General features: G+C 42.3%; 1 protein-coding gene across 3 annotated transcripts; it reads left to right on the forward strand.

Annotated features, from left to right (window-relative positions):
* Nucleotides 1-7,962: 7,962 nt before the first annotated feature.
* LOC145341431 (solute carrier family 35 member G2-like) lies at nt 7,963-53,142 on the forward strand. 3 transcript variants are annotated; one of them, XM_080186375.1, is made up of 2 exons: nt 7,963-8,052; nt 51,737-53,142. In XM_080186375.1, exons 1-2 carry the CDS (start codon nt 7,965-7,967, stop codon nt 53,005-53,007), a joined length of 1,359 nt encoding a protein of 452 aa, XP_080042501.1. In that variant the 5' UTR covers nt 7,963-7,964; the 3' UTR covers nt 53,008-53,142. The 3 variants fall into 3 exon arrangements, with proteins under 3 accessions (XP_080042501.1, XP_080042502.1, XP_080042503.1); XM_080186376.1 differs by lacking the exon at nt 7,963-8,052 and adding an exon at nt 45,465-45,559; XM_080186377.1 differs by lacking the exon at nt 7,963-8,052 and adding an exon at nt 45,766-45,809.
* Nucleotides 53,143-72,089: the final 18,947 nt, after the last annotated feature.

A 72,089-nucleotide genomic window follows, 5' to 3' on the forward strand; every position in this document is an offset into this window, starting at 1 on the left:
AATATGTGCAAGGTGAAAGATTTTGGTGTGAGATTTCCATCAGTGCTAAGTATGTGAGAGTGAGATGAAACTATGAACCTAAGACATGAATTTTGCTTGATAGAGAATATTGATAGATCAATGTGGTGAATTAAGCATCGTGTGAGATTAGTGATTCATCAGCAAGGATATAACATTTGAAGTTGCATTCACTAATTTATTTATGAGGTGATGAAACATTTCCTGCACAGCAAACAGCCCCTTGGGGCTACATTGTTTGCATTGGCTTGATAACCATCCACTCTCACTGCTTTCTCAAAATTTGTCTGGATGGACTTAGGACTACACCTCCCTGATGCATTTCTTTCACCAAGGCCCACAGTGGTGCATCAGAGAACCGTGATATACGCTCTCTGTTATGCCAGTTTCACTCTTTTTTTCTGCTTATAACATGTTGTACAAACAAGTCCAGAACCTGTTGTAGTTAGAACTTTCTGTTTAAAAGGTGCATTCTGATTTTAAGTGGCCTAGGCATGCTTTAAGAGATGCTAGCCTCACATGAGCTTCAGACCTCAGGTGAAATGTGCACCCACTCAACAAGGTATTTAGCACTGGCTGCACGCTAGGTTCAATTACATTAACAGGTAATGTGAATTTCGCATGCGGCCTACATTGAGAGAAATGGGTGCAAGTTAATTACTAGATAATGATCGTTGTACTTGTTGCCAGACTTATCCAACTTTCTGTCCTTAGTATCCCAAGATACAAAATCTCAGCCAAAAACTAAGACAATCATGGTAGAAAATAAGGTATTGGTCATGGTAATTTATGTCTTGTTATAAATACCTCTCTTACTGTGACAGCTTTACTTAACTGTGACATTTGATTCATGTTTCTGTGCTATTAATTACAGTAGTATTAGCAGTTTGGTTGACAAAGGCATCGCTCTTTAAACAGCTACAATGCCACAGTATGTAGTGCAAATTGTTCTATTAATGTTTTGGTGAATAGAATGGATTATGTGCTTTTCTTCTGACCTCTATTAACACAATGATTTAATGAGAACCCTTACTGTTTTCATTTCCTTTTGCTACATAAATCAGATATACTCTGTAATTAAAAATAAAAGCAAAATATTGCGGATGCTGGAATCTGAAACAAAACAGAAAATGCTGGACAATCTCAGCATCTGTGGAGAGAGAATAGAGCCACGGTTTTGAGTCTTGATGACCCTTCATCAGAGCTCATTCAATGATGTCAGAGCAAGAGTATTGTTGGCTCTATTCTCTCTCCACAGATGCTGTCAGACCTGCTGAGATTTTCCAGACTCTGTAATTACTCTTTCTGCAGGAGTTGCAGATATAAAACCCTTCTGGAATCCAATTCTGCACAATCATCTAACACATTTTCATTATTATCTGTTGATATGTAGTGTTGAATATGTGTAAGGAAGAGTATAATCGATAAATGTTTTGTTTTAATATATGTAGAGTTGATATATAGATTGTCTGCATATAAAGTCTATAGTTAGTGACATGACAAAAGAAAATAACATCAGATGAAAATACAATGGAATCCAACTGATTCTTGTCCATTTGCTTTAGATTGGTGGTAGACTACCTTCGAAGGCTGAGTCGCTTTAACAACACAGTAAGGCATAGACAGTTACCATGGCAATGCCGTCAATGTGCCACTCATGACTATGCTAAACCACCTCAACACACCATTGTAATCCATTTTTGACCATTCCGCATTCCATCTTGAATGCTAAGCTTTTGTCAATAGAATGGGTAAAATGAATGGAAATAAGGACTGGATTTTGAGCCCCAAGGGTGGGAATGGAGACCGCTGGGTGCCACTGGTCTCGTTGCCAGGTTCCATCATTTTCCCCTCTCACCCCCCCCTCCCCCAGCTGTTTCCCTGGAGGTGGGATGTTTGGGGGAGAGGGGGCAGTGGGGCTGCCTACGCCCAAGCAGCTGGTGGTGAATTCAATTTAACAACCACTTCTGGATTTAATTATCATTGGAGATTCCTTTTGAACTTTTTCTTTCTATCTCTTTTGTCTTTCTTGCTTAATCTCATCTTCGTTTCCCTCTCTTTATTTTGTGATGTTTCACGTGATTTTGCAATCAATTAAATATTCCAAGTATCACTTTCTGTTTTAATTCTGGTGAAGTTTTACACTCATAAACGGCAGGCTGGATGAGATGTTATACACTACCTCAACCCACCTGCTCCCATCTACTAGCGGGTTTTAGGGGGGTGGGGCGAGGAGTAGGCAGCAAAACTCCCAGGAGGAGGGTTAGAAGTTTAACTATTGTTTAACCTGTTTGTAGTTTGAACTCTCACTGTCCAGGTTTCCTCAGCCTTGGGAAACCAAACCAAGCAGCTGAAGAGAGATAAGACGAGCTTTGGGGAGAAGGTAAGTGCCCTTACAACACTGCTTATGGACCAGAAGAAGAAAGAATGTTTCCCCAAGCTCTGAAGGTTACCATCTCCTTTGGATTGATTGAATCCCCAACATCCTAATCAGTTATCTTCATCCCTGTACAAAGATCCCTGGAATCAGGAATCACATCCATCTGGGATCAGAATGCCTCAGGTCAGGGATGGGATCACCCCCACAGGATCGAACACCCATGCTTCGGCATCAGTGGCAGAAGCCCCTCAGGAGCAGAACAGCCTCCCACCCATCATTGCCTATACCAGCATCAGACACCAAAGATCCATGACAGAAACACCACGCAGAAAATTGCCTCACAGACTGAAAGTTACTTCTTAAAATCACACAAATAATTTGTGAGCAGCTGTCAGCATGATGAATGCCAAACACTATCCTCTGTTGCTGACCGCAGATTTCAAGCCAATATAAAGACAAGCAAATCAATGTTAATTCATTCAGTTTGCAGCAAACATTAGTGACCCTGTGCTCACTGCTGCCAGCACTTAATCTCTCTTTGCCATCACAAATCATTTCCTGGCTAGGCTGATACTGGACTAGGAGATTCAGGTTTGATTGCTGGCAGTACCCCACCTTGGGAGAAAGAAAATACCATCAAATACCAATTAAATGTTAATGTCAATAACGAGTTGTATGTCAAGCTGGACTTCTGCGAACCAGGCTGTCTAGTGGATCAGTCAACTGCCCAGATCTTTTTAACACGTTGAGTGTAATTTAGGCCAGGCAGTGGAGACTTGGTATACTGGTGAGACAGCCTGACGAGGAATTGCTTTTCATGCTGCTGCATAGTGTCTCCCCTGCACACCACTTATTGAGTACTTGAGGTTCTCAATTATTTTCCAGGTGGGAAGGCCGTCCACAAGCCTTCCACCCAAGACTTAATTGGGCAACAATGGGAAAGGTAGGTGGGTCCCCACCAGGCCCTCTCCCACCTGATTAAGTTCTCCCATCTCGAAACCCACCGCTGGGGGGAGCAGTAAATTCCATCCATTGTTTCACACACTGGTTGCAGTTATACTGCAGCCAATGTGAAGCCAAAGTATCATGAGACAACCTCAAAGCACGAACATATTTGTTAAAGATGGTAACATTACCTTCATAATTATATTGTACTGTCTGCATCCACATGAATGAACAATTACTTCATACCACTGCATGCTCAGTAGAACAATTAGCCTACTGAACATAAGAACATAAGAAATAGGAGCAGGAGTAGGCCATCTAGTCCTTCGAGCCTGCCCCGCCATTCAATAAGATCATGGCTGATCTGAAAGTAGTTCAGTTCCACTTACCCACCTGCTCCCCATAACATAGAACGTAGAACATAGAACACTACAGCACAAACAGGCCCTTCGGCCCACAAGTTGCGCCGATCACATCATCACCTACCAACCTACAGACCTATCTATAACCCTCAATCTCATTAAACCCCATATACTCATCCAGAAGTCTTTTAAAAGACCCCAGCGAGTTCGCCTCCACCACCACTGACGGCAGCCGATTCCATTCACTCACCACCCTCTGAGTGAAAAACTTACCCCTAACATCACTTCTGAACCTCCCTCCCCGCACCTTAAATCTGTGTCGTCTCGTAGCGACCATTTCAACCCGGGGAAATAGCCTCTGAGAGTCCACCCTATCTATTCCTCTCAACATTTTGTAAACTTCTATCAGGTCGCCTCTCAACCTTCGTCTCTCCAGGGAAAAGAGTCCCAGCTCCCTCAACCTAACTTCATAAGGCATGCCTCCCAGTCCAGGCAACATCCTTGTAAATCTCCTCTGCACCCTTTCAATAGCTTCTACATCTTTCCTATAGTGAGGCGACCAGAACTGCGCACAATACTCCAAATGAGGCCTGACAAGGGTCTTATAAAGTTCCAGCATTACCTCCCGACTCCTAAACTCAATCCCTCGATTAATGAAGGCCAGTACACCATACGCCTTCTTGACCACCTCCTCCACCTGCGAGGCCGATTTAAGAGTCCTGTGGACCCGGACCCCAAGATCCTTCTGCTCCTCAACACTACTCAGACTTCTGCCCTTGATAGTGTACTCGTTCATCCCGTTGGTTCTGCCAAAATGGACGACTACACATTTATCCGCGTTGAAGTCCATCTGCCACTTCTCCGCCCAGTCCTGCATCCTATCTATGTCCTGCTGCAACTTTTGCCATCCTTCCAGATCATCCACAACACCACCGACCTTCGTGTCATCAGCGAACTTACTTACCCATCCCTCCACTTCCTCATCCAGGTCATTTATGAAAATGACAAACAACAAGGGTCCCAGAACAGATCCTTGAGGCACTCCGCTGGTGACTGACCTCCATTCAGAAAAAGCCCCATCCACAACCACTCTCTGCCTTCTGCAGGCAAGCCAGTTCTGGATCCACAAGGCCAAAGGCCCTTGGATCCCATGCCCTCTCACCTTCTCAAGAAATCTTGCATGGGGGACCTTATCAAACGCCTTGCTGAACTCCATGTACACTACGTCCACGGCACTTCCTTCGTCAATGTGTTCAGTCACATTATCGAAGAACTCAACTAGGCTTGTAAGGCACGACCTGCCCTTGACAAATCCATGCTGACTATTCCTGATCATGTCAAACCTCTCCAAATGTTCGTAAATCTTGTCCCTCAGAAGCCTCTCCATCAGCTTACCAACCACTGAGGTCAGACTCACCGGTCGGTAATTTCCCGGGCTATCTCTGTTCCCTTTCTTAAAAATAGGAACTACATCTGCAATCCTCCAATCCTCTGGAACCTCTCCCGTCTCCATTGACGACGCAAAGATCATCGCCAGGGGCTCTGCAATCTCTTCCCTCGCCTCCCACAGTATCCTGGGGTACATCCCATCTGGTCCCGGCGACTTATCTACCTTGATAGAATTCAAAAGTTCCAACACATCCTCCTCCTTAATATTCACGTACTCAATCCTTTCCATCTGCTGCAAATCCATAACAAAATCTCCCAGATCGGCTTCCACCGTGAATACTGAGGCGAAGTACTCGTTAAGCACCTCCGCCATTTCTTCTGGTTCCACACAAACCTTTCCCCCCTCACCTTTTATAGGTCCTATCCCTTCTCTTCTTATCCCTTTACCTTTCACATAACCCTTAATTCCCTTATCGATCAGAAATCTATCTACCTGTGACTTAAACATATTCAACGAGGTAGCTTCCACTGCTGCAATGGGCAGAGAATTCCAGAGATTCACTACTCTCTGAGAGAAGAAATTCCTCCTCAACTCTGTTCTAAACTGACCCCCCCTTATTTTGAGGCTGTGTCCTCTCGTTCTTGTTTCCTTTCTAAGTGGAAATTGAGACCCCTTGGGAGGTCAGAGGCAAGGGTGGAAGGGGATGTCCCTTGGGCAGTGTCAGCCTGGCACTGCCCACTGGACACCTTGGCACTGCCTATTGGGCACCAGGCAATGCCAAGGGGTAGGGCCAAAGAGGGCAAGGCATTCTGGGGGGCAGGACCTATTGTGTGGGCGATAAATGGGGGAGGCCTGCAACCATTCTGCACTGGGATTGGTGGGAGAGGGAGGGAGGAGATGATCAGGGCTGGCCATGGGGAGATATTGGCCTGGTCAACTGGGTGGGGAGTGTTTGGACCTGATCATCATTTTGGGGGGGTAGATTGAGGCTGGTCTGGGGCAGGAGGGGGGCTTGGAATGGTGCAGTAGGCCAATGATCTGGAGAGTGGTGGGGTCAGGAGTGCCAGCAATCAAGGGGGTTGTGGAGAATGCCAGTGACCGGAGGCCGGTGATGTGTAGGCCAGTGTGCATGCACTGATCTCCACTCTGACAGATTGGTGCATGCACAGTGACCTGCTCAGCACTATGCTGCTGGCCCCTCAGGTGGGAATAGGCCCCTTCTCCTGCTTTTCAAACTGAATCCCACTGAGGCATTCTGCATTGCTCAACATATCAGCAATTTGTTCTGAAATGTGTCCAAAAATGGATGGGACATACTCCTGTTTTCCCACCTATTGGGCACTTAGTTTTGTTATGGGAGCATCCCAGTCAAGATGTGAATTTTATATGCTGATTACCATTTATTTTGAGATAATCCTCAAATTCTTCTGAAGTAAACTGTAAACCATGATCACGAAGAACGTATTCCAGTTTATCAAACTTTTCATTGATTTGATCTCATGACAACATCTTCTGGCCACTTTGAATGCGCATCAATTATGACTAAGAACATGTAACCCTCGAACAGACCCACAAGATCTATATGTAATCATTGTCATGGCATTTTAGTCCAATCCCAAGGGTATAAAGGAGACAATGATGGCGTATTTCTTAATTGTGCACAGGATTAGTACTTTTTCTTCAATCTGAACATCCAGACTCAATCACACAAAATAACTACATGCTAGTTCCTTCATCTGGACAATACCAGGATAGCCTTCAAGTGATTGTGTAAGAACTCTTCCATGCAGTCTAGGAGGAATGATCACTCAGATTTCCCAGAGTAGACACACACATTGGATGATCAACTGATGCTTTCTTGATACCTATGGTTTCAAATCAGGATATATACGATGCGCTTCAGCTACTGTTCCTTTTACTATCATATCCATCATCTTCCCCATCACGCGATCATTTCTGGTGTGTCTTGAGAAGCTGTCATAGGCAAGTGATCTACTAGCCAAAAATAAATGATATTAACAAAACTAGTTGGTGGCATCTGCTCAATAGGTAAAGGTAAGCATGATAATGCATCAGCATTCATGTAACATGTTGATTGACGGTGCCTTACATCTGAGGAGTGTGCAGATAAGATCAGTGACCATCTTTGCAATTGGCTAGCAGCTAACAATGGAATGCCTTTACGCAGCAGAGAATAGTAGTTAAGGATTGATGATCAGAAAATAATGTGGATTGACAACCATATAAATCATGATGAAGTCTTTGTTCACTAACAATTGTACTCAATGCTTCTTTTTCCAGCTGAGCATTGTTAGATTCAGCACTAATCAGAGTAAATAAAACAAAATATATGGTTGTTCTTCTCCTGGAGGCATAATATGTGAAGCAACTGCCCCTACTCTATAAAGTGAAGTGTAATCCAAGCAATTATGGTAGTTTTGGATTAAAATGAACCAATATGTCTCTCTGTAAACCTAGCTCCACCCATTCACATGATGCTCTTTGTGAAACAGCTAGATTAAATCCTACTCTACAATCCTAAAAATAAAAAAAACTGCATTAATTCAGGTTAAAGCAAACATCCCAATAATTAGAAACAATTACTAATTGGGTTGCCGGCTGCAGCCAGTTAGTACTATAATCAGAGTTGCAGTATAAAACAGTCCCCTCACAAGAAACATGACACAAATCCATTTCTTAAAGGCACAGTATTTTCACACATGACACTGACTGTACCACTCTTCTGTCTCTGTCCCAGGGTGGCTGAGCAGTATCATGAGCCATTTTTTAAATGGATATTCTTTGTCACCCAGCAACCAACCATCCGATCAAGCGGGAGCCATGAACAGACTTGGGCGTGACAGAGTTAATGCATGATGGGAGTTGCCTGGCAACCTTCCACAGGCTTGAAGAATCTGGGTCCTGTGGTTTCATACTATCTACATATTCGTGGAGTGGTAAGTCTTCCTATTCACCAAGGCACCCAGCTGACCTGTTGGAGTCTTGGTGGCCATATGAGTGCTATCTGTGGCACCGTGGATGCAGGGGAAGCTTGCAATAACTCAAAGCTTCCAGCTCACTCAGCCTGATTGGCGATGCTGTAATAAATGAAATTGTGGCCCCATTTGAAAAGAACACTTATTGTAAGCTTTACACAGCTATGGACAGCAGATTGACACATGCCACATGTTTCCCTCATTGACCCCTGGAATACATAAAATAGAAGGCTTCTGTGACTTTCAGAGCCACTGGCATTGAGTGTCCACCCATAAAGTTGGAGGCAATATCCAGTTCAATCATGCGGCATATTGATATGCCTTGAGAGGCACTAGATTAGATGGAATGGAATGTGATGGAAGAGAAGTTGGGAAGCATGCATGACTGCTGTGCCCTCCCTGGTAAGGGCAGAAAATGTTCAATGTGCAATATGATATATGAGATGGTAGAGATGTTAAAGTGTGTGTGAGAGACATTCAGTGCAGATGTCCCTTCTGCTAATAATATTTGAGACTCTTCTGAACTAATGCCTTTATGACTGTGAGAGCCTAGAGTAAGTCAAAGATAGAGTTACCCTACACTACAATGCATTTATTTTTTGGGTGACATGGGTACAGACTTCCCTGGCAACCTCTCACAGGCTGGCAAGTACGGACTGCTCACCTTCCTGTTGCCATCCCTCAGAGAGAGGACATCTCAGCGTTCATACAAGGCCTGGAGGAGAGTAATTGGGGAGTCATGGCTCAATCGAGGTCTGGTGCTTGTTTCTCCTGGAGGACTTATCATTTGGCCAATCCAGGCAGCTGGCCTGCAGAGAGAAAATGTATGTTTGGGTGCTGTTTAAAAATGGTGCCAGGAACTTCAATCCCATGAGGTAACAAGTCAAAGCCTGTCCGTCACGTGATTCAGTGGGCCACTTGCCGATGCATAATCAATCACCTTTCAAACGAAAGATCAAGCACAAGAGTCCTACCAATCAGCAGGAAACACATTGACAATCTAATCACCACTGCACTTAACTGCATAACAAAAAATTTGCCAAATGTATCTGTCTTTGAAACGTATGCCAATATGATCAAATTTTAACTACTTATGTGTGAGCCATGGTGAGGGTTCAATTCAAATATATAATTCAGTAGACCTTTACAGTTGCAATGCCAGTGTTTTGCACTGCTAATTTTCTTGTAAATTATTTAAGCTGTTAACATCTGACCTCTCCCAAAAATGAATTGCACTTCAAACATTTTTCAGGATCTGATGTTGCACAAATGCTTGCATTCGCTCTGAGCCTGGACTGCCACAGTAATTTGTGGACCAATATTATGATTCTCTCTCTCTCAGTTTGAAATCAGGCTCTTCCTTCAAATCCTCCAATCGCATTGTTACATCAGTCTCGCGTCACTGTTCAAAATATTGCAAGTACCCTTGGACCGATCCCTTTCCCTCCATCTGTATGTCTTATTTTGCATGTTTTGATGCCTATTATAGGCATATTCTTTGTGGATGGTGGCTGTGATATTTGTACTGGAACATATTCCAAAAGTTAAAAACTAAAGTGAATGTGAACTATGAATTTATGAATGTAGTTTAAACCAAGTATTGGCAAGTATTCCATTTTGAGCTGTAAAAATATGTTTCAAGATTTGTTTAAATTTGCTGTGGAAATGAGCAGACAACTCTCGGAATATGTTACCACGCTCCCCAGAAATCATTCAGACTGCCAATCTGTGGGTCAAAGGGATTAAACATGAGAGGAGTTGCCTTGCAGCTAAAACATAAAATAAGGCTAAAAAAAAACCTAATCCAGACAGTGCCATCAGGAGTGAGACCACCAAGAAGAGAAGTCCCATCGCAGCTAACAGTCTAACTAGAATCCTCAAAGTTAGAACCACAGCTTTCTCCAAGTCAAAGTGCAGGACCTGTCAACTTTGCTAACTTAAAACAAAACTGCAAACCACCAGGAACTTCTGCAAACTCAAACAGAATCGGTAGAAATGTATCAGCAACTAACCTGAGAGTAGTTGGTGATTCCTCTGAATGACAGTTGTGGGATTGATCTTTCCTGCTCCTGAATGCACATTTGTTTATGCAGGTGTGATGGTAGTGAGGTGAAAAATGGCAATGCTGCTGGGAAACCATGACTAATGGTTTTGCATACTTTGCATACTTCTTGTACATGCCTCTAATGCCAATGCTAATGCTCTCAATAACATAGCATTTGCATGGATCATGCACATCATTTTGGGATCCGTTGTGTTGAAACTACAGTGGCCAAAGGAGTAAAAAGGGAAGTACATCCTATCGAGATATCCACTGTTTCAGAAACAGCTATCAATGCATATCAGTTGCCTCTTCTTATGATGTTCACTGCATTAAAGCTGCTGCCTGGAGGAGATATTTTCTGCTGAGTTCCATAGTATTGGCAACTTACAAGATATTCAGCAATGAGAATGTCAGGCTGAAGCCAAGATTAGCAATTCACAATATCATGTCAAGGGAAATTGAAATACTATGTCAAGGGAGCTCTGTCTCAAGCCCACTCTTTAAAAACATAAAACACAGTAAAGGTGGAGATAGAGACACTGATAAGCATATGGCATAAGCATACAGCTTTTTTCTTTTTTAATTCCGCAAATTCAATAGAGTACATTAGCAAAACAATATTTAAATGAATGAATTATTCTGCTACAATTGTGCAACATATTTGCCCATAACAGGATCTTTCTATAATCCCTACCTTTAATCCCTATGTTTATCTGAAACAATATACTGTTTAACTGTATGTATCAGGCATTTAAACCTTTTAAATAATGATGTTTACAAGGATAAATTATAGTTTTTAGCTCCTGCACTATTTATCTTCTGTGGTTTCACCACCGTCCAAGAACATGGGGGTTATATGCGGTGGTCATAGCATATTCTGAGCTGCTTCAACACCACGGGCGGGCAAAATACAATCCACAGCCTGTATATTTCTTCTGTCCGGCCTATCATGACTCCCAGCCCAGACAACAAAATATAGATGGTTGCATTTTAATCAAACTTTACTTTATCAGTAAATGTTGTACAATGGTGATGCAATGTCTTCATGCAGGGTACTTTGATTGGGTGCTATGGTCATGTTGCAATCATGGCAGCCAATTGTTTAACATGGGAGAAGCATGAAGATTCGGTATATACTAGTTCTCAGTTTTGCAGCATTTACCATGCTTCAGTGGAGGGATACAATATAAAAATGAGTTTGTCATAGAAGATGAAAGTAGATGCTGAATTCCTGGTGTTTAACAAGAACTGAACTTTACAGATGTAATGGGGAAAGCTGTGTCCTTAGTTTGCAAAGGAATATTCAATATGCCATATTCAAAGAATACGATTTGAATCAACACTTTGATATCTCTCAGTGAACAGCATGTTCTGAAGATCAGGGCTTATGCCAAAAGATGTTTGTACTGTTTGGGTAAACTTACATTTACGAACAGACATTTTCTGTAATGAAATTCAAAAAATCAAAGAACAGATCCACCATCAGTGATGAGCAGCTTGCAGCAGTGCTCAAACCGCAACAGAAGTGATGATATCTGACTTTACCTCCCTTGTTGATGCCCATGAGAGATTTTTTGCTTCACACTAAGTATTTTTTAGATGGTGAGATAATTTTATTACAAAATAGATATATGGCCTACGAGGATACACTGAAATTAGAATTATAGAATCCCTACAATGCAGAAGGAGGCCATTCTATCCATTGAGCCTGCATCAACAACAATTGCACCAAGGCCCTATCCCCATAATCCCACATAATCCCTCTGACACTACAGGGCAATCTAGCATGGCTAAACAACCTAACCCACACATATTTAGAGTGTGAGAGGGAGCACCCAAACGAAACCCATGCAGACACAGGGAGAACGTGCAAATGCCACATAGACAATCAACCAAGACTGGAATCGAACCTAGTCCCTGGCACTGTGAAGTTGCAGTGTTAACTATTGTGCCACCATGCTATCCCTGAATTCTAATATGTTCCTCCACAAAAAGCATTCAATACAGCTACATTTACTAGAGACAGTCAAGATTACGCATATCGTTTAAGGGGTTTTGCATGATTGATGATCCTTTGAAAACATTGACTATGGAAAGGCCTTTCCCCATTGTGCCTTGGAGACAGCTGCCCCAAGATTAAGTGCATTCCTCAGCACATTGTGCTGGGCCTTGGAATGTGCCAGTCTGCCACAGTCAGTCAAGGGCAACTCCTTGCCCTGGAAGATCAACAAGTTTCGCGCAGACCAAAGAGCATTTTGATGATCTGTCAGCAGTAGCGTAGGCCTGTATTTTTTCTTCTTGTCAGTCATTTTTTACAGTTTTTTAAAAATTACTTACTCCTTAAAGTTACAAAGCCAATGTTCAAAGTGAACCAGGCAGACCCAAATCCATCTCCTTGCTTGCTTCAAAAACCAAATTCAAATTCCAATTAATCCAATTCATGACCCCCAGAAGAGAGACAAACAAGATGCAAGCTTACTGCTCTATCCAGTGTACTATGCTGTGAGCAGCTGAATCAGGAAGCCTGAAAGAGTTTGCTATTTGCTCCTGCAGATCTCCCTTTGAAAGTCAGACTACATAGAATGAAATATATTCCCAATATGTACAAGTTGATTCAGTATGGAAAAGCAATTAATTAATTAGATGTTACACATTCTTAATTCAAATTCTAATTGTTCAAGGTTTTTTCCAAGGTTTATGATTTTGCATAACCTTTTAACAAAGTTGTTTGCTTTCCAGTTTCCTATTACTTGCTGTTGCCCCAAAGTAGTAGAAATAATTTCTCAATGAATAAAATGCAGTAACAAATCCAATTAGTCTGAAAGCAGATTCCAGGCCATTGGCTGCTTTACACCAAGGTGAGCTGCTCACCTTTTAACTCCTCATTCAAAGTCCAGCGTGACTACATGAAGAACATTTTGTTCTATCTCTCAATTTAAGTGATCTGATGAGTTAGTTTTGCAGAAAGCTAAAATGCCATGTCAATTCAATGGGTCAGCAGTATTGAATTTATGATGTCGGTATGACATCGCTTTATCTCTAATGCACATGGAGTATGACAGGTTTGAAGGCTTTGTCTGAGAATAATGATCATTTTGACAAGCACTGCTTGAGTTTCACATAGCAGCAACCTACAGCTGGTACAAAAAACATTATTTTAAACCTTCTAAAGATCCAGATGACTCATGTTTTTGAATGTTATTGGGCACAATTTTGCATTCTGGAGACTAAATCAGATGACAGGTGGGAAAGTTGATGTGATTCCCATTGGGTGGCAGGATGACTGGACACATGCAATCTTCTACTTTCAGCTCATTAGTTATGCATATGGAATTCGGCAAATCTCGTGACAGAGCAAAATAGTTGCCTGGCCCGTCATCACCTCATGGAGTTGAAAATTCTGGCACCATATTTAAACTCACTACAGAGAGGTGTTGTTGTGAAAAGGAAAACTATGGCATTCAAGTGAGGTAAACCCTCTGCCCCATTGTTCATCAAAGGTTGCCTGGGGATTCTCCTAAAGTCCATCTACAAAAGGCAGAAGGTCCTCTTTCCAAGGAATGGAAGCAGGAAGTTCCCCTACCTGACAACACCAGCCTGGGAGAATGTCACTGGAGAGGCTAGTACCTGTGAAATCCAGAGAAGGACTGCCCTGCAATGCCAGAAACAGTTGAATAATGTGTTCCACTCTGTCAGAATAAGTAAACCTTCTGCTCAACGCAAACTCACACTCAGACACAAAGGGTAAGAGCTCTTTAACCTTTGTTTAGATACAACTTCTCGAGCATTCAAGGGAGGGGGTTATCTGGCACCCAAAGCTAGGAGAAGCACCAGCTAGGTACTCTGGGTGTATCCAACCGGGACACTTCAAGGGTGCCCTGGCGTGTCAATTCCTCTCTGTTAGTGACCTCCTTAACCCCAGCAGGTCAGACTGAGGAGGATGCACCTGTACCATCTATAAGATGCACTTCAGCAACTCACCAAGCCTCCTTCAACGGCACCTTCCAAAACTGCAACCTTTACGTACAGAAAAACAAGGAAAGCAGATGAATGGGAACACTAACACTTACAAGTTTATCTCCAAGTCGTACAACACCCTGGCTTAAAATTACATCATCATCTTTTAGGGGTCAAAAACATGAAGTCTCTCTTAACGGCATTGTAGGTGTATTTACAATTGAATAAGCTGGCTCGCCATTACCTTCTCAAGGGAACTAGGAGTTGGCACAAATATTGGCCTTGACAGCAATGATCACATCCCAAGAGAAAAAAGTAATCTCAACATTAACTTCTGAGTGGCACAACTGCATACTTCCCTTCAGTGTGAAAAACAACTACTTACAACTATCATGACTTTCTGTCCCTTAGCCTATTTTATATCCATGCAACCAATGTCTTTTGAATTTTGCTGAGATGTCTATCCTGTGATACATTATTAAACACCTTTGAAAATCAAACTAATCACCAACTGCAATATCTTTATCCATCATCCCCATTACTTCATCAAAGAACTGAATCAATTAATCAAATGTGATTAGCCTTTAACAGATTAATGCTGTCTTTCATTTATTAATCAAGAGTTTTCTAAGTGATGATTACTTCTGTCACTGAATAATGTCTCTAAACATTTTCTTTGCACTGCAGTGAGGCAAATTTGCTGTAATTGCTGGTGTTACGAATACAGAGTTTTATAAGATGATTATATTTTAAACTGTCTTCTTTAATTCAAGGTAAAATGGAGTAATGGAGAAGTGTATGTGGCTTTCTCCCAATTCTGTCCTGCGATAAACCCATATGACCTCATTACCAAGGGGACGGTGGCCTAAGTCAAACCCTATTGAATGTGAGGTGCAAATTTTCAACATCTGGAGACAAAGATAAAGGTGCTTTACTGCTTTACTGCTATCAAACTTGATGACTCAGAGACCATTGTCAAGATTTTCCAGCCCTGTTCACCAGGATGCTCTGATCCTGGTGGAAGTCAATAGGATTTTGGTTGGCCTACCTCACCCCCCCACAGCAAAACTTGACACAGTGGGGCCTGAAAAATCCCAGCCAAATACAAATTTAGGGAGAAGAAAACAGCAGTTGCTGTAAAATGGAGGGAAAGAGGTTTCTTCCTGTTAGTCATCAGGTAAGTTGATAATGAGCTCACGTTCTGGCCAAAGAGACAGGTTCTGTGAAGATTTAAAGACATGGCAAGATTCATTCTGGTATGACAAGGAGGAGTTACCATAGAGAACCTTGTTGATGGAAGTCAGTTCAGGGATTCTCAGTGATTCTCAGAACAGACAGTGGGCATTACAACTCAGCAAAATGGAGAGATGTGAACTGTTGGAAGTTGGGAGTAACTTTGCACTTGTTTCTTTGAAGGCCACAATTCTGCAGAGTGTGGTGTCATGTAAAATCATGGCCTAGGGTTGTTGGTCATGTTGAGAAATTAAGGAATGCTATTGTTTCTATTGTTTGGTGTGTTAGTGGCCTACTTAATGATGTTTAATCAATATTGATTTTAGTTTGTTTGTTACTGTCTTCAAACTTAAAATTTTGCTGCATGAGCTTTTGAGTTGGTCAGTGGGAATTCAAATCTGTTTTCAAAATGTATTGGTCTCCATGGGGCAAATATTGACCATAATGGTTGAGTGGAGTTTTCACTCAGAATGGTGACACTTTGTCCATAAGACAGCATCAATCTTTGAGTCCCAAGCCATTAATGATGAAAGACATTGATGGCAGAAAAGGAGGAAAACAAAGCAGATCCTGCACTCCAGATCCCACAATCACATGAAATGACTTGTCCCATAGACCCAAAAGTTTATGAATTGGCCTGCTTAGTCACTAAATCCATGGTAGAAACTTGCAACCCAGAGGTCAGCCTTGAATCAAGAGACAGTGAATGTTGACTCTGAAGCATGCTCCAGTTCATTCCCCCAAACTAGATTCAGTACTACATCTTTCCTTGTTGGGCTAGAAATATACTAATCATCAAAATACTCATGTACACATATCAGAATTGCTTCCCCTCTTCCCCCATATGCTTTTATTTTCTGAGTCTGTATTGGGATAATATGTGGAAGGTTCATTTCTTTTTAAGTTACTCCTCAACCAGCTTTATCTGATAATGGCATCATTCTACTTTATTTCAATTTCACTGCTTCTCTCTGTGTTGCAGGTGCATCCTCCTGCAATGTCTTTTGATTTGTTTGATATGCTGTGCTTTATCATTGCTTTCATGTCAGTTTAACAGAATAAAAAAGTTTAAGAAAAATACAAAAATGAGAAATATATGAACGCATGTGTTTGTGTGTCAGATTTGGTTCTGCAATTCACAGTGGAAACGATTCAGTTGCAATCTTATCATTTCGTCCTGCTGGCCGATTGGATAGGGCGAGCCGGTAAGATTGCAAGAGAGCTGAGAAAGTGGATTTCTCGCCTTTTGCGATCTTACTGGCACTGGATATCTGGTGAGATTAGCAGTGCAAGGCTGATCGTGAAATTTCAATTCTGTTTAGATTATAATTTAAATATTACAAGTGAGCCCAGGACGCAATCTTCCAGGCTCACTTGCCTCTGTGGCCTTGCTGGGGAAGGATCTCACCGGCGAGGATCCCATATGGTCCCCCTCAATGTGGACCAGACGTGATAGCATCACCAGTAAGAATGGAGGCCATTGAGGCTCCCCTGGGAGGTTGGGGGCAGAGGGCAGTGCTCCCTTGGGTAGTGCTAGCCTGGCAGCGTAAGCAATGGGCAGTGCCGAGGGATGGGATCTGAAGGACTTGGACCAACTGGGGGTGGGGCCAGATAGAGGCAGATCGATCAGGGGAATACATCAGGGGAAAGCTGCACACTCTCCAACAGCGATTGGTGGGAGGACATGCTGTGCACTGTGCAACAGCGATCAGGGAGAGGAACATACTGCACACTCTGCAATGGGTTATTGGTCGGTCCCTGAGGGGAGGATTGGCTGTGAAGCCCCACAGAACATAGATATCTGCACATGCTCAATGGCACTCTCTGCTGCTATTTGCCAACTTTCAGTGAGGTTAGGCCCCGTACCCTCCCCCTGCTGGCGGTAAACAGATTTGGTTTCATTTTCTTGACAGAGTGAAGGTTCCATTTTTAACTCACCCAAAAAACCCACAATTTTCTCCCATTTTCATGCTTGTTTGGCACTTAGAATTTTTTTGGGAAGATTGTCCCCAACTGGTTGTAAAATTCAGTTTGGGGTGCCCTATTTTTCACGGCAATATGAGTCCCTTAAGGTTCCAAAATGTCTGCTGCATGCGTGCCCACTTCTAACACAAAACAGACCAATGCCATCCTGGCAAAGTGGTTAGTGCATGTGTATTTAACATCTGTCAGAGTATGCATAGCAGACAGATCATGACGTCAATCAGCATGCAATAATGAATTAATGTCAACAGTATCATTTTGGAGTTCCATGCTTCAGCCTCTTTCCTTCCTTAACCTCACATAAATAAGCACGTATTAAGCAGCATGTAGGACTCCATCACCAGTGCTCAGTTTCATGCAGGTTAGTTGCTGGTTATTCTCTTTCAATAGGTGCTTCAAGTTGAAAACATTTTCAGGGTGTGCATAGCAGGTACTAAGGATCTGTTGCTGACTTGATGATGCAGGTTGATGAAGAAGTCATCACCACTCTGAACTAACCAGTTGGTCTCAGGCATTAATGGGCCTTTCCTTTGGAGTGCAGTACGACCAGGGAAATAGACAAAGCCATAGAGCTGGACAAGTTGTTGGAAGAGAAAGCAGGAAGGGCAAGTGTTGTTCAGCAGGAGGTCATATCTGCCAGGATGTTAGGAGAGCAATTTCCCAACCTGCATATCAGCAAACAACAATGTGTGAGACATCTATGTTTCAGCAAAGGCATCCTCACTGAAATCTTTCAATGAAAACTGCAGTCTCAGAGCAAGGCAAAGACCATATGGCCAATGGCCATGAAGGGACTATCCTATGAGCCTCCATTTCATATTTCTCCACACACTTTTCTTTCAGCGTGCCTCATGCCAATTCTATCATGTAGAGGAACCAAAAGGCATTCTACTTTCTCAATGTCCAGCTAACGTGCGATGGTAGGTAGTGAATCGAACAGGTTAATGACTAATATCCTGGCAATAGTCATAATGCCTTCATTCTGTGACAGTCCACTTGTATTTCAGCCACCATGTGGCTAGTGGGTGACAAAAACTATCCACTTACATCGTGGCTCATGACCCTGGTTCATGCATAAAGTAAGAGCCATGGTGCCACACAAAGCTTGGCTTGCTGAAGCAACAATTTCTCTGCCTGGACTACTCCGAGTAGCATTCCAGCACTCATCTGTTCAGCTATCAAGAATTCTGTTGGTATGCTACATACTGGACAACTTTGCCATCGTTATAGAACAGTCCTTGGTACCATTCATCAGGCAAGAAGCTGAGGAATAGAAGTCTGCCCGATTCTCTGCCCCATAGGATGGTGGAGGCTGGATCATTAGAAGTATTTCAAGTGGAGGTGGATAAAATATTTGTTAGATCAAGGAGTGGAGGGTCATGGGGAAAGGACATAGAAAAAGAGTTGAGGCTGGCATTGATCATCCATGATAGCATTGAATGGTGGGGCAGGCTTGAAGGGCCTGGTGGCCTAATCCTGCTTTTGTTTCTTGAGCTGTTGTGAATGAGGAGGTGGAGGTACAGGAGGAAGAGGAATAGTGGCTGCATGGCGGCATGGTAACACAGTGGTTAGCACTGCTGCCTCACAGCTCTCGGGGCCTGAGTTCGACTCCTGGCTTGGATCAATGTCTGTGTGGAGTTTGCACGTTCTTCCTGTATCTGCATGGGTTTCCTCTGGGTGCTCCACTTTCCCCCAACAGTCCAAAAATTTGCAGGTTAGGTGCATTGGCCACGCTAAATTGACCCTTAGTGTCCTGGGATGTGTCGGTTGGAGGGATTAGCGGGATAAATGTGTGACGTTGAGGGGGTAGGACTGGGGTGGTATTATTGTTGGAGCAGACTCGATAGGCTGAATGGCCTCCTTCTGTACTGTATGGTTTCTGTGAATCTCTACAGCACTTTTCTACCCAGGCTGTACATGAGGAACTAATTCAAAGGCAGTATCAATAACCTCAACCCAAATTCCTCATTCAGCAATAGTCCAGCTGACACACCTTACCTCCCTTCTGATATTGACCATCACATTGTCCTCTTGACCACATTGGCAAAATAAAAGCCTACATAATTTAACATACCAAACCAAGTTTATAAATCAAAATATTCTGTTTTGCATGCAAATTGTTTTCCATGTGGTTTTGCCTGTCCTCATGCTCCTAAGACGTGTTACACCATTGGCAGCAATATTGCTGTTAAATGTTTCCTGAATTTCGCAAAAGGAGACTAAATTTGACTTTGGATGATAACCACTGCCTGGCATGTTACAGTTCTTGAGTTTCAGAAAGGAAAAAGGGACAAGTGTAAAGTTGTGGTGAGGGGAAAGGGGAATACAAGAGGTGTATTACACCAGCTGTAGCTTGGAAGTTGGAAGGGATTGTTGGGTGAGAGGGAGATGAAATATGAGAAAGAGGATTTGGCATAAGGCCATCACCATCTTCCATAGATTCAGACCTACTGCTGGCCATGGCCTCAGTAATGGTCCTTCTCATAATGGCCAGCACATCTCCTCCATGGAGGTTAGAAAATTCAAGAACACTTTCCTCCTAATTAATTCTTGCTGCATCCAGTTGTGTACCACTTACTACTTTATGAGGGAGAGAGAAGAGTGTCAGTGAGTGGGGTGCAATGTGCTGGGCGATGTAACTGTCATGAGTGGATAATTGGTAGATTGGACAAAGTGTGAAGCATGCAGCAATGCTAAGTATATGTGACAATGAGGTGTAGCATGTGAGTGTTAGGTTGAACCTTGATTAATAGAGGTTGTTGGTAGGTGGGTGATGGGCTAATGGTGAACTGAGCAGTGGGTGAAGCTAATAGCACAGTTAGTAAGACATGGCATTTGAAGATGCAATGACTGACTTAGACCACTCATGTGAGGTTCCAGGGCTTAACTCCTGGCATTGAACTCCACGGTTATTTGCAACCACTGCCTTTTCACTGAATCTGTAGAGGGCACCCTGATCCCCTGTGGTTACAAGACATCTCTCCTCTTTTGAATGTGAAGCAATAGTAGCTAACCCTCAACTAAGGCCTCCAATGCAGTGTCAGAAAAACTTGGGTGCACGCTTACTCCTATGGTCAGCCATTGTTCTTTGTTGCAAGCACTATTTCAATTGATGTCAGCATCTTCAGCACCCACAACTCACCTTCCCACAAAGAGGAAATGCTAGCCAGAAACAATGTTGGTCCCTATATTGATGCAAGCAGCTAATGAATATCATAATGCATTATTGTAATGAACATTTAGCACATTGATTATGTGCTGTCTGCACTGAATGGGCACAGAGTAATTGTGCATTGTGATCTCAATGCCTTCCCACCAGCGCCCTCCACCCACATACCGCACCCCCCCCCCCACACAAATCTGCCACCTCCATATGTTTTCAAGTCCTATTCAATTTAGTGTGTCAGCTGTGGTTCAACTGTAACATCCTCGTCTCTAAATCACAATATTTCCTCTTCAAGTCTCATTCCCCATTCCAGGGCCAGGACTTAAACACAAAATCAAGGCTGACACTCCACTGCAGTACTGAGGGAGCACTGCATCGAGGAGACACAGCATTCGATGGCCATGGATGTCAGGGGCATGTGGGAGACACTGCTGGCCATGGCTGGGTCTCTTGCTGGCACTCTGGAGACACAGCAGGCTGTGGCTATGAGCCTCAACTACTTAGCCCAGGCTCAGAGGGCCACTGCTGAGGGGCTCCAGAGCCTGGCTTGCTCACAGAATGCTGTAGCAGAGGGACTCCAGAGCTTTGTCCAGTCTCAGAGGGCCAGGACTGAGGATTCACACATCATAGGACAGACACATCTGGGCCTCCAGGACTGGCAGAGCTAGGTGATGCCGGAGCTTTTGAAGCTCAATCCAGCTACCCTGGCATCCAATGGAGTGTCCCCCGGGGCCTCTGGGCATCCCACGGGAGGAGGAATGATTTGAGACCGTGCCAGGGTTTTCCACCTAGGAGATCACGGATGCCCAGAACCTTCCAATTTACTCCTTCCTCACACCGGGGCATCTCAGGGCCAGCGAGATGAGCAGGGTGGCACGAAACAGTGCCATTTGCAAGTCAGCTGGGGCCCTCCAGGTCCCATCCACCCAGGGGACATCCGCCAAGGGCATCACAGGCAACAGGGCGAGCATCATAGCTGGACACCTCCACCTCCGATGTTCATCTTGGGAAAAGCAGTAGGCAGCACTAAGTTAGAAAGTTGTAATTCACTCGAGGGTATGGGTGAAGGTCAGCATCAGTCAGGGTTTGGTAACCATTTATGTTAAGAGCACAATAAACTGTTAATTGCATATCACGCTGTGACTAATGTGTTCTGATTCTCTTCTCCATCCACCCCCCCACAGTTCAGTGCTCCCAACTCCCAAACATATCATTGGCTGCATCGACCCAGCACGACCCCCAATCTCTCACTTGGGCCAGAATTCCCACTTGTGGGAGCTGGCAACACCACACAATCCATGGTGCCATGCGTGGCCCGATTAGGGTTGTGTGAGATTCCCATCATGACAAAAGTTGGCACAGATTACGCAGGTCAGTGTGCAGACATGAGCCATTGCTATGGGTGCAATGCAGCATCCGTTGCAGGCATGTGTTTCCAATCCCTGTCACAGGGCAGGGACAGACTGCAAAGCAGCACCAGATGTGTGCTCAGTGACAGCAGATTCCATACAGTCCGTGTCTGAACCTCTGCTCCCTGGCTTGGAGCAGCAGCTGCTTCATCTGGTTTGGGCTCAGTCAGCACATGGTGCATTCCTCCCCCACCCTGGAGTACCAGCACTTTGTCAAGTCCCTGACCACAACTCATGGCAATGCCTCTGCAAAGTGCTGTGGAGTGGGGTGGGAGGCGGGAGTGGGAGCCCTTGAGGCTGCCTCCCACAGTGCACGACAGACTACCCAGGAAGTGGGGGGGTGGGGGTGTGGGACTCCTTAACAAGAACCTCACCCAGAGAGCTGTGAGGAAATAGAAGCCTCCCCGACCCCCCCCATAGATATCACTGGTCCAATGGGCCAACACCCGAAGGCAGCAGGAGGAAGGCCACTAGGCATCTCCAGAGCCTGCCTGCAACATGCCCCATGCTCCACTGGCAGCACCTACCTTCTCACGCCAGTTTAAGCCTGCCGTGCCAGATTGCAACTTTTAAATACCTATTCTGATTCGCACCAAAGTTACATCACACCAAAGAGGTGGGAGACACAGGCATGGGTGGAGATTGCCGTGTGGATTCCGACATTGGCACGTAAAAGGATGTAAACTGATGCTAATCAGCGGTCTGCCGGTTTTGTGCAGGTTCTCAGCGGCGCCATTTTTCTCCAGCTGGGAGATGCGCGTGGGTTGTAAAAGCTGTCTGGGAACCTGTGAAATGGCCAATATGCGCATCTCCCGGCTGGACCCAACAGAAAAGTTGTAGGTCACGATGGGAGGATCACGGTCAATATTTCAAAAATAATTCATTAGCTGTAAAGCACTTTGAGACAACAGGCCGGCATAAAAAGCAATATTTATTGCAAAATGTTCTTGCTTTCTTTCTTTGCTGTACATATCCCAGAATTGGCCTAGAAGTGTGTAACCTTGTACCTTTTATTGTTTGCTCTTACATGTATAGATGCCAATTGTGCTCATCCTTTTCAATCTGACAACCCCTTTTCTGACATCTTGCATTTCTGATTGTCAGCGTTTTTGATTTTCTCTTATATGAATTATGATTTTTTAAAATATGCAGTTATCCCAGAAGAGCGACTTATTTTTATAGTGATGTTATATCGTGAAGTGATTTGCTGAACCAGCATCTGAAAAATTGCATCACATTGGTCTGAACCCAAATTGTTTTCCCCATATATTCTCACCTTTTACCAGATGAATAGAAAGCAGGAATGAAAGGAATCAGATGTAATCAAAGTTGAGACGGTATTTCTGCCATAATTCAAAACTAAATCACTATAACCTTGAGGCTGTGAATCCCTATTAAGCATCACTTGAGTAATTAACGGTGATGCCATGTTAACTATATATCTGCTCAAGCTTGCTTATTTCTTCATTGGTCAAAAGAACAGTTGCCATGGAGGAATTTCTGGATCAAGTTAAGTCAATGGCAATCTATTTGATAAGGACATTGTTACCCTGCTTTATTATGCTGCTTAGGGTCAGTTACTTCAGTTCATAAATTATAATTATTATTAAATAAATAAAGTTTTTGATCAGCATTCAATTGGGTTGAAAAGAATAGGTAAGAAACACAGTAAAGCATGATGTTTGGAGTGTTACAGACAAAATATCCATCATATACAATCATGGTTTAATAGGTAAATCAAAGGTCATTATAAAATTAGTGATCAAAACTATTATAGATGAATGAGATTTGCTGTTGTATGTAAACTTGTGATTGAATTCAGTTTCCACTACATTCGTATTTGGGATGTATCAAAACAATACTTTCCTGTTGATGTGCAGTGCTGTGAGTTGCACATTAATATGAAAGCAACAATTTATCTTCAGTGCCACATTAACAGCTTGCCTCCTAATACCAAGTGAATCTATTTGGGATTAGCTTAGGGTTTCAAAACAAAAGGTGGCATGGACAAGTTGGGCCGGAGGGCCTGTTTCCGTACTGTAAACCTCTATGACTAAGGCAGGACCCACTTAGACAGTTGAGTATTGTTTGGATTCCATTTCAAGCATGATATTACTTCTGCTGGGTGCAAGGCCATCATTGAGAGTGGCATAAGCACTCGGTTTTGAAACCCTTTTAATTTTAGGAAAGCATGAATTGTGCTATATAGTCTCTCCTCGCATTAAAAATTAATTACTCATGGAATGAAGCCCTGCACATGCCCAAGCGCACATATTTGCAGACAGTTCCTCAGTTCAGTGCGATACATGGTTGACAGTATAGCACAGGTCTGACATTTTAACAATGCACTTGACAGATTCTCATTTGAGACAGCATCTGGAATATAAATTTAGCATCAAACCAAATTCATTGCCATTCAGTATCAGGCAGAGTCCTGACATAGGAATTGAAAAATTAAAAAATATCTAGGTATAATGTATACTTTTATCCTGTGTTAACTGTCCTACAGAGTCTGAAATTTCAAACATGATGGTTATAGTTCATGAACGATTTTCATATCATTTATTTTGAACATAGAGATACCAATTTGAATATATAGGATAAAATTTCACATGGATATGTATACGCTTTTTATAAGGCTGCAAAACAGTTTTTCAACACCAAGCTCATTCTTTAAGTCCAGCCTGTACTCAATGATACTACTCTGGTTACTGGGTTAAAAGGATTGTCTCAGCTGGCAGCGCAGTGTAATGCTGAGGAGATGCCACATTTTTAGCAGTGCTGTCTTTTGGGTGAGATATTAAACTAAGCCTCCATCTGCCTTCTCACGCGGAAATAAAAGTGCCAGTGGCATGATTCGAGGAGGACCAGTTTCCTGGTCAATATTTATTTCTCCATCAACACCACTAAATAGGTTAACTGGTCACTGATCTCACTGGTTGCTTGTCTCCAGGCTCTCCAGTCAGCTGGAGATAGTATTGTCAGGTCAGTGGCAGATTGTGGTTCAATGAGGGAGAGGGAGGAGATTTCAAACACAGCAGGCAGGAAGGGTGATGGTAGACTGGCTAATCACAGGAGTTATTTTCAAGGGCTAGTGGAAAGCCATCACAGAGCAATGTTGAATTGCCAAATCTGGTTGGATATATTTCAAGAGATTTTATCATGTGACCACTTGCCTCCACGTCAAACAGCCTATTTTCTCATTTCCAATATTTTTAAGTTAATGTATCAATCTGATAAAAGAAAATATGTGTTAAAGGCATACGTTTTCTTTTATGCTTAAAATGGTATCCATGAGATTGGTCTTTAATTTCTGGAAATTTCTGTCAGTGAGATATAAGTCACAGCTAGTAAACAGTAAGGTACACAATTGTTGAGATCTAAAGCCTTTGTTATTATTTAACTTGGTGTTCTGTATCCTCTATATGGCAGGCAGGTAGCATCTCTTTCTTGTCTGCATAAGAAAATAAGACATAAGAGCAAACATAGGCTATATGGCCCTTCAAGTCTGCTCCCCTGCAATTCCTTCAGGCTAACTTGAAATGTCAGTGGAATTATTATTTGATATGGTTTCTGAAAACCTGTACCTGTATGAATAGCAAGACTAGACAATCAAATAATTGGAAGAAAATAAAATGAATGTTGAATGCATATCCGGACAGTCAAAGAGTACCAAACAACAAAAAAATCGTTATGCAAGATTCCCTGTGAACAACATTTTTAAGAGTAAAGAATAATGAGTCATTTTGGTAGGATTATGTAATGTTTTTCTACAAAGGTTAGATAAAGAAACAGCTCAGTCTTAATCATAATCATTTTGACTGAATATTAAAAACAAGAACAATTTAAAAAGTAATTAAGCCAAAAACTTGCTCAAACCAACAGATCATGCGGAATTCATCGTATCACAAAGCCAAACTAGCTTATTTCACTGAAAAACCAAACATGCTAGAAATATCCAGCAGATCAGGCAGCAACTGTGGAGAGAGAAACAGAGTTAATGGACCCTATTTTATCATTTTGATTCTAAGTGTTGGGTGGACTTGAAACTGGGAGTGCTTCAGACCTGATTTTTAGATCCATTCTCAGGCGCACCCAAATGCACTCTGCCTGCAAAAAAAAACCAGTGAGTCCACATCACACTGCACAAGCCTGTGGATGGGGATTAATGTGCCCAAAACCTTGCAGCTCCAATTGGAGCCTCCAACTGCGCTTACGCAGAAAAATAGATAGAACGCCACTCCCCTGCCACATCCCTCCCAGGCCGGAGAATGCCTCCCCCTGGCTCCCACAGACTTTGTCCCATGCCCACAATGTTACTGACCCCCTTATCCCCCCACCCCCTGCCAGCCAGATAGATCATGGGCTCTTGCCCCATTCCCCCCCACCTATCTCAGGCAGAGTGGCAGCAGACTCCTTTCTCCCCCACAGATCTCAAGCAGAGTGGCAGTGGGCCCCCCTTTCCCTCCACTGATCTCAGGCAGAGTGGCAGCGGACTCCACTTCCCATGCCCCCCCAATCTCAAACAGAGAGCTATCGAACGCTGGGCACCTTCCTCCTCACTATCAAGAGCTCTGAAATTGGACTTTTATGGAGCATGTCTGTTTTACGCCAATTCTGGATGGGCAAACGCAGAGGTAAAGGGGGATGTGCAAGTAAAGTTGGGCATGCGACCCACTAAGTCAACTTAAATGCATGCAAGTGCATTTAGATAGCCATCGTGCCTGTTTCGGAGGTGGTCTCAATTGTGGCCATTTTCAGGCCTTAGTAAAGGGGGAACTGGCGCAGAGATGGGCACGGATCAGGCTACTTGCCTCATGCCCAACTTTATCAAGTTTTCACACTGGAAAACGGGCACAACTTGACATTAAAATTGGGCCCAATGTTTCAGGCCAATGTCCTCTATCAGAACTGGAAGATGTTAGAGATGGAACAAAATTTAAGCAAGTATAGAGACAGGGAAAACATTGGTGGGGGGGAGGAAAAAAATAGGGGAAAACCCGAAAAAGGTGGAGAACAGGAACAATTAAATAATAAAAGGTATGATGGTACAAAACCTCCTCTCAAGGTCTCCAGAATCAGAGATGACAATTGTTGGCCAAATCAAATCATTCCATGAAACAGCTGAAGGCAATGGATGCTGCAAAGACGATGCACACTGACAATACCCTGGCAATGCTACTAAAGACTTGTACTGCAGAAATAAGCATGGCCTTTGCCAAGCTATTCCAATACATCTGCAACACTGGCATCTATTCAACAATGTAGAAAATTGCACAGGGTATGTCTTGTCCACAAAATGTAGGACAAATCGAATCCTGCCAATTTCACCCCAGCAAACTCCTCTTGGTCATCAAAGTGATGGAAGGTGTCATTGGCAGTGCTTTCAAGCAGCACCTACACAGTTGGCTGAGGCTCAGTTTGGGTTCCACTGGGGCCACTCAGTCCCTGACTTCATTACAGCCTTGATATGAACATGGACAAAAGAACTGAATTACAGAGGTGAGGTGAAAGTGGCTGTCATTGACATTAAGACAGCATTTGACCAAATGTATTATCAAAGAGTTCTGGCAAAATTGGAATCAGGTGGAAAACCCTCCATTGGCTGGAGTCATAGCTAGCACAAAAGACAATAATTGTGGTTGTTGGAGGTCAATAATTTCAGTCCCAGGACGTCATTGCAGAAGTTCCTCAAGGTTATATGTTAGGCCCAACCATGTTCAGCTGCCTCAATAGTGTCCAGAATAAGGTGGGAGACACATGGGAACACCATCATCTGACTTGGAACTATAGGGGTGCAATTCTCCCAAAAGTGCTGAATTGGCCGGAAGATTGTTCTAAATTCCAACTCTTCCATGAATTTAGCTTCTCACCTGAATCTCCACACTCTGTGCACTGCAGAGGCCCCAGTCGTGAATATCATTAAAAATCTGGGAGGCAGGGCCTATTTGCGCCAGAGTCTGATAGCTCTGGAAATCTGCGCATGCACAGTGGCCCCGATCTGTCAGACTCCCCATTTCCTGGCCAGCTCAATCGCTAGCCAATTTGGGAACATTGCAGTGCTGCCCCTCCACCCCCCTCATCCCCACAGCCCAATTGCGGCTCCCGCAACAATTCCCAGGACAGCCCTGACACCCCCGTCCCTGTCTCAGAGCACCCCGATGCACAGCCTATCCCACCACCCCTCTTACCCCAGCAAATGCCCCCCTGCAAGCCCCCCCAGAGTCAGATATCCCCTCCCCCTGGTAGACCACCACCCCCCACCCCCAGCCACCCCAATCATTGCCCTCCTTCCATCCCAGACTGATCCTGTCTGCAGAGTGGCAGCTGGATCCCCAGCTCCACTAATCACCCCAGGCCCCACCCACAATATGCCCCGGCCCCTTGGCAATGCCCATCAGGCAGTGCCAAGGTGCCATCTGGGCATGGGCAGTTTGCTCCTTGGTTAGTGCTGGGGATACAGGCTGGCACTGTCAGGGTGTCCATGTCTTGGGGGGCCCGATTGTCCCCCTTCATTCCCAATAGTTTTGTGAGTGTACCAACACCACATGGAATGTAGTTGTTCAAGAAGGGGCTTCAAGGGTGGGTAACAAATGATGGACTTGCCAGGAGTGATCCTAGGAAATGTTTTAAATCTTTAGTTCCACAGGATTCCTTCAAGTTGTTAATGCTTGACTACACCCTGAAATGGCACAGTGGCATAGTGGTTAGCACTGCTGCCTCATAGCGCCAGGGACCTAGGTTCAATTCCAGCTTTGGGTGACTGTATGGAGTTTTCACGTTCTCCCTGTGTTTGCATGGATTTCCTCTGGGAAATCCAGTTTCCTCCCACAGTCCAAAGATGTGGTGGATTGGCCATGCTAAATTGCCCCTTAACATTCAAAGATGTGTAGGTTAGGGGGGTTAGCAAGATAAATGTGTGGGGTTATGGGTATAGGGCAGTGAGTGGATCTGGATGGGATACTCTGTCAGTGAGTTGGTACACAATGGGTCAAATAGCCTTCTTCTGTTTTGTAGGGATTTTAAGAACCTATGAAATGGCCTACCAAACAATTGAGTGCATCAAACCACTACAAAAAGAAATTCAGCAATAGCTTTGAAAGATAAATCATTCAAAAAGTAGAATTCGTTCAATAAAACACAGAGGTGTCAGCATAAATTATCTTTGCATTTACTGTTATGGCATTTTAACCCATGATTCTGACATGAGAGTGAGAAAGTTACTAAATAGGTCACACTGCAGTCAGAGCTTGTCTTTATTTAACCAGTGCATTAAATGGACACTAATTATAGAGCACAACTTTCCAATTCCTTATAAAGTGTAAATCAAAGTAACATATCACTGCTGTAATTATTTTAATGAGGCCCACAATGTAAACTTCTTAAAATGTGAGCTCCCTGATTAAGGTAGTAACTGATTAACCAATCAGGAAGCCCTGCAAGAGTATATAATGCGGAGTGTCAGAATTACTGGCACTCTAAGTTTATACTCTGTATGAGTGCTGCTTCCTGTCTAACTACATCTAAATTTGGCAAAGGGATACTGGCTTCAGAGGAGTTACTTCAACTGCAACAGAGACATAATACTACCAAATGATGCACAGCCTCCATTTCTTTTTTAATTACAGTTCCATTTCCCTTAAGTTGTAAAGGACACAAGCTTTCTAATGTTACCTTGAATGTATCATATTAAAAGGAAGTGATGAAGTCAGACTAAAGTTCAGGAACATTACAGATCTTAGACTGATTAATGTATAAAAGGTTTAATCATTTTAATGGAATCCTTATTATCAGAGGTAAAATCAATTTTAATTTTAAGTAGAAATTGAATTAGTGGATTTCCCTGGGGTTATATTCTAATAATAATTGGAATGTGGCTATTCAATTTGAATGTATAGATCCTTTAGAGTGCTGTCTTCCTTATCAGTTTTATCTTAATATTATCACTGCTTTAGAAATGGAATCTGACTTAAGGACCACTGGATGCTGCAACATGCTTATTCTGTCAAGATTCAAATAGATATTGGAGTTCTGCAGCAAATCACTAAGGTAGAAGAAAGAAGTATGTGTGCCAGAGAGTGGGAAGAAGAAGGAAGCATAGGAAGGAAAAGAATCATAGAATGGGAGAACAAGGGGAGAACAAAAACAAGAAAAGATGTTCAGTGAGGTAAAGTGTAAAGAATTATCTTGCAAGAGAATAAGAGCAGGGTGGATACAAAGGTAATATCTTGTAGAAGAAGGAGATCGTTGAATGAGTAGAGGAAAATTAATGAATGGTGAATAGGAGATTTGCAGAGTGGATGAACAGTAGATGAGGCAGAAAGTGGAGAAATGAAAGAAGAGACTTGGATAGTGAGAAATCAGGAAAATTAATTGAGAGCTAGCTAAAAGGATTAAATAAAGAAGAACCAAAATAAACTGTCAGAGAAGTTGGGAGCACATTGATGCTAAGAAAGCAACCTAGTAACCTAGCTGAATGGCTACCATGCAGATAAGAGCCATTGAGGTAGGTCTTTCCTGTCTATACCAGCTTTTTGATGAAGGAAAAACAATCTTGCATGAACTCCTATAACATGGAGACACAAATCCAACCAAATTCATTAAACGTCTTTTTCATTTAATGTTTATAATTTAAAATAATTGGTCCCTTTAAAGTTCATTTTGAGTAGATTGTAACTTTGCACTGTAGGATAAATTGGATCCCAAAAATCAGCAGCCTGTTTTACATCTCCCCCAATTTTTTGGTTTGTAGCAATCTGAGCCACCAAGTGAGTGATAGAAGCACTGAAGAAATAAAATACATCAAAGAAACAAAGACCCTGTGAGTAGTTATAGGAAAGATCTGAGGGAGATGTGAGAAATAGAAACTACAGCTCAGGTATGAAACTGAAACAGATTTAAAAGCAAACCATTGCTGATTTTTCTCCTAGGAACTCCAAGGATCCTTTTGTCTGATGTTGAATTCAATTATCTCAGTATTTAGCTATAATCCTAATTTTGCCATGATTGTAATAACACCTGAAACATAGACAATTCATCTTTCATTATATGCCAATTCAGCATTTTTTTTCTCTGTCTTCACTTTGTAACAAATGGGGGAGAATTGGTTACCTTTCTGAAGTGGATGTGGAGATTATTGTTTTCAATTGCCCTGAGCCTGGCCACTGTCATGCAAGCAGCCACCTACCAAAGGCATGTTACTTGTGCAGAGGTGGGGTTTGCATGGGGAACAATATTTTGAGCAGATGATGTTATTTAAAATCAGCCTGCCCTTTTTGGAGAGGTGCATTTTGGCTGCAAAAGTAACGGGGAGATTGCTCAAAATTGAATAAGTGCTGTGATACTTCATTCCATGGCTGAACATGCAAGGTAGCGTGTACCAAGGTTTGCAGAGGCGATGCATTGGAGGACTCGGTGGGAGAGATGGAAAGGAGGAGAGATGTGCTCTATCTGTGCATGGGATGGGAGAGTAGTGCAGTGTGGGGAAGAGAAGCAGGAGGGGGGGTGTTGAAAGTAGTCCTTCAAATACACACTCAAGAGGCAGTGGGAAGAAAGAGCAACGGATGACAACTTCAGTAGTGTTGCTTTCCAAACATGGATGCAGCATAGGAAGAAATTTCATGATCTCATGCAAGTTGTCAACATGAGAGACTTCATCTTCAAATGGAACATTTTACAAATTGTACCAATAGTTTCTTCCACTGCAATCCCACTTACCTAATAACAACCTCCTACACTCATGTCTTAACCCTAACATTGACCTGCTTTATCTCACTCATAAACACAGCACTGTTCCAAGCCGCAGACCCAAAACTCATGGGGTAGCACTTTCACAATCTTCATAATTTGTTGAAGAACAGGTTGCTAGATTGTTGTGAAGACCTGGATTCCCCCCTGAGCCAGTATGGCAGCAGCCTGAGCTTCTAGCTCAGCACTCAGGCCATTTTTCCTCCACCTCCCTCATCTAGGATTACTATAACCTCCTAGTGGATTCTGCAAGTTATTTAATATTTTAACCACCAAGTCCCCATCCACAGAATTACTTAAGTAGCTGTGTGGGTTATTTTTAATTGCACAATCTGATGTTCACTGATTTTAGATTGAAGATGATGATGTAATCAAGATGTGTCTTACACTATTAACCTAGGTTGTGCACGAGAATGTTTATATTCTCCCACCCAGATTGGTATTGGATATTAAGGATCCAGTATCTAGTTTTACATGGACTTGCATAGAGTCAATGGCACAGACACAGGATATTCAACCTGACTGATCAATGCCAGCAAATAGGCTCGCCACAGGCATCCTCCCATCCTTCTTAATTTCACTCTGTCAGCCTATACTTCTGTTTCTTACTCTCTCATATGCTGATCTAACTTCAGCTTAAATGCCCCAACTACTCGCCCCAACTAATGCTTGTGGTAGCAAGTTCCACATTCTTATTCTCTTTGGGTGAAGAGGGTTTTCTTTAATTTCCTTTTGGATTTATTGGTAACTGTTGTTACAACCAGGTCAGAACAGGTGAACAGTCTCCCTCTATCAATTTCCTTGGTTGGTCACAACAAACATCTAAGTTTCTTTTTATGAGAATATGCCTTTTCCAGATCAAAGCTGCGATTAATCTAATTATTAATGAAATTAAGCTGCAAGCAATAAGAAACTATTTAAACAAGATTTCCTTGAGTCAAAGAAAGTGCGAATTTATTAACCCCTAAACCTGTGAGAAATAACAAAAATGCAACATCAAACTGAGTGATATATTTAGGATCATAGAATCCCTACAGTACAGAAGGAGGCCATTCAGCCCATTGAGTCTATCCCACCCAGGCCCTATTCCCATAACCCCACACATTTACCATGCTAATCCCCCAGACACCATGGTCAATTAGCATGGCCAATAAATCTAACCTGCACATCTTTGGACTGTGGGAGGAAACCAGTGCATTTGGAGGAAACCCATGCAGATGCAGGGAGAATGTGCAAAATCCACACAGACAGTGACCCAAGGCCGGAATTGAATCCAGGTCCCTAGTGCTGTGAGGCAGCAGTGCTATCCACTGTGCTGCTCTTTTTTATTCAAAAAGAGAAAGAGGGAAAGAACAAGTGGCCCTCAGCTTATTTCCTCTTCATTCTAGACAGTGCCTGTTTCACTTGTGGTCACTCTCTTGTGGCTGGTAGCCTTACCTCGAATACTTCATTCACGGTGTATTTGCAAGAAGTTTTGGGTAGGTCTCTGTGGCAGCCATTGCTTCAATATTCAGTACAAAGAACAAAGAACAATACAGCACAGGAACAGGTCCTTTGACCTTCCAAGCCTGCACCAATCATGTGTTCCTAACTAGACCATCCATTTGTATCCCTCTATTTCCAGTCTGTTCTTGTGGCTATCTAGATAAGTCTTAAATGATCCTAGCATGTCTGCCTCAACCACGTTGCTTGGTGGTGCATTCCAGGCCCCCACTATCCTCTGTGTAAAACACATCCCCCACATATCTGTATTGAATCTTGCCCCCTGCCTTACCTTGAACTCGTGACCCCTTGTGGTTGTCTTTTCTGACCTGGAAAAAAGCTTCCAACTTGTCACCCTATCTATGCCCTTCATAATTTTATAAACTTCCCTTAGGTCGCCCCTCAACCTCCGTCTTTCCAGGGAGAACAACCCTAGTTTACTCAATCTCACCTCACAGCTAAGACCCTCCATACCAGGCAACATCCTGGTAAATCTTTTCTGCACTCTCTCCAAAGCCTATATGTCCTTCTGGTAGTGTGGCGACCAGAACTGGACGCAGTATTCCAAATGTGGCCTAACCAATGTTCTATATAGCTGCAACATCATATGCCAACATTTATACTCTATGCCCCATCCAATAAAGGAAGGCATGACATCTGCCTTCTTCACCACCTTTTCTACCTGTGTTGCCACCATTAAGGATTTGTCCCTCTGTGTGTCTATACTTCTGATGGTTCTACCGTTTATTGGATAGCTCCCCCCTGCATTAGATCTACAACTAGTACTATCTATAACTAGTACAACTAGTACTTTGCATTTTTAATGCTTTTTCCTTAGATAATTACAAGTTTCAATGGATTATAGGAAATAACTTTCTTTTCACATAACCCTGAGGATGATTTGTTAGTATATCGTCTTTTTAGAATGTGGCCTTACACTTTAAAGCAGTTTGCTCTGTCACAGTTCAAATTGCAAAATTTCCAATCAGTTGAAAGTTGAAAAATCATATTTTCATAAATAAAGAAGCATTGCCTCATAACACCATCCTATATTTATGGTCCATAACTAAAGCCACCAACAAAAGTGTGAATGTATACCTTATCAATTGCCTTCAAAATTTAAAACACCCTCTTTTGTAGAGAAAAGAGTCTTGGCTCTTCAACCTTTCCTGGTAACTTTTCAGCATTTTATAACAAAGGTTCTAAGGGGGTGATTTTACAAGGCTGTAACGATAGGATCTAATTCTTGGGTTGCCATTCCTTATTTACCTTGATACTGCTCCTTGCCTTGCCTTCTTACATCATGAAATAGAGGTTTGAGCACACACTTCCAGTAATTTACAGATACTTCATTTTAAAGATCAAATAATTGGATTTGGTGTATTCCTGAATTTCCCATTTGTTCTGCTGGACTGTGTGCTTGCTGTGTGCAAATTGGCTGTCATTTTCTGACAGTGTAACACTAAAAAGTAATTCACTGATGATCAATGAGTTTTTGAAACTCCAGAGGACTTGAAAGATGGAAATGTTTTATTTTATTACAACCTCAAGTGCAAATTAGTTAGAACACCAATAAGCCATCATCTTAAAAATATAAATTTTTTATTTAGTTACGTAGTCGGCAATGTATTATCTCCTGCTTAGAGCAAGTGATGGAGATCCCACAGCACTTTGTGTCCTTATCAGGGCAGCTACACAGCCCACAACTCCTGCAGAGTGTTGGTATCAAACCCTCTAGAATAGTTATAATGTGGACCAAATGCACAATAAGTCTCTTTCATACTTATCTTTACAAATGTATCTGCAACCTCCGAAGAGGGTTCCAGTAACATACCATATCAGTAACACAATTTTATTTTTCAAAACAAACAGCCTTTTGATCCAATCAGCTGAACCAATTAATGCCCAGTGGGCCTGGTTTATTTGTGAGGCAAGACCTTTGTGATAGCTGCAGTCTAACATTGACCAAATTCATTTTACAGCCAGGAGAAAGGGAAGACCTGAGGCAAATAATAGATAAATACATGAGTGAGATCAATGATAGTGGTAGGAAAATCATGGGGACAACAAATTGGATATGTTGACCTCAATACCTGAATTCCTGAGCTGCGTTCCCATTGCTAACGTGTAACATTAATCTCATTGTATTAACACGAATGGTGGTGTGTTTCCATTCTTTGCTTCTTTTAGAGTCCACGTGACTCTTGCAAGCGCCACTGGGCATCAATGCATTGGTGCTTTACGTAGTCAGGGCCAGCTACAAAACATGTACTCTGATTCACTTTTCTCCTGCAAGTTTACTGCAGAAATGATATACAGGTATGGCTGAGGAACTTTGCATTGGCAATGTAATGTCAGTGAAATGGTCAAACATTGGTGAATTAATAAGTGTATTTAAATGATGTTAATATGCTTGATCATCTTTACTGTCATTTGAATGTATATGCTTTGCACTTTCTCAGATAAATGTCTCTGCAGCATTATTCATATGCTGAATGTAAGTGTTAACTAAATACCTTCAAAGAAATATATCCAAAAAGAAAAAGTGCTATCAGGTTTGATTTATCGTCATGTCAACCAGTGCAATTTAAATATGTGGCAAGACTCAAAAGGTTTATTTTGTTAATTCACATGATGTGATCATTGCTCCAAGGTTCGCATTTATTACCTATCCCTTCTAAATTGAGATTTTAAAATCTATGACAATGAAGAATAAGAATAAGTCTAAGAATAACATGTAACTTGAAGGGAACCTCAGAGGTTGTGGTGAGTGAGATTCTGCCTAGAATAACTGGAAAGTTCAAACAGAACTAGACCACACCAGTTCAATGAAATAAAACTAAACAAGGAAGCAGCAAAACAAGCCACAGCCAAACATTGATTCGGGAAAGAGAATGGTGAGACTGGTTAAATATGAGATAATGCACAAAGGTGAAGGATTGTGGGGCACAGAGTGTGAAATGAAATGAAGACAATGACTCCTGCTGGAAGTTACCATGAGGAACGAGGAGATTCAAAGCTTGGAATTGAGACAGGGAGTAAACTGGAACCACTCTAATATAGGAGAAAGAAAAAGTATGTAAAGATTTCTGAGTGTAGGGAGCACCAAATGAAGATTGACAGCCAAGAATAGAATCCTGAGTGCAGAAATCAGTTAATAACATTTCCCCTGATTTTCATTTACTTTACAGCTCCAGTGCCATCCTCTTTATGAACACATTGATCGTTTGTTCAAACATGAATGTATCGCCATGATCACTTCCTCAGCTTCTTCTCTATTTATATGTGGTTGATATTAGTTTGATAAAACAGACTAATTTTGATGTTAATCACATAAAGCGATCCTGCTGTTCTGAATTTGTTAACAGTTGGCAAATTGGTGGGTTTCCCGAAAGCAATATCTCAGATAATGAATTTTGATGCTAGCTAACTGTCATACTAAAGCATCTGAAACATCAAGTGAACTAATATACATTCTGCTATCAACATCAATCACAGTACAATATACTTGATCATCTTTACTGTCATTTGAATGTATATGCTTTGCACTTTCTCAGATAAATGTCTCTGCAGCATTATTCATATGCTGAATGTAAGTGTTAACTAAATACCTTCAAAGAAATATATCCAAAAAGAAAAAGTGCTATCAGGTTTGATTTATCGTCATGTCAACCAGTGCAATTTAAATATGTGGCAAGACTCATAATCAGCCCCATTTAATGATGAAACGTAGAAAGACAGTTTCCATTCCACTAGTCTGCTTTGATGTAACCTATCCTTTGTCAACTAAGGGAGCTTGAAGATGGTTGTCTTGGAATTTCAAGCAACTCAGATACCTGATGTCAGTTGCTTACTATGAAAGGTACTTCATCATCATAGCTTAGTAGCTGAAGGTATTTATGTGAGGCCTTTTGGAGATGGTTCATCATAGAACGGTGAATCAGGTACACTGTTAATATTATGAAAGCAACAATTACCTAGGGCTAGGTGAATAGAATTTAGTGCAAAGCTTTTGATTTATTGAGAAGGAGGAATCTATAGATGTTACAAAACGACTGTAAAAATGCCAAAGTACTTTTAAATAGTGTTTTATGTTCATCTACAGGAGATTGATTATAGGAGAAAAGACTGGTCAGATCTGACCAATCTGTTTAAACCACATAGTGAAAAATAGGGTGGGGAGTACAGTCATATACTCAATAAGTGCTCCAGATGGGCAAAGACCTCCTGCTGCGAATATGATTTTAAAAAAACTATTTACAGAAAAGAAAAAAATGTCCCATTTAAATGACAGATAGAATTATAGTTTTGCAGAACAGAAATGGGTCACTGTGGCCTGTGTTAGCTCTCTGAAAGAGCTGTCCAATTTAGTCCTACATACTAACTTTCAGCTAGACCTGAAAATGAGTTCCCTTCAAATACATGCTCAAAAGACATCTAGCAAAAAAGAGGTTGTGTGCTGCAATGAAATGTAACTTTGGACAGATGTGTGAAAGGAGTTCAGCAATTTCAATATGTGCACTGTATGGCGTTACATTGCCTTGTCATTAAGCCCCATCACTGATCACCAGTAACACTGAAATAATTCATCAGCTGTAAAGAAAATGTATCAGCAAAAAATACTGCAGATAAAAGAAAGTCAAAAAGCCTTCCAATTGGCTTCAATATGTACAGGATCTTTACTTGATTACAGAGTTGCAGTACAGAAAAAATAAATGCTTACCCACAATATTATAAAAGCATAAAAACTCAGTTACTTGATATAATGAGCAAAGAAACAGATCTGGCATTGGAAGAAATCTTTGATCTTCTTGTAACAACATGTACTTCCAATCAACAGGTATAATCAGTATGTTGCTGAGATTCTAGCAGGCCAGTTCCTTGCATCTGTAATTTGAATTAAGAAGTCTGGAGAAGCATGTAGCCTGTTAATGATGTTGACTCCAGACTATAATCTGAAGGAAGCTTACTCAGATCATGTTGAGCAACCATATAAATGTGCCACCAGGTACTAAGATAAGCTGTCTATTCCAGCAGGGACTGAGTTTTCTGCTGTTCGCTTATTGCCGTAATTACTCTGTGACATGGAGATCAATGCATAGGTTAGAAAATTGAGTCATTCATTAATAAATAGTATGGTAATGGAAAACAGTTCAAATGTGTATCTCCTGCTTCTATGGTAAATTGCCATGTCTATATATGCCCAAATCTTCACCACATCCAAATTTATGAAGTGTAAACTGATGTCTTGAGTTTAATATTAAGCCTTTGTATCAAACCTTTACAAAGCTGAACTCTAAATCAGAATGGTAGTTTTGGAATTTGTATTAAACAAGGGGTCAATGGAATGTTTAATTTTGCTGAAAGGTAAGTGGAACATAATCATGGTTTCCTATCAAGATAATATTTGTACCCGTCTACTCCACAGCTTTAATACCTGAAATTAAAATGTAATATTCTGGCATAAAATCATAAGAACATGAGAACATAAGAAATAGGAGCAGGAGTAGGCCATCTAGCCCTTCGAGCCTGCCCCGCCATTCAATAAGATCATGGCTGATCTGAAGTGGATCAGTTCCACTTTCCCGCTTTCTCCCCATAACCCTTAATTCCCCTGTCATAATCATACTCAAAGTGTTATTCTTTCTGTAGGTAAAGTGATGCATGGTGGATTTGAATACAGCGTTTATGTTTCTGCCTAAGTCCCCTTTGATCATAGCAAGTAAAAAGATAACATTATTGGAAGTATTATTTACCATGTAATAATTTATTTTGGAGTGATTTTGACTGATCAAAATAATTGACTTGAGTGAAACAGCAAAAAAAATTTTCCACTTTTTGCACTTAGTGTCATCAATCATTCTAAGTTCACTGCCCCCACAATGTACTTTAATTAAACATTTAGAAGAACCTCACAAATGTAATAATTTCCATTCCCACACCAGTAATCCACCTTTCTATTTGAGGAACACTGTCTATGAACTTGAATCCATTATAAACAAGAAAGTTTATTGTCAGTTACTGACAGACCATTAACAGCATCAGAAGTAAAGTATAATTTAAATTTCCTCTGAGTAGCATGTTGGTCTGCATGTCATGATATACCTCCAAAATAATAAACATAAAAATCAATAATCTAAAGTGAGAAAAACATAATTTAATCAATAAATCAAACCATCCAATTTTCTCAGTACTTCGTCCACACAGGTCTTCCCCTCTCAAGAATTTTGTCTTGCCTGCTGCTACATTTTGAATCATCATAGAATCCCTACAGTGCAGAAGGAGGCCATTTGGCCCATCGAGCTGCACTGACAACAATCCCATTCAGGCCCTATCCCTCTCACCCCACATATTTACCCTGCTAGTTCCCCTGATACTAAGGGGCAATTTATTATTGGCAAACAACCTAACCCACATATCTTTGGAGTGTGGGGGGAAACTGGAGCACTCGGGGGGAAGCACACACAGACACAGGGAGAATATTGCAAACTCCACAAAGACAGTGACCCCAGGGTGGAATTGAACCTGGGTCCCTGGCGCTGTGAGGCAGCAGTGCTAACCACTGTGCCACTGTGGAGCCTGGGTCATTCAACTGGGCTTTAAGTTGTCATTTTTTTTTGTAGTCTTCACATGTACCATTTCAGGTCTCTGTACTTGAGAAACCTCAGTATTTCTTAGCAACCACAACACAATTTAGTTCCCCGCTGCCATCCCAACAACCCAAGCCCTCCAAATTATTCAATTTGTGTTCTTGGTTCTACCCTTGTCTTTTCTACATTTTGTCCAGTGCACTACTCTCTCTACTCCCTGTAGCTGTGATCGTTCTTTATGTCAACCTACAGTGCTCCCATTTCCCCTATGCCAATACACCAACCCATCGTGTGATCTCATATCTTAGACTCTAAGTACTTTCCAATTCAGATACCTAAGTTTCCAAACTCCATGAACTTCTCTTAAGTCTCTGGTCCTGACATGTCTGAGGGTTCTGAGGCATTGATTCCATCCAAGTGCTGTCTGATTTCAATAGTCCCATGTTCTCTTGTATTCCCAGCATTCTCACTAGCCAAATTCCTGAGCTTAAACCATCAACTATTAACTCAGCAGTGTTAACCACTGTGCCACCATGTGCCCATAATCAAGAATCTATTTAGCTCCACCAGGAAAATATTCATAGACTTTACTTCCACTGCCTTTTGAGGAAGAGAGTTCCAGAGACTGATGACCGTCTGAGAGAAGAAATTTCTCCTCATCGCTCTCTTAAATGAGTGACCCCTTATTTTTAAACAGAGGTTCCTAGTTGTGTGATTGCAAAGTTGGGATCAAAAGTGTGCATTTTTTTAAGGTAATTATGGCATTGCTTTGCTGTCTCCAGAAGCTGTGAAATTGTGTCTTGGCATGTTTTAATTTCTCTTTTTATCTTTTCCCTTTTTTAACATACCAATGTACAATTAGGAGCAGGGGTAGGTCATTTGGCTCATCAAACCTGCTCTGCCATTCAATAAGATCTTTGCTGTTCTGATGGTTGCCTCAACACCACTATCCTGCCTACTCTCAATACCCCCAGATTCTCTTGTTAGTCAAGAGTCTATCTACCTCTGTCTTAAAAACTTTCAATGACATTGCCTCCACCACTTTTTGGGGAAGAGTTCCAGAGACTCATGACCCTCTAGAAGAAAATAATTTCTTCATCTATATCTTAAATGGGAGATCCCTTAGTTTAAATTATGACCCCTGGTTCTGGTCTAACATCCATTCTGGGAAAACATACATTCAGCATTCACATTATCTAGCCCCTTCAGGATTTTATATGTTTCACTAAGATCTCCTCTCGATCTTCTAAACTCCAATAGATTGCTGACAGTGACATAACAACCTGTCCAACCTATTCTCAAAAAATAACTCTGTCATCCCATGAATCAGTTTCTAATGTGATTATATCCTTTTTGAAATGAGACAAAATCTATACACAGTACAGCAGATGTGGTCTCACCATTACACTACAACTGTAGCAAGACATCCTTACTTTTATATTCCTTTCCCCTTGAAATAAACAACAACATTCCATTTGCCTGCTGGCTGTACCTGCATTCTAATGTTTTGTGATTCATGTACCAGGACACCCAGATCCCTCTGCATCTCAAAGTTCTGCAATCTCGCTCCATTTAGCTAATTTACTGTTTTTTTCTGTTTCTACTGCCAAAATGGAATTTCCTGCATTATACTTGATTAACCAAATTTTTGCCCACTTACTTTAATCTATCTATATTCCTTTGCAGACCCTTTACATCCTTTTCACAACTTACTTTCTGACCTACCTTGGTGTTGTCAACAAATTTAGCAACTACACATTTGGTCCTTACATGAAAGTCAAAGATAAAATTCTAAATAGCTAAGGTCCTAATACTAATCCCTGTGACACACTACTCATTACATCTTGCCAAACTGAAAATGATCCATTTATGTCTTTTTGTTAGCTTCTAAGAACAAAGAACAAAGAAAATTACAGTACAGGAACAGGCCCTTTGGCCCTCCAAGCCTGCACTGACCATGCTGCCCAACTTAACTAAAACCCCCTACTCTTCCGGGGACCACATCCCTCTATTCCCATCCTATTCATGTATTTGTCAAGATGCTCCTTAAAAGTCACTACTGCATCCACTTCCATGACCTCCCCCAGCAATGAGTTCCAGGTGCCCACTACTCTCTGTGTAAAAATCTGCCTCGTACATCTCCTTTAAATCTTGCCCCTCGCACCTTAAACCTATGCCCCCTAGTAATTGATGCTTCCACCCTGGGAAAAAGCTTTTGACTATCCACTCTGTCCATGCCTCTCATAACTCTGTAGACTTCTATCAGGTCACCCCTCATCGTTCCAACGAGAACAAACCAAGTTTCTCCAATCTCTCCTCATAGCTAATGCCCTCCATACTAGGCAACATCCTGGTAAATCTTTTTTGTACCCTCTTCAAAACCTCCACATCCTTCTGGTAAGGTGGCGACCAGAATTGAGCACTATATTCCAAGTGCGACCTAACTAAGGTTCCATAAAACTGCAACATGACTTGCCAATTTTTAAACTTAATGCCCTGGCCGATAAAGGCAGGTATGCCATATGCGTTCTTGACTACCTTCTCCCCCTGCATTGCCACTTTCAGGGACCTGTATACCAGTACACCCAGATCCTTTTGCCTGTCAATACTCTTAAAGGTTCTGCCATTTTCTGTATATTTCCTATCTATATTTGACCTTCCAAAATGCATTACCTCGCACTTGTCCAGATGAAACTCCATCTGCCATCTCTCCAACCAAGTCTCCAACTGATCTATATCCTGCTGTATCCTCTGAAGGTCCTCATCGCTATTTGCAAATCCATCAACCTTTGTGTCGTCTGCAAATTTACTAATCAAACCAGTTACATATATTACAAACAGCAAACGTCCCAGCACTGATCCTGAGGAATGGCACTTGTCACAGCCCTCCATTCAGAAACACACGCTTTCATTGCAACCCTCTGTCTTCTTTGACCGAGCCAGTTTTGTATCCAACTTGCCAGCTCGCCTCTGATCCCATGCGACTTTATTTTCTGCACCAGTCTGCCATGAGGGACCTTGTCAAAGGCCCTCCATCTATGCCAGCTATCCCCTACACTATGAATTCTTATGTTGTGTAGTAACCTTTGATGAGGCACCTTATCAAACACCTTCTGGAAATCTAAGTACACCCTATTCACAGGTTCACCTTTATTCACATTGCTATTTACTTCCTCAAAGAACTCCAATGAATTAGTCAAACATGATTTCCCTTTCACAAAATTATATTGGCTCTGCCTGATTGCACTGAAATATTCTTACTGCCCAGCTATAACCTCTTTAATAATTGATTCCAACATTTGCAAGAGTTTATGAGGAGTGCCAAACACAATGCCTTGAGTCACCAACCTTCCTTTCCTGCCAGTGGCTTTGTGTATGTTGCTGCCTTTCAAATCTATGCTCATCACACACACAAGTCTGAGTTTGAATTGGTCTGTTCCATTTTCTATGCTACTTGACCAGAATAGTTCTAACCAATTTCACATAGCCCATTCTCTGTGACTGTGATCATGAGGCATTATCACTCTTCATTCTACCAGACCTCATTGCAGCCTTTCACAGTGTTCAATAGTGAACCACTTATAAAGCCAATAAGCATGTGGACCAGGTAGGAAATTAGATAATTGAATTTTGGAAGAAATTGGAAGGAAGGAGCAGCTAAGAACATAAGAACATAAGAAATAGGAGCAGGAGTAGGCCATCTAGCCCTTCGAGCCTGCCCCGCCATTCAATAAGATCATGGCTGATCTGTCGTGTCTCAGTTCCACATTCCCGCCCTCTCCCCATAACCCTTAATCCCCTCGCTTATCAAAAACCCATCAACCCGCGTCTTAAAAATATTTAGTGAGGCAGCCTCCACCACCTCAACGGGCAGAGAATTCCAGAGATTCACCACCCTTTGAGTGAAGAAGTTCCTCCTCAACTCCGTTCTAAACTGCCCCCCCTTTATCTTGAGGCTGTGGCCCCTAGTCCTACTGTCCTTTCTGAGCAGGAAGAGTTTCTCCACCTTTATCCTATCCATCCCATTCATCATCTTATATGTCTCAATGAGATCTCCCCTCATTCTTCTAAACTCTAACGAGTACAAGCCTAGTTTATTCAGCCTCTCCTCATCGCTCAACCCCCTCAACTCCGGTATCAGCCTAGTAAACCTCCTCTGCACTCCCTCCAAGGCCAAAATATCCTTGCATAAGTACGGTGACCAAAACTGCACACAGTACTCCAGCTGTGGCCTCACCAATGCCCTATACAGCCGCAGCAAGACCTCCCTACTTTTATATTCAATCCCCATCGCTATGAAGGCCAGCATCCCATTCGCCTTCCTGACCACCTGCTGCACCTGCAGGCTGGGTTTTTGCGACTCATGCACAAGGACCCCGAGGTCCCTCTGCACTGTCGCCTGCTGCAGTTTTTCGCCATGTAAGTAATAGTCTTTCCTACCATTATTCCTACCAAAGTGGACCACCTCGCACTTGCCAACATTAAATTCCATTTGCCAGTTCCTGGCCCATTCGCCCAACCTATCTAGATCCTTCTGCAGACTCTCCACACCCTCCGCGCAATTTGCCGTTCCACCAATCTTGGTGTCATCAGCAAATTTCGACACGATACACTCGGTTCCCTCCTCCAGATCATCTATATAAATGGTAAATAGCTGAGGCCCCAGCACCGACCCCTGGGGCACTCCACTAGTCACCAACCGCCAATCCGAATAGTACCCATTGACCCCCACTCTCTGCCTCCTATTTGACAACCAATCCTCTATCCACGCTAACACCCTACCCCCAACTCCATTCCCCCTTACCTTCTGCAATAACCTCCTGTGAGGTACCTTGTCAAACGCCTTCTGAAAATCAAGAAACACCACATCCACCGGCTCTCCTCTATCCACCGCCCTAGACACATCCTCATAGAACTCCAATAAATTTGCTAATGTGGCTCATAGACCAGATGAATTCAGAGAAGGTGTGAAAGGAGAAAGAAGGCAAAATAGAGAAAGTTGTGGCTTCAGTGTGAAAGTAGGGGGAGCCTGGGGAGAGGGTTAGTTTGTTATTTATGGGATGGAATGAGAAATCAACAGAAACAGCTGGACCAATGGTCTCAATCTCAAAGATATTTAAGTCCCTAAGCTCCTTGCCCTTGCTGCAGGAGATGGAGGCAGGAGGGAGGGGTTTAAAGAGATGGTTATTAATGGGGAACAGGCTAGTTTATCTTTGCTGTCCAGGATAACACTGGAATAACAGTTGGCTTTGACAGAGGGAAGGGCGAATCTGCTTGACGTGATCCAGTCATATCTGACGCTGCATTGCTAAAGCAGCTCTGCGCTAGCAATTGTCCTGAAATTGCTATTTTCCGTTTGAAGAAACATCCATCAAAAATAAATCTTCTTAAAGACAATATTAATGCCGGATGCGCCGTTGATTAGACATGTGTGACACTCTTTACCAGAATATTTCTATTGGTTTTTTATTTGAATATATAGGTATGGGAATCATTGATTGGCAGTGGTCAGTGTAGGCACCTGAACTTCTGCAGGTTTGCTGGGTTTGTGCTGGTGGGGCATGTATACCATACTATTAGTTAGACATGAGTATGACCCAGGGAACATTGGGAATCTCGATTAACATGCGGGATTGACTGTGAGGACAAGTTGTTTTGCTGAAGCTACCATCTCCAGGCTATTGAATGAAATGACTCCAGCCTCCTGTGCGCATGCACTCTCGCTTTGCCCCCCTCTTCATTTTCTCTTGCAGTTGTTTGGCTCCAGCTCAGTCTAGGTGAAAGAGAGGAGAGGTTAGAGCTTGGAAACACGGCCATCTCTGCCGTGCAGCATCTCCCCCTGGTGCCATCTGCTCAGGTAACCTGCAAAGCAAATCGACGCGTTTCATCTCCCTTTCATCCCCCTCCCTAACACACCCCCCCCCCCCCCCCCCGCCCAGCACAGCCCCGGTCCCGGGAACATCTCTATATCTGTTCGGTGCCAGCACCAGGGAGGGATGGCAGGAGCCTGGCAGCCGTCTCCTGGAAGACGCCGCCGCGCTCCTTGGACCGTTTAACCCGACTGCTTCCAGCACCATTGCAAAGTGCTCAGTCCAACAGAAGGGAAGGTAAAGTCTTGTTACTGTCCACTGTGATGGATGGAGAGTCCAGTGAGCTGGGGTTAGCTTCATCTGCCATGCATGGGGGGTTAGGCTGGGAGGCACCTCGCCGCGTTTGTATCTATCCGAATTTGCACTCGCTGTGTCCTTAAGCTTGCCGATTTTAACCCTTCAGTCTTACTCTCTCCAGCCAGACTGTCATTCACTGTTACTATTTCACTACATGTCCGGTTTAATTAGTGATGCTCTTTGGTAGCTGAGGACCTCGGAAGGTAAAGCTAACGGCTGGAGCATCGCATCAATGCGGGGCTGATGGACCAGTGAACTGTTCGTGTTTTCACCCCAAACGTGTTTGCTCAGCTGCTCCCAGGCGGGTGGTTGTAAACGGCGAGGAGTGAATGACAAGTGAATGTTAACAGGAGCGTTCAAGGGCGCCTTCCAGCACATTTAACTGCAGCTTGCTCGCGGAAACGCCACAAATATCTTCATTTACACCCTCGTGTGTGTTGGGAGCACAGAAGAAGATGACTTGTGAGTGTGACCCATACTGAAGACAGGAAAACCCCAATCTAACTGCTTCCCTCGCCAGCTAGGTATTTAGAAGTAATGTTATTCCAGCTCTAAAGATTGAATTTCATGTCTCACATATCATTCCGTTCACAGAAAAAAATCATTGGCATTAATTATCGGCAGTTTTGCACATGTTTCTTCAACCGCTTATAAAGTGGCTTTCTGATGGTGTACATGTTGCAGTCGCTTTATTCGTAGAATTTCATGGCACTGCCAACCCCTCGCGTGTGGAATTTTTTTAAAGGATCCCAGTAACATGCAAGCAATCAAGGTGGAAATTTCCAATGATTGCTGGAAAAGGCGAACAAATATAATGCTGTGCAACCCAAGATTAAAGTCATCAGTGGTGCCTCGCGTTTGGAGTCTGAATACCTTGCCGAAGTGATCTTATTTTCGATCATTTTCCGACTAATTGCTTTTAATCCCAGCATGAAGTCCAATCCGTTTCCCGCTTTGTATCATCTTCCGTGCCCGCATTCATTGATGTGCTGGTCAGTTAACTGTTCTGCTGCCGCTTCGTGGTACAGCCCAGACCTACAGCACACACACACTTGTTTTGGGGCTTCTGATACCATTGTGTGAACACGAGAGAGACTGACCAGATACAGTTTGGTGTAAATCTCATGTGTGCCTGCCCCAAAATTTCACCGTGTTGACCAGAAGGCAATAAAACACAAGTGGAATACTGGGGATACTAGAAACTTGGAATGAAAATAGCAAATGCCGGGAAGACACATCAAAGGTCTGGCAACATCTGTGGACATGATATGGAGATGCCGGCGTTGGACTGGGGTAAACACTATAAGAAGTCTCACAACACCAGGTTATAGTCCAATAGGTTTATTTGGTAGCAAAAGCCACTAAATGTGCTGGAAGGCGCCCTTGAACACTCCTGTTAACATTCACTGGTCATTCACTCCTCGCCGTTTACAACCGTTTGTTACTAAATAAACCTGTTGGACCTTAACCTGGTATTGTGAGACTCCTTACAACATCTGTGGAGAGAGAGAGGAAAGAAAGCAGGTCATTAGATCAACATTACCTATTAACCTTTCTTCGCAGATGCTGCCTGACCTGTTGAGTCTTTCCAGCATTTTCTTTACGTGTTGCTTTAATTGGAAACATTAGAAGTGCACATCAGTTTGCTAGCAATTGCCCTAGCGTCAGCAACGAGGAATCAAACATTTCTGATAACTAGCTGGGCCATTTATTTGCAAAGTAACATTTCCACCTTGACCTCAATCTCCATCAACAATGTTGAATCGAACATGCATCATCAGTGCGCAGTACTCATTTATTCCTATAAAATGTATCAAGTTCACTTGATCAGACGGGCAGTTGACTTTCCTTATTTTTTAACCTGTACTCTGGAAGCTGGATCAAGAAAATAATTCGTACAGATTTTAACCTGAAAAAGAATTTACCATTAAATGAGCCAATAGATGCTTCAGCGTTCAGTTGACCTGGGGGACCAGAATGTAATGATGCGTCGAGTAATTGAGCCATGAAATGTCATAATAGACGTATCCCAAGAGAGCCACCACCACTCAAACTCTGGTGTAAATTACTCCACAGGGATTATTCTGTTGCACATTGCGTGGGTTACATTTGTCCCCGCAACAAGGAGCTCCTGTTTGTAATGAGGCCATCTGAGCAAGAACAGACAGTGAATTTTCATTCCTGTTTGGAGTGTTTTTTTATATTTTAAACAGAGTCTATGCTTATTATTTATCTGTGTCACTATTTCCTGATTAAGGCACCATTCAAGTAAAGTTTGGCAATCCTAACAGAGATGCTAAAAGGATTTCCAAGTGCTAATTGTGGAATGCATGTTAAGGTAGCAACAGATCCTCCAATCAAAGTGGATTAAATTCAGTTCCATCATCCTTGCCAGCATTTCTCCCCACCTCTATTGTTGCCTCAATACAAATCCAGTCAGTGGTCATTACTTCAGCATTTATGAATACATTTCTCATTTGATTTAATAAAATAAATTATAACACACAACTCATCATGGTTAATATCAAATGAATTTGAAGTAAATCACCCTTTTGCTTTATTCATTCATGGGATGTGGGCATCGCTGGCTCAAGTAGCACTTATTACCCATCCCTAATTGTCCTTCAGAAGGTGGTAGTGAGCTGTCTTCCGGAACCGCTGCAGTCCATGTGGTGTATGTACACTCACCGTGCTGTCAGGGAAGGTGTTCCAGGACTTTGATCCAGGGACAATGCAGGTTGCAGGATAGTGAGTGACTTGGAGGGGAACATGGAATAGAACTCTGCAAGTCAACATTGCAGTGCTTTTGTAAAAAGTTCCTGTCATATATATGGAACTGAATGGAATTAGTCCTTGTTTTCATTAGGCATCATTGTTTCTGATAGCACAGTTAAGGAAAATGATGGAGATAATTAAATTTCAATCTAACTTTAATACCGTAACCTGCAAGTCTGATATAGTGAAACAGTCAAGTCACATTTTAGGGATCTCTAGCCAATTTCTTTTCCCTGATTAACAGTTACAATGCATAGATGAATAAACATTTGCTTTGACAGCACTAAAAATAAAAAGTGCACTTTTCCTGTTTGTAATTAAATGTAATTTTAACAAGTACTTACCCCATGTTTTAGGAAACATTTGGCTTTAATTTTTTTGGCGTGAAGGCCTCCCTTATGAAAATTGAGACGCAGCATAAAATCTGTAGTGAACACTGAAACCAGCTATTCATTTATTGCTTGGATTAGTTTATTACTACCATTTGGATTAGCTACCTAAAGTTCCATCAGAAACAATTCATGTTTTAAAGTTTTTGTGCAATCTCTGAGTCATGGATTTCTGTTTTGGAATTAGAGCAAGGGGCTGGCATGGTGTATAACCACCCCGGGCTTTCAACGTGTATGGTTTCTTTTGCAGGACTGGGGATAATGGAAGTTGTGTCCAGACATTTTTGTTCCTCATTCAAATGCAGGAGTGTAAACAAAGAAAATGATCCCTTAAACATTTTTTTCAACTGGTCAAACGAATGACCACGAGTTCTAGCTGTCACTTATATTTTAAGAAATCTTGATGAATAGCTAATCATCATTAATATAAAAAAAGATAAAAAATGAACTCTTTCAAACTTAGTATTGCACTGCCAAACTTACTATTCCAAAAGCAAATGAAAAGTATATCGGAGTGGACAAGAGGACTGAAGGGGCAGCATTATTTGTGGATCAAAGGGTCAAGATAAAAATCAAGAGAAAAAAACATGAATAAGCAAAAGAAGGGAAGCTTAGGGTTAAAAAATTCTCAAAACATAATTACTTATTTGCAGTATTCAATGAAACCAGAAGTTTTCATATTATTCTGATTAAGGATCCCTGCCCATACTGATATACTCCTGGCCACCCCATAAAAATATTAGCACAATCCCTGTGATCCTCTGCATATCAAAAGCTGCAGGTCCAACCAAATCCTTTCCTCAGCCAGTACACCAGGCAGATTGGAATTGAAGTGGATAATTTTTGCAATATATTGTCTTGAATTTTCTATTTCATTTGAAATGTCTATCATAATTTTTTAGTCACACAAACTCTAGGCTCTGGCACGGATCTTGCAATGGTGATGAGAGATAAGTTATCAGTATTTGCAACCACTGAAGCCGACAGTGTCCATCCATTCGTAGAATAACGAGAAATCCTGCGAACTGCTGTATGCCAAGATATCCATGACACTTGGCACCAGATGTAAACTGCTATCGGGGAAATGGGAAGTTCCTGCCACGGAGATTGTTAGATCTTTCGGGAAACCTTTCTTCAAGGTCAGGGGAGAGTGCCCTTGCTCCGCCAATGACCAAAAAATCTCTGAAGAAAACATGTTTGTTCGTAACAAAGTTCATGTTTGATGATTCTATCATCCGCTTCCTACCAGCATCACCAACTGGTTCACTGTTTTCAGAAACACTAAGTTCAAACAAAAAAAGCAAATAATGTTACTAAGGTTTATACAACCCTTTTAGTGGTTCAGATGTAGCTCCCATGTAAAGATACCAAGCCACACCAGTCAGCCGTCTTCTCCAGAAGTCTGGTCCAGCAGAGGGAATACTTATCAAACATTTCTGGATCCCTGGTTCAATAATAAATGAACTAAAGTTGGCATTATTTGTATTTTCTCTCGATGCTGCCATTTTGAAAACCATTGCAGTAATAAAATAAAATTCCCCAGTTACTGCAATTCAGAGTGATCACAATGTTTGCCTGTAATATGAAGTAGGCAATATAGAAGAGAAAATTTTAATTTATGGAACATGGACTGGTTAACATTTATTGCCCATCCATAGTTGTCCTTGGAGGACAGTTGAGAGTCAACCATTTTGCTGTGGCTCTGGAGTCACATGTAGGCCAGATCGCAAAAAGACACAGATTTCCTTCCCTAAAGGACATTTGTGAACCAAATGGGTGTTTCCGGCAATCAGCAATAGTTCCATGGTCATCAGTAGATTCTTAATTCCAGATATTTTTAATTGAATTGAAATGCCACCATCTGCCTTGGTGGGAATCAAATCTGTGTCCTCAGAACATTAGCTGAGTTTCTACATTAATGGTCTAGCGATAATACCACTAGACCTTTGCCTCCTTTCTATTAAAATGTAATAACAAATTATTCTAGCACTGATAGGAGATAGAGAGTTCATCTGGAGGGCAAAATGGCAGGCAGCAGATGGATCTAGACAACTTAGACGTAGTTAGATGATGAATGTCACAGCATGGTTGTAGATGAGCTATAGTGGATGTGTGAGCATGGCATACCATGACAGCAGATCTCCTGGTAGGAGTAGCTACATGCAGCATCCAGAAGGAGGATAATTGAAATGTGCTCTGTTTGCAGGGTAGCTGAATTTTCTACAAATTGCTAACATTAATATCTGACTGACATTAAATTCTTGAATAGTTCTGTTATAAAAATAAAGCGTTGAAATTGTGTCAGTTTTAACATTCAGTTATTTATTGTGGTTTGTATATATTCTACATCAACTCACCAGTTTATCATCTCATACCTTTGCCTCTTTTCTATTCTAAGAGAGTAATAAATTGATGTAGAACTAGCTACCCAAGGATTAACTAAATTTACTATCATTGGGTACTCCGAAGTATTATTGTTAAACATTCTGTACGCTTGTGGTTGAAGGAAATGTTGTTTTAATATATACATGGAAGGGTTAGCACCTAAATTAAGGCTTTGAAGTAACCAGTTGGACTTCCTCGTATGTGCAGCAATTGATGTGGCACATAGTTGCCCATAAATATAAGCTACAAATGCTGTTCCACACATACAGTAATGACAAACAATATGATGGTTTAACTTTTCTGTGAAATTTGCTGCAGGGAAGAGATTCTGCTGCACAGAAATGGCATCTTCACCTATGAAGACAACAAATCCCTCAAAGAAAAGAGTGAAAATCCACCCAAACACAGTGACTGTGAAATACACGGCACATTACCCACAGCCTGAAGAAGAGGGTAATGAAGAGACGTACCTAGACAATGAAAATTATGTTGAAGACAACCCAAAGAAAAAACTCCTGGGTGACACTAAAAGTAAAGGAAGAACATATTTTGGGACAATTGATGTTCGTCAGAGTTTATCAGAAGAACAGAAAGATAAAGGAATGGGGCAACAGACAGAAAATACTGGACAAAGTGTAGTCTCTGAGCCAAGAATAACCTGGGTGGCTCTTTTTGGGGCTGCCTTGGCCCATGGTTGTGTTGCATTAATAACGCGACTTGCTGCTGATCGGTCCAAAGTGCCATCCCTGGAACTCCTCTTCATTCGTTCTGTCCTGCAAATCTTTGCTGTTTTGATTGTCTGCTATGGTAATGAGCATCCTCTTGGACCCAAAGGATACAGAATGGGTCTGTTTCTGTATGGGGTGTGTAATGTTATCTCCATCACCTGCGCCTACACCTCCTTCGCAATTGTGCCCCCGAGCAATGGAACCATTATGTGGAGAGCCACCACCACAGTCTTCAGTGCCATTCTAGCTTTTCTACTAGTAGATGAACGTTTGGACTATACTGATGTTGTCACGGTGGTGTGCAGTGTCTTTGGTCTTTGCCTGGTAATGATCCCAAATATTGTTGATGAAGATAATTCCTTGGTGGGCCTTTGGAAGGAAGCTTTTGGCTATACCATGACAGTAATGGCTGGGCTAACTACAGCTCTTGCCATGATCATTTACAGAGCTATCAAAGAGAAAGTTAGCATGTGGACTGCTCTTTTCACCTTTGGATGGACAGGTACAGTCTGGGGTGCATCCACAATGTTTATCCTACAAGAGCCTATTATACCATTGGATGGAGAAACCTGGGGATATTTATTAGGGATCTGCATCTGTTCTACTGTGGCTTTCTTAGGTGTATATTATGCATTAAATCGATTCCACCCAGCATTAGTTAGCACAGTGCAACACTTAGAGATCGTAGTTGCCATGATCCTTCAGTTGCTAGTCCTCCGTATGTTTCCAACCATGTATGACCTAATTGGTGGATCAGTAATCATCTTCAGTGTCTTTGCACTGACTGCTTACAAGCTTTACTGGGTCAACCGTAATGGCAGACAGGATTACCTGGAGATAACAAATTCCCCCATCAAATGAATGTTAATAATGTCATAAGTAACCAGAAGATTAAATGTGAGCAATCTCTATAAGTGTCAACTGTGCAATGTTCTTTTGTACTGTGGTGTCGAAAGATGGTCAGTTGCTGTTATGTTCTCTGAATGTTCTGTGGAATAAAATGTGCAGCAGACAATTCTGAAGTGTCTGTATTCATTAATGAAAAGTAATCCAATGTCCATGCAAGTCTGATAGAATGATGAATGAAATAACAAGTTATCCATGGAGAGTATTTTGGAACTTTTGTTTGGTGGTTTGAAATGTTAATTCAATCTTGTGTGCTTATGCTTTTCAATACTTCAATATCAAGCATGGGTAAATAAGCAATATTAATTAAAGCATAATACTATATGTATTAGATCTTCTACAGCTAAGTGACTTTCCTCCCAAGATTTAGCACGTTAAAACACTCATCAATTAAATATGTTTTGTAATGAAATGTTACCAGATTAATGAAAATCTAGATCCTCACATTTATTTACCTATTTTAATTTGGACTAAATATATTCATGACGCGTGCTCAGATTGCAGTTTTGTTTAACATTGCAGTTAAACTGCTACTTTTGCACGCATGAATAAGATTTGCGAATTGAAGAGCGAGAGGATCTATGATCTGACTGCTAACCATTATAACAGGAGGAGTGAACACCATGTGGGCTTTCTTCAAACAGTCGCATAATTCAGGAGTCATAGCATCTGTCAGCTTGCAGCAATGTCAGGACTATCAGTAATGGGTAGACAAAGCTCATCTCAGGAAAAGTGTTTTTTTTTGCCAGATTCCAGGAATTTTAGTGTCTATCCATTCTTTTCATTTTAGCAAACATGCTTGTAATTGTGTATGTAAATCACCACACCAACATCAATGATTAATGGATATCCAGACAGCCATCAGTGGTTTACAGAGAACAAAGCAAAGCTGAGTACTGGAACAACAGAACTCCAACCTGTACAGCATGTTGAATCATAGCCCTATAACCAGTGTACAGAACGGGGATATGTAGCAATGGCTCAGTGGCAAAATTCCTGCATTTGAGCCAGAAGTTGGCATGTTCCAACCACAGACTTGAGCATGTAAGTTTTGCTAACACTCAAGTGCAGTACTGAGGGACTGTTGCACTGTCAATGACGCCATCTTTTAGGTGAGGCACTAAATCGAGGCTCACTCTGCCCAATCAGGTGGGTGTAAAGATCGTATGGCATTATTTAAATACAAGCAGCAGAATTCTCCTGGTGTCCTGGTCAACAGATATCCCTCAGAAATAATTACAACAGGTTATTTGTTTTTTTTAGCTCATTACCATTTTTGTAATTTTGCATTTTGACAAGTTAAGCTACAACAGTGGCTATAGTTTATAAAGACTTTGTTGGCTGTAAAACACCTTGGGACACCTTGAGATCATCAAAGGCACTATATAAATCCAGGCTCTTTCTTAGCACAACTGCATTGTGGAATATCAGATCTGGACGGATAACTTCCAAATTGAAAAATAGCTCTCTCCTAAAGTAATTGGCTCTTTGACAGGCTTCCCTTCTTGCTATCTATCTAAGCAAGAGTCTGAAAAGTGAAGCTCAGTTGGTTTTCAAAGTATATAGATAGCACAGCTAGGCCAAGCCACAATATCATTTGAAATTCACACTTGCAATTCTAGTAAAGGTGACTGGAAAGCAGTCAGGAGCAATGTTCTCCCTTTCTAACCCAAGTTACTGAGGTCAACTGTAGAATTCTTATTGCTGCCCAGCTGAGATCAACTCAGTCTGCATTGCCAGTGATTAGAATACCATGGAAAAGCTTTATATGGATACAGAAATTTGGTTACCACCTAACCTTCCATTATGTCTTCTATTGTATTTTCTTATTCCCGCTGCAGTAGTCAATCCATTACATTAGGCTGGCGAACAATAAGCCCCAACTAACTTGATTCTAAATAACAATAATTTAACAATAACAACTGAGCAACACTTCATTGCAGAGAGACATTACAATAACAATAAACAGCTGATAAACTGTGATCTAAATATGTGTTTTTAATCATGTTTTACCAAATGGTAACAAAGGCATTCAGACAACTGAATCAGTTCAGATTCTAATTGTTATCTATAGGGAATCCAATTAAATGATTGTAATGACTAGTTACACCAGTCAAAACCTTGTTATAATTTCCATTTAAGATTAACAATTCACTTGAATTTTAATCTTGTATTAGTTTTTATTAACCAATTCATCAGAAAATCAATAATTTCAAAGTAATGACAACCGGGAAAATGCTTCTAGAATAGATCATTAAAATAATCCTTTGAATAGTCGATCCATACAGATCAGGAAGATGCCATGTTCAGTCATTGGTCTGTACTAAGTTAACTGATCTCAGCCATAGCTGTGCAGTTGGGTGTTACAATTGGCTCCTGTGACTCAGGGCAAGGCATGGGAAAGTCTTCCATGGTTCGCGCTCTTCTCTAGATGTATCTATGTATAGTTATCAGTCTCCTTGTGATGCCTTTTGCAGCCAACCAGATGATCAACATGCTCTGCAGAGACACCCTTGTAATGTCCAGCCAGGTGACATATCTTGAAACGGCACAGGAAATGAAAGGAAACAATTGGTGAGAAAAATCATCTGAACCTTTTCCAAGGCCACTATATCGCCATACCCTAGTGGTAGGGGATGGGGATATGGCTAAGGTATTGAATAACTTTTTTGTTTCTGTCTTCACGGAGGAGGACGTGAATAATTTGCCGGGTGTTAGCGATGGAAAGGTGGTAGGACTGGAGGGTCTTAATGACATTACTGTTACTAGAGAGGCGGTGCTCGACAGACTGGAGGGGCTGATTGTGGACAAGTCCCCAGGATCGGATGGAATGCATCCGAGGGTTCTGAAAGAAATGGCGGAGGTGATAGTGGATGCCTTGGTGGTTATTTTCCAAACGTCACTGGATTCCGGGGAAGTGCCGGATGATTAGAAAACGGCTAATGTTACGCCGTTGTTTAAGAAGGGTGCCAGGCAAATGGCGGGGAATTATAGGCCGGTTAGTTTAATGTCTGTGGTAGGTAAAATGTTAGAATCTGTCATTAAGGAGGAAATTGCGAGGCATCTTGAAGGGAATTGCTTGATAGAGCAGACGCAGCACGGTTTCATTAAAGGGAAGTCGTGACTGACAAATTTACTGGAGTTCTATGAGGATGTGTCTAGGGCGGTGGATAGAGGACAGCCGGTGGATGTGGTCTTTCTAGATTTTCAGAAGGCGTTTGACAAGGTACCTCACAAGAGGTTATTGCAGAAGGTCGAGGGACATGGAGTTGGGGGTAGGGTGTTAGCGTGGATAGAGGATTGGTTGTCAAATAGGAGGCAGAGAGTGGGGGTCAATGGGTGCTATTCGGATTGACGGATGGTGACTAGTGGAGTGCCCTACGGGTCGGTACTGGGGCCTCAGCTTTTTACCATTTATATAGATGATCTGGAGGAGGGAACCGAGTGTATGGTGTCGAAATTTGCTGATGACACCAAGATTGGGGGAACGGCAAATTGTGCGGAGGGTGTGGAGAGTCTGCAGAAGGATCTAGGTAGGCTGGGCGAATGGGCCAGGAAATGGCAAATGGAATTTAATGTTGGCAAGTGTGAGGTGGCCCACTTTGGTAGGAAGAATGGTAGGAAGGACTATTACTTATGGGGCAAAAAACTGCAGCAGGCGACGGTGCAGAGGGACCTCGGGGTCCTTGTGCATGAGTCGCAAAAACCCAGCTTGCAGGTGCAGCAGGTGGTCAGGAAGGCGAATGGGATGCTGGCCTTCATAGCGAGGGGGATTGAATATAAAAGTAGGGAGGTCTTGCTGCAGCTGTATAGAACATTGGTTAGGCCGCAGCTGGAGTACTGTGTGCAGTATTGGGCGCCGCACCTGCGCAAAGATATTTTGGCCTTGGAGGGAGTGCAGAGGAGGTTTACTAGGCTGATACCGGAGTTGAGGGGGTTGAGCTATGAGGAGAGGCTGAATAAACTGGGCTTGTACTCGTTAGAGTTTAGAAGAATGAGGGGAGATCTCATTGAGACGTACAAGATGATGAATGGGATGGATAGGATAGAGGTGGAAAGACTCTTCCCGCTCAAAAAAGACAGTAGGACTAGGGGGCACAGCCTCAAGATAAAAGGGGGGCGGTTTAGAACGGAGTTGAGGAGGAACTTCTTCACTCAAAGGGTGGTGAATCTTTGGAATTCTCTGCCCGTTGAAGTGGTGGAGGCTGCCTCGCTAAATATTTTTAAGACGCGGGTTGATGGGTTTTTGATAGGAGAGGGGATTAAGGGTTATGGGGAGAGGGCGGGAAAGTGGAACTGAGCAGCGACAGATCAGCCATGATCTTATTGAATGGCGGGGCAGGCTCGAAGGGCTGGATGGCCTACTCCTGCTCCTATTTCTTATGTTCTTATATCAATCATGCTGTGAGGGGACTGGTGTATGCAATACTCCAGACATGGTGTAACCAGTCTTTTATATAATGGCTTTCCAGATAACATAGGTGCTATCTATATGATCTCATGGACTAGTTTCAATTGTCTAAGGAACCTGGAAAGGAATTTTCCAGTGTATTTTTCCCTTAGTGGCTTTGGGTATATTTAGTATTCTTTTATCTCTGCTAAGAGAATATATGCTTCTTGGGGCAGGAGGTAAGGAAGTGTCATGATGCTCCAGCCTTTATGAATGTCGGGTAAGCTTAATGGACCAGCTGGTCTTTTTGTACCTCTCATTTGTCTATATCCACAAGAGAACAAAAGGTAAATGGAAAAGACTGAACATTCTGTATAAAGCAACTACTTTTCAGTGTACTTTCTGGTTATTTAATATAATTGTGCAGATAATTCCAGAGAATGTGTCAATATGTACACAGCTGTACAAACACATTATACTATTTGTCTTATTTTTCTAATGTTGATTTCCTCTTGATATATTTTTACACTTTTTCTCTTTTACTAATCTTAACTAAAATATACAAAACAAGGTAGTAAAAGATATTGTTGCTACAGAATCTGTCATCAGGAGTTGATCAACCATGTGTTTCTCACTCTCACTTGAGAAACATAAAACTGAGTAGATGTAATAGCCGCAATTTTGCACCCACATTCACTGTGAGCGCAAATGACAACGTGGACATAAAATCTTGCAAAAGGCCAAAAATGAGAATCTTGCTGATGAGATTTCACGATGCCATCACTCCTGCTAATGATGTAATGAGGTTCACGCTCATGATGGTTGAGAACCTCATTTGATTGCATTATAATATGAGCGGGTAGTTCCTCCACAACTTCCCTCCTCATTGTCAATTCTGACCTCACACTGACTCAGTTTACAACAGACTTTTAAAAAAGTGAACCTGATGACATCACCTCCACAGGGGAGTTCGAAGGTGAGCGTGCAGGTCGTCACTACTGTCCAGGGAGTCCACGGGGAGAGAGGGCGCTGGAGATCAGGGCCTGGCATTCTGGGGGATGCTTGGTTTGGGGTGCTTATGGGTTTGTTGGGATGTTCACAAGTTCTAGGGAATGCTGTGTAGGCTGGATAAGCCAATCCCAGAACAGGGCACCATTGTGGGGGGGGGAGTGGTGGCTAGAGAGGCCAGTCCCAGACAGTTGTGACTGAGGTGTCTCTGACACAGCCTCCCATCTATCATGCTGAGTAACGAGAGGCTCGAGACCATAAAGGAATGGACTCAGTGACAAGGCGAGCACAGCTGTGTGTAGGATGCACCCAGGGTTGGTTGGGCAATGAGTCAGGGCACAGACAGGACCCCTCAATGGTCACCAATTATCCTTCTTCCCTTTCAGTTAGGGCACAGAAACACATGTGGAGCCAGTCGTTGGCAATAATCCTTCTCGCCACGAGGCAGGAGAGGAGACACCAGCTTCAACTTGCAGCTTCCTGGAGGCAGCAAAAGAACCCAGAAGAGGAAAGGGTGCCAGGGGTAGGGTCTGCTTAGCTGTTGGAGGCTGTTCCACAGAGAGTGGCTGCTCGGAGGCATCATCATCGGCCGAGAGTTTACAAACAGCAACTGACATTCTTGGAGCAAGTGGAGGAGGAGCTTTGGAATGTTCAAGAACATGTTCATTTACCTTTGCAAGGTTCTCCAAGAGTGGTGCCTCATGGACTCGGAAGCCCCCCACTACCTGTCACCCTGAAGGCAACAGCCACGCTAAATTTCAATGCAATGGCTGCTTTCAGGTCTCTACCAGTGATGTTTGTGGCATCTCTTTGCACATAGGTGCATTTGGTGGTCATGGGTGTGTTCTTTGCAAAGGTGCACCACTGCACAAATTTTAACCAGCGCCAGGCTAGCCAGGGTATAGTCCTAGATAGCTGGCTTCCCTCAAGTGCAAAGTACCAGTGATTGCACGCACATGGCTCGCCATCCCCTTTCACTCCCTGAATGTCCAGATCATCTCTGACTATTCAACCTGCAGGTATGTGCTAGATTCCTGGAGATTATACATGACAGTTACCTCCTTGGCTGCTCTTAGATATCAGAGATATTTGAGGGAACTCATCAGCTACAGAGTTGGTTCCTCAGGGACAAGGCTACCCCCCTCAGGACATGGCTGATGACACCTGTGTTGAGGCCAAAGAGCACATTAGAGACCTGTTACAATGAGGCTCATGCTGCCAGTCACTCTTTGGTAGGTGATTGGGATTTTGAAGATGCGATTCTGGTGCCTGGACTGAGCAAGTGGAGCCCCTGGAGGATTTTGCGCTTTGTTGTTGCTGTGCCGTTTATAACCTGGCGCAGCTATTGGCCAAAGAGCTGACAGAGGAAGAGATGGATGAGCAGCACATCTCTTCTGATGAGGAGGATATCCAGGAAGATGCCGAAGGGGGACCCCTGAAGGAGGCAGAGGAAGGTGTCAGCCAATGCAAGGGCCCAAATGAGGAGGAGAGCTCATGAAGCCTGATAGCCTCCCACATCACAGATAATCAGCACCAGGGTGGGCACTGAGGTCCCATCATGGGAGGTGGCCTTTCCTCACTATATGGTAGCACAGTGACCACAGCTCTGATATTTCCCCTATAATGGGAAGGGTGCAGTTATCCACAATCCATATGATGCAGGAAGATGGTGATGACTTGCAGTGAGAACAGAGAATTGGTCCTCAAATAGAGACTGCGAATGTCTGTGCCCTGTCTGGTTGAAGGCAGTTCGTGAACTCCCAGTGATCAGGGTAATACCAGGGTGATGATACACAGGGCAGCATGGTGGCACAGTGGTTAGTACAGCTGCCTCACAGTGCCAGAGACCTGGCTCACTGTCTGTGTGGAGTTTGCACGTTCTTCCTGTGTCTCCATGAGTTTCCTCTGGATTCTCTGGTTTCCTTTAACAGTCCAAAGATGTGCTGATTATATTGATTGGCCATGCTAAATTGACCCTAGTTTCGGGGGGATTAGCAGTGTAAATATGTGGGGTTATGAGGATAGGGTGGGATTGTTGATGGTGTAGGCTTGATGGGCTGAATGGTCTCCTTCTGTACTGTAGGAGTTCTATGATACACGGACAGAGCCATCTCTCCTGATATAGGCTCTTCCTTGGTTAAGGGTGCCTCTGAGGATGTGTATCACTGATGCCAGAGGAACAACTCTCACAAAGATGTAGCTGTTGGGTTTCTTTTATTAAGATCTGACTGTCGGAAATAAATAGTTGACTGATGGGATTGGCCATAGAGTGAAGCTCCCCGTGGCCAGGGTGACACTGGCATGATTGTGTACTGTCAATGTAAGAGAAGACCAACCAATGGGCTGACATCCTCATGGATGCAAGACAGAGACAGCACCATTTGCCAGTGTCCAGCCGTGTTAGATGGATGCCGCTGTGTACGTGGCTGGTTATAGAGCAATGGAATGAGAGCAGGGATGCACTAATAGGGTGCAAGAACTTAGCTTTATTACAGAGATGTTCACATATTAACATAAATGCTCTCTATGTACAAGCGACTAAAAACACCTGTGCTCACAATGTGCAATTAGAACTTCATTATCTTTCTAACCCCGTTGCTATGTCTTGGTGTCTCCACAGGATCAGTAGCTGAGGTGGAGGCTGCCTGCTGTCTGCCATGCCCTGTTGACTAAGATTAACTTGGCGGCTGTCATCTAGAGAGCTGGGATTTGGAGGGCCTCAGTTGGAGCTGTGTTGATCACAGGAAGAGGGGAGTCAGATGAGCTGGACACCCCAGGGTTCCCTGGGTGAAAGACCCTAGGCTTTGTGCCAGCTGAATCTCTTCCCCATGGGATCTTAGGGACCCTGCGTTCTTCCTTGAGAAAATAGGACAGCATAGTTAAGATCCAGAAGCCCTGCCATCCTCTGGCACTAGCACATGGATATCCACGGGTGCCTGCACCATGGAGCTCATGGTCTGAACCATGCAGTGAACATCTCCTACTATGGAGTGAAGGTCCTGAGCCAAGGTCTGCACTGTGGCAGCCACTCTTGCAGTACTGACCTGGTTGCCTTGGAGTGTTGGCACAATCTCCTCAGACAGAAGGTGATAGGACTCCTCCAGCTGAGGAGTGAGGCTGACATCCCTTCCTGATGTTCCTGATTTTGTCTTTGTAGCTCCAGCAGCTGAGTGACAAGTTCAGAGTCACATCATCTATGTGGGGTTCAGCAATGTCCTGTTCTTCAGGAGTCCTCCAAGTGCAGTGGGACGTACCAGCCTCCACCTGCTCACCAGTTAGTGACCAAGAGACCTGCCTATTATTAATTCAACTGAAGTATGAATCTCTACCAGTGGAGGGTATGGGTGACGTCACTGATGCCTCTTCAATGAGAAATCTGAGAGTTTAAGTTGATTTCCTGGTTGGCTTCCAAAGTTGCACCTGTGAATGGATCGGGCTGCTCCACTAATTTTCCTGCAGGGGAAGGGAGATGGCATTAGTACATGGTCGAAGCATAGAATAGGAGAGAAGAATTCATGTGAAGTTGGCCAAATGGATGATTGTGTTGTGGGCTCACACTTTTTTCTCTGGCACCCATCATGGCCTCAGCGTTGCTGTCCCTGCCTGGCAGGACTCTCTCCTCAAATGGTGAGAAGATTTTCAGTTCAGGTGTGCCTCTGCTGGTCTGTGCTCTCTCTCCTTTTTATTTTGAGCCAACCTATCCTGCAAGGAGACAGATGGGAAGAGTGCAAACAAGACGCATGGCAGGTCTGGTGATTAGGACGCCTGGCATGTATGATTGGCGAGAGAGAGCTGTGATGTGATGAGGAGAGGAGCATCGGGAGAGTTGAGGTAGCATGTGGAAGGCTGAGTTGTAGGGCCCTGTGAGGTGGCAGTGGGTGAGCTCCCAGTGGGTGTGTGATTGGTGTGTAGTGGGTGAGTGTTAGTAAATAAGAAGAGTGACTTACCCTAGCTGCACAGAGGAGGCCATATATCTTTTTCCTAAGCTGGATGCCCATCCTCTTGTGTAGGGAGCTTGAGCTTACCAGCGCTGCTGCTCCTCCCAGGCAAGATTGGCCACCTTGCTGGCTGTTCTCCTGCCAGCCTGCAGGTACAGGGTGTTCTGCCTCTCTTCTACCTCATCCAAGATTCTGGTGGGTGCTCCCTCAGAAAACATTGTGGCAACCCTCCTAGCAGCCATCCTCTTAACTAGACCTGGAGCAAATGCTGAGAAGACTTTTAAATGAAGTTCTCTTGCTGATTGAAGAGTTAAGCTGATTGTGGGGTGGCCAAATCAGAGTCAGCTTTCCACAGGCACGGTGTGAAAGTCATAAAGTCATTCTTTTAAAAATGGTTAAAAATACAGCACAAAAATGCGTCAGTTCAGCCAGCAGGTTTCTCACTGCTTTTCCTGCCCAAAACCACCCTTATCCAAAAAGTGAGAAAATTACGCCTGACATGTGGTAAACTAGAATGGTGCTGGATTCCTTATGAGATAATTTCTTGACTTTAGCTGAGTTTGTATGGTGAAACTTAGAGGCAATTTTTATTTTCCATGCCAAAAGCATAAAATCAGTTCATCACCAACAACAATGTGATTTATTTCTTTGGGATAATTTTAGCTGATACTATTCAAGCTCTGGAGATCTGTTACGCATTTTCTTGCTCCCAAGAGACAAAGTAGGGAAATGGCAGAAGAAAACATCCAAAATTGGAAAAGAAGGATAAAGTCACCATGACTGACTTCTAAAATGTTTCTTCATTCTTTCAAAAGGTATATTTTCATTCAGTAAATTTGATAACATAATGTTGAAACAAATTGCAATATATTACGAAGGTTCTGAATTAGATCTGTGTAGCACACTGGACTAAATTCACCAACCTCGCCTGCAGCTGGGATTCTCCAGTCTTGGTGCACTGAATGGACATTTGGCTGAGCACCAGATTTTCCATTCTTGCTGGCAGCGGTAGCGGGGTGTATGAGACCAGAGAATTCCAGCCACTGTAGCTTCTAAGTAAAGCCTCATTGATAAAGCACTTTTATCTGGAGAAAATAAGTTCCTTTGTGGGATCTTTTAAGGTCCAAAATACTGAAACCATCTTAAAATTAGCATCTGCATCTTGGAATCAGAATAGCCTTGTGACTCAGATATTAACTTCGACCCAAGTTATTTATCAGGTGATTAGCTGAGCCATAAAACTGGGAAGATCCTAAGTTTGTGCTGAGTTGTTGGTGATCCAAGATAAGGACACAACTATTGAGATTGATGTGTCTTGGTTAAGGTTGGAAACTCGTCTAAGGATCATATTTCTGACTGTAAATTGACTCCTACTGGAATTGTATGTTTTGGCCTTAATTGGATCAGGCTGCCTGTGTTATTCTCTATGGTAAGAAAATAAATATCATTCATTGTTAAAGCTGATGCCTGGGAACTGGCTATCTAACAGAGCTGCCAGGAGGAATGTGGTTTCTGCAGAGCAAGCAGAAATTGCCTTCAGGACAAAAGAGATGGGGGAGAAAACTGACAGGAAAAAATTGACAGCGAAATAGATATAAACCTCTGAATGGAATAAATGTAGCTAATTCTGGGCACTTGAGAGATGTAGGATTCCAAATCCTCACTTCTGAATGGAATCAATTTTAAATCATTTCTATCATGTTAAAAGTTGTTCTCGCTAAGTGGCACAGAGATTTTCTATTACAATGGGCTATAGGATGGGCTATAGTAATATTTCCTTCCATGTAGCATTCTAGATCAGTGCTTGTAATGATAGTGTCCTATATCAGCAAGCAGTTTTTCTTTTCAATAACTAAATCCTATTATACGAACATGGGTGGGGAAAGTGTTCATAATTCACCCAGCTAGACAAATAGTACAAGGTTCCCTCTCAAGTGGAATATTTAGATGTTCTATAGTAATTCTGTGTGAAGTGGGAAGTTTAGCTCCATCCATCAGGCAGAAGCATGGAACAATGGGAGTTACTAACCAGTTAGTACATTTACCACTCATATCTTGCCCCTTGATTCTTTGAATGTCACTGTTGTTGTTTTCTTGAACAGCTGAGTCTCCTGTCTGAGTATAATAACTGAATGTAAATTGGGGTTCAAGCACTTGAATAGGGCATGGATTCCATGTTACCTGCCTTTTGAGTTGATGGCCACTTTAGATGTCCCATTCATTAAAATGTGGTGGATACCCAGCGATGTAGATCTAAATCTGATCCTCATTGAGGTTCGAGCTGGAGGATCAAGAATACCCCTCCAGTTTCACAAAGAATGTTTGTTGCTGCTGTAGAATTCCTCTTTCTGACTCAAGAAGCCCTCCTGAATCCCTTCACAATTACTTAACCAACTATTGGGTTAACAGCCAACCTTCAAAGGCTCAAATATAGCAAGCTACTTTTGGACACCCAGACAGCTGGCTGGCAAGATATTATTGAGGCCCAGATTTTAAAGTGGACTTGGGACCCTCTGTAATATGTTTCCTGGAAAGGGTATCATATCTTAATCTTACATTTCAATTGATTGTTACTACATCATAACTGACTTAATTATATTTTATTAACATCTTACTTCTATTCATTACTTTTGATGTTGGTTATGAGATAGAAAGCTAGGAGATTTTGAAGTGCAACTTGCGGAGTGCACAACATATACAGTCTGAACTTCCTAATGTGCTTTTAGGCAAATATACCAAATTTGACACTTTGGAATTGACAACTCAAAAAGTGTGGAGTCTGTTGGTATCCATAGCATCTGAGACTGGCAATATGAGAGGCATGACAGAAAGAGAGAGAGAGAGAGAGAGAGAGCAGGACTAGATGCAAGTTATTGTTTGGGAAGATAGGACGGTCCATTGGAATAGCTGATTGTGTGTTATAAGAACTTTCATGGAAAGTGCATGCTTTTTATACTTCCCTCTTGGATCCTTCCATGATCCTTCCATTCAACGCATTATTACTTCCCCAAGCCACTGACAATATTGATACTTCTCTTATTTTAAATTATCTGACTGATTTTGTTAGCAGTGAATCCATATCTTGTTTACATTTCTTAATTCAAATTATTAGATAACTCAAGTATTTTTGACATAAAATAGTATTTCGAATCATCATGAGTAGATCTTATTAACATGTCAAAATTTCACCTGGTGTTCCTTTCATCCAGCATTTGTTTGAGGCTGTGATGTCAAGCATTACAATGCAAACGATTAGAGTTTTGGAAGTCAGGGATAACCAGAGATTCAACCCATGTTCCACTCAGTACCAATGCAATGCTAAGTGGGAAAGTGCAATGTATAGATTGTGGTACCTAAAATTGCTTGCAAAGGGAGGGAATTCACAAGAGAAATGGACTCTGATACAGGTAGGTGCAAGTTGTGCATGGCAGTGTGCAGAAGACCTAGGCGCTCCATGGGCAGTCTGCAGCCAAATATAGAACCCGAAGTAAAACGCACCACAATGCAGAAATACTGCAGGCAAACACTGGATTTATTTCAAGTATAGTACATTGTGACATGACTTGCTTTAATTAATTCATTCATTAATTCACGGTGTGAATGTTTTGTAAACCTAATTTTGTCAAGTGGATTTGGCTTGAGATGCGGGTGTGGATATCAGAATCAGCCTTGTCTGTGAAAGTTGGCAAATGTTTTGTCCACTGGGCCATCACAGCCAAAATGAGTTAACTATATTTTTTATCAATAAGAGCAGCAAAAAGTATTACTGAATTATTTCCAAAGCAGTAATATTCATTAAAGCACTATATTTCTTAATGATAACCATCTGCTTTGAATGACTCTGCTCCCACAACTTTACAAAGCTAACTTTCATGAAAGCAGAACTTTGCATAGGCTGTAAAGTTTACAGATTATTTGCTATTCACAAGTAGGCTTACATTCACACTGTAATGAAGTTATTGTGAAAATCTCCTAGTTGCCACACTCCGGTGCCTGTTCTGGTACACTGAGGGACAATTTAAAATGGCCAGTGCACCTAACCAGCACATCTTTGGGCTGTGGGAGGAAACCCATGCAGACACAGGGAGAACGTGCAAACTCCACACACAATGGCTGAAGCAGGGAGTCAAACCAGAGTCCCTGGCATGAAGATTGCTTTTATTTCTGAAATAGCATTAATGCATGAAATTATGCAAGTGGAATATTATATCATATTATAAAATGAAGAATCATTTAAATGAACTATTATAACCTTGTGCTATGCCTTTGAAGAAGAAAATAAGAATGCATGTTGTGGCATAAATGAGATTGTAATAAGGGCACTGGCAGCAGAAAATGTTTAAATTCTGATGTGGCACAGTGGTTAGAATTGCTGCATCACAACACCTGGGGCCCGAGTTCAATTCCAGCCTTGGGTGACTGTCAATGTGGAGATTTTATGTTCTCTCCATGTCTGCGTGGGTTTCCTCCCACAGTCCAAAGATGTGCAGATTAGGTGGATTGGCCAAGATAAATTGCCCCTTAGATATATAAGTTCCAAGATATATAGGTTGAGGGGATTAGCGAGGTAAATACATGAGGTTACTGGGTAAGAGTCAGTACAGACTTGGTGGGTTGAATGGCCTCCTTCTGTACTGTAGAATTCCTGTGATTCTATGATGTGGAATGAGGAGTGGGGTTCTCGCCGCCTGGTGGAAAAGTCCAGGATGAGACTGTTAGTGTTTGACCAGCTCACCTGGCAGCCATTTAATGGCTGTGGGCCTTTAATGGACTTGGAGTAATAATTCTGCTTCCGTCTGAGAGTAAGCTCTGTCTCTGACAGTTGCTGATCTATCAAATGGCTGGCAGTTGTCTTGTTCCAACAGGGCCACAGGAAGTGGTGCTCACTGCTGGGGTTGCAGCCATCCCAAAGAGTAGGCACCAATGGAAACCAAATCTGGATGAATCCAAGTGTTCGCTGGGACCAGACTGACAGGTGGACAGAGCAGGGTCAGTGAGGAAACATGGCAAGGACAGGGTATAGGATGCCTAATCAGGAAACTCTCCTCCAGTCCCAATCTGGCCAGCTTCACTGAGTGCCCTGGATACAGTACCAGCCTACCCAGCTCCAGAAAAATCTGTGTCAGCCCACAGGTGAGAAAGACACCTTACCTGCGCAGGCATGGGTGATAAACACTACCATGGCACCCAATTCTTACTGCCTGCCATCTCATTTCCTGAGAACTGTAAAATTCAACCTATATTCTGTATTCATAAACCATGCAATTAATTATTGAAAGTAATGAGCTATGAAGGATAACAACCAAACTAGCCTCAAAGCAGGTTAAAAAATAGAAATAAGAAGTTAACTGTAGGCAGTTAGGAATGAAGATGGGTAGTATTTCTGGATCTGTTCAAATAGGCATAGGAAGAAGAATGTTCTGAACCACTGTATTATCTCTGTTTCTGGGATTGGATAATTATGCCCTTTCTGTTTTTTGCAGTGTAGCTAATAAAGTCATTACAGATAATTTGTTACTGTGAGTTAAAACTATAGGATTCCTGACATCAGAGTCACCAGATACAAAATCATTTAATTTGTGCATTTTAGTTTGAGAATTATGCATGTTAATTGTTTTTAGCTATCTTTTCCTGTTAATTTATTGATCATGAATAGATCTATGCAGATATCAGGATAATCCTTGTGGTTTATTTGATGCCTGATTCATTAGTCATCCTGGATAACTCATAGTACCTTGGACAATCAGATTAATTTGTATAAACTTCTAGCTTTTCCCCCTAGAACAAACATTACTTGCAATTCAAGGTGAGGGTCAATAAAAATAATGAGTTTTTACTTTCATGTTTTCTTGAGTACTTTGGAATATTATTCTGAAAAACACAGGCTGGATTCTCTGACCTCGCTGGCAGCTGGGATTCTCTGGTCCTGTCATAATAATTGAAGATTTGGCTGAGCGCCAAATTCTCCATTCTTGCTGGCAGTGGTAGTGGGGCAAACAACATCGGAGAATCCAGCCATAGTTATTGTTAGGTTTTTCTTTTGACAAACTTTAATAGCGAATGGTTTGACATTGAATCCTATTGATGACAGTGATTAGATTTTATTCAACACAAGCAACAAACTACATTCTAACATCTGAGCAGTAGTTTAAAAGGTATAATTGAGATTTGCATTGCCCCATTTATACCTTTGGTAAACATTACAGTAACAGGTACCTGCCCCCTCTGACTCCAAATCCTTGGCCTGAACCCTGGCTCGCCCTCCTGAAGTTTTCTACATATTCTGTTTTTAAGGTTCTCTTTTATACCCCTAGAATAAAAATTCACTGTATTTCACTAGACCAACCCTTGAGTTACAGTAATCACGTTATTGGCCAAGTAGCAAATACATAAGGCCCTGGCTTTGTCCAACATCTCTCTAATAACCCATGACATCACTATTTTCTGACTGCTAAACTTGTTATTCGTGCAACTGTGGCAGTATAGAGGGGTATCTGTTGCAATGCCTTGATGATTGAATAAGTCTGCTGAAGATATTCATTTATCGTGCCTTGAACCAGGTCATCAGTCCTCCTTTATTCCTCATTACATTTCAATTAAGATACTCAATCCACATTACCTTGGGAAGAAGCTGATCCTGCTTGCTGTTCTGGTCTTGAAATTCAACTTGCCTCATTCCCCTCTACTTCCTTTTTAAGTCTTCCTTCTCCTTCAATCTCCACTTTCTTAATTTTGTCCCTACCTGCAAGAAGTAATGGTTTATTAGACTGATACAAAGGTAGAATGATTCAGAAGTATGTGTACAGGCATTCTTGAGATTACATGGTAGTGGCAGTATTCTAACAAGTACATGTTCTGACTAAGAACTCACCCTCTTAAGCATCCAGTGAATATACAGGACGACCCCAAAACACCCCATCTCTATGAAATAAGAAAATAAAAATTAAACATAATCCTGTTCTTTTTACAGACATGGGTTCTCCTCCAGCTGTTTCACATCTTGAGGAAATGATATGTAAAAATACTCAGATCAAGCAAACATGAGAATATTCATCTATCTCACCCCCACTATTCAACCTTGCCTTTCATTCTGTACAGCATTTTCTCACTCCAGCTGCACAGGACCTATTAAATCTTCTGGAGTATTTGTTCATCTCAGTGTGTACATGTCCCTATAATCTCCAAGCCTACTCCCGATGAGTCATTTATACAGTTTCCTTTCCAAAGCAGTTAATCAACGCAGCTTTGTTTCTCGTGTTGGGTCCTATGTCAGTGGAAACCAAATGTCCCTTCTAATTACTAATCTCACTTGAGGCTTAGATATCTTAAAGTTGGAATTAGTTCCAAGCTTGTTGTCTCTGTCAATTGTTTTCTTGCAATTATACGTTCTGTTCCCATCTAAATTGTAGATTTGTGTCCTCCCTCTTAAACACATAATAGGCACTTATAAAGCCTGCTGAAATTAACAATGAACTCATTTGTTTGACAAAAACTTGTTATTTTCAGTACCAGAAAAAATTGAGACAGACACATTTGCCTTTTTTGTAATAGATTGATTTCGCTAATTTTATTTTGTGGAATTCACTCTTATTTTCTGAAGATGCAGAAGTGTGGGTCGTACAGCCTTCTGGCACCTCTGTAAAATACCTTCATATGTAAACTTAGTGACCATTGCAGACTAGTTATCTATGGGAAGCACCAGTTCAGTCATACCCTCAGTGATGTCTACATGCAGAAATGTCCGAGAAGGACAATTCAAGCAGCCAGAAATCCCAGAGAAAACATTTCCCCAATGCCTGTTGATTAAGCATGGCTGCAAATAAATAGCCAGGGATCTAACCTGGATCCTGACCCGCAGGATCATGTCTTCTCTGCATAGATACCACATAACATGAACACATTCACTAACAACAGCAACAACTTGCATTAAAACATAAAGCATCTTTAATAAAAGATTCCATGGCACTTGATGCAGAGGTGTTTTCAAACTAAAGTTAAAATAGGAGATCTTATTACAGATAATCAAAAGTTTGGTTGAATAAGTAAATTTTTTAAGAGCAATAAGAGAAAGAAATGGAAAGGTAGGAGTTTTAGGGAACAATTTTCAAAGCTCAGTGTATGGCAGCTGACAGCATTGATACCAATGGTACAGAAAATTATTAGAACTAAAAGCCAACAAATCCCCAGGTCCAAGTGGATATGTTCTTAAAACAAATGGCTGCTGAGATAGTAGATCATTGGTTTTAATTTAAATGTGTTCAATTTAAATGTGTTTAATTTTAATTTAAAGATGGCCTCTTTCTGCACTGTTGGGATTAGGAAAGCAAGTTGTGAAGAGGACATAGTCTGCAAAAGGACATAAATAGGTTAAGTGAGTGGGTAAAAATCTGTCAGATGGAGTATAATGTGACAAAGTGTGAACTTTGGCAGAAAGAATAGGAAACTATTCAAATGGAGAGTGATCGCAGAACTCTGGAGGTACGGAAGGTCTGGGTGTCCTGGTGCATGCATCACAAAAGGTTAGTATGTAGGTACAGCAAGTGATTAGGATGACAAATGGAATGTTGTTGTTTATTGCAAGGGGAATGGAATATAAGAAGAAGAATGTTTTGCTATAAGTTGTACAGGACATTGGTGAGACTACATCGAGAGTACTGTGTACAGTTTTTATCACCTTATTTAAAAAAACCTTTAAATGTGTTAGGAGTTCAGTGAAGCTTCACTCAACTGATATGTTGAGAGTTATGACTGGACAAGGTCGCCTAATTTGTGAAATTCCCGAACAGGATCCCAATTTTGTTACGCTCCCTGTTGAGGAGGAAGGAGCTAGCTCCCCTTCTTTATTCAATCTCCTCGGTTGATTGCAACAAGGCTAATTTAACAGGGATCCTTTCCCCCTATAGATTCCTATCCCCAGTTCAAATGTATTTATTTTTTCAAATAAATCAATTTAACTAAGCTTTCTTTAGTCAAGGAAAAGGTAAGGGCAGAATTCTCCCAACCAGCCCACGGTTGGTTTTGTTATAGGTGGGCATGGTGAATCTCGCAGGAGCCAAAGCATTGGAAACCCACTGGAGTAAAACCACATTACAATTCTCCTGAAGGCTTGTTAATGGTGGCTTTTCCCACTGGCAAGTGGCGCAAACAACATTTGCATCTTATGTGTGCTGAATGCTGGCACCCTTTTACTCTTGGGTCACACCAATGGGACTTTACGTCAGCATCAAACCTAGTTAATAATGAATGACATGCACAAGGCAGTCCTCAATTCACCAGAGACATGGGGGTGAGTGCAACAACTTTCTGCCATTGTGCTGTGCTGCTTCTGATGCGCTGTTCACCACTGTGCTGTGGCAGACCGGTTCCTGCTTTCACCACTGAGCTGGCCTTCATGGACAGTGACAGCATAGTGCTCCTGGACCCATGAACACTTGTGTATCATTGAGTTGGATCAGCACAGGGCCCGTGCTTTGGGGATACTTGCCCCTGATGTCACATACCAGTGTTTATATGGACAGCAGTTGGCTGTGGAACTCAAGCAGCCACCACAAGAAAGGTCCAAAGTTTGTCCGGGGACAAATCGGTGAAGTGCAAGGTGAGGAGTGGGGGAGGGTGGGGAAGGGAGCGGTTTGGTTGGGGAAGTGTTGCTGTAGCCTAATGTAGAAAAGGAGGAGCGCAAGGGGGTGGGAAGGGTGAGGGCT

The sequence above is a fragment of the Carcharhinus amblyrhynchos genome, chromosome 3 (assembly GCF_965287045.1).
Source record: "Carcharhinus amblyrhynchos chromosome 3, sCarAmb.v2.hapA, whole genome shotgun sequence".
NCBI classification, from domain to species: domain Eukaryota; kingdom Metazoa; phylum Chordata; class Chondrichthyes; order Carcharhiniformes; family Carcharhinidae; genus Carcharhinus; species Carcharhinus amblyrhynchos.

Bases quoted from the DNA above. Each gene is read 5' to 3' on its own strand.
- LOC145341431 (XM_080186375.1), top strand. From the start codon at position 7,965: ATGCATGATGGGAGTTGCCTGGCAACCTTCCACAGGCTTGAAGAATCT. The intron at 8,053-51,736 runs GTAAGTCTTCCT...AATTTGCTGCAG, and splicing joins ATCTACATATTCGTGGAGTG to GGAAGAGATTCTGCTGCACA.